Below are 72089 nucleotides of genomic sequence, written 5' to 3'. Positions count from 1 at the left end.
CTTTTAAGGAGGGGACGGATGGATTGAAGAAATTTAGGTAATGAAATCAAGGAATGCAGCCTATCATCTAAATCGTTGTGTTGGCAAATGACAAAAGAAAACTGTGCCTTTTTATATTCATTTACATGTGCACTGTACTTGTTCATGTTCCCATCTTTGATTATAAGCTACAAAAAGATGCAAAATGCAAAGATGCCCTGTGGTTTTTTTTTGCCTGTTGGTAAAGTGTTCTCTCTGTCCAGTTATGTTAAGTGGTGGGGGGAGTCACTAAACTGCAGCTATTCCAATCACTCAGATCCACCCGTCACTAATCAGCAGGACATAGTATTTAGGTTCTGCTCCAAACAAATGAAGGGAAGATGCTTGAGCATCCTTCTCCATGCTGGTTGGCTGCGTGCTGTTCTCGCATAGTTCGCGTTGCAACCGTCACAACCAGCGTTGTTGTTCCAGTACATAAGGTACAGTACCTGTACAAAAGTACAGGTTTGTGTAGTTAAGTCCTACTGTGATTCTTTTTTCTTCAGTTTCTGTTTTATCTCCATCGATTTACCAAAAAGTACTTGAGTTTTTTTTCTCTTGAGAACTTTGATTTTTCTGTTTTGTTTTTGAAAATGGCGTTTTACTTTCCTTTGCTCTTCGATTCCTCTGTGGCTCTGTCCACCAACTTATTGTTAGTGAGGAATTCCGCTTGTTCTGTTCTCGCGACTAAATTTTGTCAACGTTGTTTTGCATTACTGCTCTTTGTCTGCTCATATTGGTGGAATAAAGCCTGTGTCGTTGCTCTCAAGTGATTCGTGGCGGTCAATTCTCTGGCTGTAAACCATATCAAGAATTACAAATCCTAATCTAACAAATTTAAGTATTAATATGAGGCTCTATATTCTTGAATTGTGTACATCTGGGCAGATATGAGTTACCGTTTGAAGACGAGTGCAGGGCGGCAGATCTGCAAGGAGGCGGGCTGCTCCACTGTGGAGTGGTAACGAGCCAACTTCAATAATGACCACCAAACTTTTTTTTAACTGCATATTAGTTGTACATGGTCGAAATACATTTGCGCTGTGAGAATTTGGAGACCTCCCTCCATCCCTGCTCGTTCATGTGAACCCCGTCGCCAAAAGCTCCGCTGCCCAGTGGGGTGACTTAAAAAAAGTTATCTACAATGATGTCATCAATCATGAATGAAATGCAGTATATCCGCAGAGCTCAATCTGTCCATATGTGCCCATTTCAAATTCACTCGAATCACATTAGACCAGTGGTGCCAGTACTTATACACGCACTGAGCAGACATACCTGCAGCATCGCTTGCAGTGCCGAAACCCCCAGTTTAGCGTAAACTGGTCTGGCAAATTGGCAAACTTGTAAGAAGTCTTTCAAAAGATGGAAATCAGGATACGGAGGCAATTGCGCTCTGCTGCATATGTACCATCTATGAAAATAGATCCTTATTGCGTTCATTTGTTTTTTTCCAACAGTTTTTGATGATTGTAAATGGTGTGGAGGCGGATCAAGTCAGAAAATCATTTTTTCCCCCTCCTGTCACTGAATTAATGGGGAAAAAGGGATAAAGCGTCATAGACAGAAATTTGACGAAAAGTTTGACTACATTTGAGACACAACTTGAGTGAACAAAATGTGAGTTTGTAGTCAACACAAATACTGATCATACACCTTGGTAATGAAACTCCGTGAGGTGAATTTTCTTCATTTGTTTTCTTGTCGCCGGCATGTTGAAAAAGTGGTTAGCATGTCTGCCTCACAGTGCTGAAGTTAATCTTAATCTTGACTTTCTTGTATGAAATTTGCATGTTCCTCCTGTGTTTATTAGGCATCCCTCTGAGTATTGCTTCTTACTCCCACATTCCAAATCAGGCGTGTGATTCACTAAAGACTGGATGTGAATGTTTGTTTGTACATAGGTGTCCTATGACAAACTGGCGACCAGTCCAGGTAATAAACCGCCTCTTGCCCAACATCAGCTAGGACAGACTAACCTGTCTGTGACCCTAATGAGGTCCATAGAAAGTACACGGCTGGATGCCCTCTTGCTTGTGGGGACTGAGATAATGCTCATGACTGAGTCTTACAGGAGCTTCGAATAGATAACCAGATGGTGTGAAAATAGTGGCGGAAGGAAGTTGGTGCCATTCAAACAGGTGCCATTGACAGCATAGTTGAATGAGAGCAGTTGCTCATGACAGGAAGATTCAGCTAATGTTAGCCTCATCAGCATACCTGAGTAGTGTGCGAATACACACACGGGGTCACGTTTACTGGTACATGTTTGAAAAGGGGGTTGTTTTAATACACAACAACAACAAAAATGGCTGGTCCTTTGTGACTTAACATCACACACACACTGGGAGAATGCAGTCAAAATATGTCAAAAGTGGTCATGTTCAACGGGAAGTTCAGGGAGTCAAAGTTTTATGCCAATAACTATGAGAACAACAGTCAGCATATATATTCAGAGGGACAAAACAGAAATTTATACAAGATCAAAAATGAAATTGTCCTTGTTTTGACGAACAACAGGTTAATAAGTATGAGCAGTGTGCGTCTGTTGCTGAGAAAGTATGAGTTCAATTTTTTTACATTCATTTGTTAAACTGACGTTTTATAACCTTGCTTTGCCTCATGATAGACCCTATTCACCCCATAATTTAACCCTTCCATGCACCCTGTAACCCAATAATGTGGTAAGCTGGCCACTGTCGTAACCGCTGTCCCCGAAAGGGTTCATTAGTTTTGTTTAATAATTTTTCCCGGGTGTCCCACAAAGCCCGTCGTACTTGTGTCCTTGTAGTACACTGCTTAATATAAATGAATGAATGAATACTTTATTGTCATTGCACACTTGTTACAATGAGATTTTGCGGGAGCCTCCACCCCCCAAGTGTAGCGTGAAATATAAAAAAATATATATAAATACATTGCACTCCCCGAGACTTGCACACAATGACATACATACGTTTAAAAATTGAGATTCAACATTATGGAATGGATTTTTACAAAATTGTGACTATACACTGTTCAAGGAAGGGTTAAAGTAGATTGTTCTTGCAAAATATATGAGTTTGTATGAATCAGGCATTGACATGAGAATATGTAAAATATTCGGCACTAATTTAGAAGCTTGTCAATTTCATCGAGTAAATGTAAAAAAACAAACTTCCATCCATCCATCCATTTTTGCGGTACTTGTCCTTGTTTTGTTCATAGCCAGTGGTGTGCAAAGTGGGGGCGTGAGGGGGGATCAAGGGGGCATCCACTCCTCCCCATTGTTGAAAGATTATGAATGGGCTGCGAAATTACTCCAGTTGGTCAGTCCACCAGATGTGTATCACCCCCCCCCCCCCAAAAAAAATATTTCTGTTCCCACCCCACTGTGCCACCCGCCCGCCAAATCACTGATCGTGCCAAAACATTCGAAGGGGCATCCGTGTTGGCCAAATGGCCATGAAGCTCATCACAGGTTGGATGTACGTATGACATCCATCCATCTATTTTCCGAACCGCTTGATCCTCACTAGGGTCGCGGGGGGTGCTGGTGGAGGACACCCTGAATTAGTTGCCAGCCAATCGCAGGGCACACAGAGACGAACAACCATCCACGCTCACACTCACAACTAGGGACAATTTAGAGCGTCCAATCAGCCTGCCATGCATGTTTTTGGAATGTGGGAGGAAACCGGAGCACCCGGAGAAAACCCACGCAGGCCCGGGGAGAACATGCAAACTCCACACAGGGAGGCCGGAGCTGGAATCGAACCCGGTACCTCTGCACTTTGCAGCCGACGTGCCAACCACTGGACTACCGGGCCACCCTCATGTATGTATGACAGTGAATGAAAAAATCAACCATCCCCTGTTGTCGACATTTTGTTTCTCAGGTGGTCACCCAGGCATCCACTGTGATTTGCATGGCCCTGGTCACAGGTGGTCTGTCGTTTGTCATTGTTGATGAGAGGGAGGGGCGTAGCATGGATTGGTCACCAGCTAGCCACAGGTTGGTGCAATCATTTGGCAACACGAGTATTGTTCATGAATGTCTGGTTATTTAGCTTCATGGTCTTTGATAATGATAATACCAAGTCCCATTCAGCACAAAGATTTGTGATCTCACTTTTGCTGCCAGCGATTTCAACAAGGTTGCGTGTTGAGTATTTTTAATGGGGACGGTACAGCAACAGGGGTTCATTCATTCATTCATTCATCTTCCGTACCGCTTGATCCTCACTAGGGTCGCGGGGGGTGCTGGAGCCCATCCCAGCCGTCTCCGGGCAGTAGGCAGGGGACACCCTGAATCAGTTGCCAGCCAATCGCAGGGCACACAGAAACGAACAACCATCCGCGCTCACACTCACACCTAGGGACAATTTAGAGTGTTCAATCAGCCTGCCACACATATTTTTGGAATGTGGGAGGAAACCGGAGCACCCGGAGAAAACCCACGCAGGCCCGGGGAGAACATGCAAACTCCACACAGGGAGGCCGGAGCTGGAATCGAACCCGGTACCTCTGCACTGTGAAGCCGACGTGCTAACCACTGGACTACCGGGCCGCCGGGTAACAAAAATAAGACGTGTTTTTTGTGAGCCTCTGCAAAATGTGCTTCAGTCAGTTAAGCCGGAGGGCCAATGAAGATCCCCAGTGAGCTTCAATTTTGACAGTTTACTAACTAAAAAGCCAGCACAAAGCCAGCAGAGAAAAGATGTGCGTGTTTATTTTCTATCTTTCCTCTAACTCCAGGAATGAACGAACAAGAGAGGAAGACAGCGCTAAGGACCGACGTCGAGTCTACGATGACTTGTTTTTGGAGTGAGCAGTGAGCAATTATTGATCAGAGGTTGACTTTTGGTTTTGACGGAACTAAAACCAAACCCATCGGCATGAAAAATGCTCGATATGCATCGTGCCAGGTGACTTTGAATGCTGTGAATAAAGATGGCAAGCAACCGATTGATACTTCGGTCGGCAGAAAGCTTTTAAAAACCACTCGTCACATTATAACGAAGACAGTGTGTGGCTTTTACCATTAAAGTACGCAAAGGCATTTTTTCACGCCGCACACTCATTCTGCTGTTTGCTTTCTGCCACCGCATGGACAGCATCACTTGAGAATCAGCAATACTACAACAAACGTACATTTTTGACGGATTTCTTTTGTCTTATTTTGCCATCAAACAGTTCCACATGCACACACGCACTTCTGGGAAAATCGGACAAAAGAAAAAGTGACCAATAGCCTACGATTCTCTTTGGGAAAATTTCGTCTGAACTTGAATCACAGACGCAAGAGAATTCCCCAGAGAAATGCATAAATACGTTTGCTTGCTGACACAGAAGTGACCTGACATGTGTCACCAATCCCTGTAGGTTTCATTGTCCGTCACCTCTTTGGCCTCACTGAAATTGAAATGGCACCAAAGTGCGCTGCGTTGTCGTTACAAAGATTTGGAGGGAAACAGATTGAAGCTTCCGGCAAGCAGATGACTTTTGCGGTTTATGTTTATGTTGTCACGCTCATGTGCTCTGAGTACATCTGTATGTGCACGTCAAAGCCATTTTGCGTGTTCGCATGCGTCACTGGCTTCGGTTTCGGGGCCCGGAGAGGCCCCTCCTCCTTGGCTGGGCCCCACCCCTTCCTGTGTGTGTATAAAACATTGCATCGTCTCTCTCTTGCACTCACAACCTGACCACTGAAGCAAAAAGCTCTTTGCGACGTCCTCGTCAGTACACATGGCTGCCGGTAAGTATCAGAAAAAGGATTCTTTTGTGTTACTTTCAGGCTTTCTGTAAGGCTCCACAACATTATAGACTCAACTAATAGAAATATTAGCTCTTTCTGAATGAAATGGTATGCATTGGTGTTTTAATTGTATTTTATTTTCTCAAGTGGAACTCAATTTGACAATATACGGCATTTAAAATGAGGCATGCTGGAGCCTTGAATCCTCAAACTGGATTAAATTGAACCCTTTGAGGGACAACGTGTTATCTGGCGACAGGTTATCATGAATGGGGCATGAGAGGGTTCAATTCAGTTGAGTTAAAAAAAAAGATTCAATAAGTGTCACTGGATTATGTGTACAACTGAAACTGGACCCAATATTATCAATCAAAAAGAACCCATCAATGACTGATGGGGGCCATTAAAGCCATGTGATGAATCGATAATTAGTGGCCATTTCTGGACATCACGTCTTGATTTTCCCAGCGTTAATGTTTAAAAATGCAGAGTGGGGGTAAAGAGGATGAACAGGTGAGAAGGAGAGAAGACAAGTGGACGTCGGAGGACTTCGCACATAGCAGCCCAACCATTTGAAGAATAAATGTACGACAAAGATCGGCTGCAAACAGGATTCATATTAGCATTGAAAGAAGGACCATTGTGCGTAAAAAGAAACGAGACGGCTCAATGAGTGATTTCAAGGAAGCTTTCTGTTTCATTTGTGTACGGACAACGTTTTATGTAAACAATACGACACGCATAATCTGGTATCAAATCTTTTCCCATGGGTTGAAGTACTTTGCTCATTTCTCCCTGTCATAGGTAATACGATAAATATTGACAAACGCCAAACACGTGTCAACAATTTTCCGAAATTAAAGAGTATTGTTTGTGTTACTTTGGGATTGTGTTGACACTGCAGTTTACATTCCGTGTGTGTGTGTGCAATATCACGACTTCATTGTTTTTGCGCGGCATGAAGGGCTTTTTCCTTTCACACCACTCTTAATTGTGAATGTTTGTCTGATCCTCTCAGCTGGGGAGCATACGTTTGTTTGGAGAGGACTTGGAATGGTTTTGAAGTAATGTAGTCAAACTTTTCCTTTTATTTCCCACCTTCACCTCTTGCTGTGCAGGCATGAATGTACTTATCTACGTGGTCGTTTTCCTGGCTGCTGTCTCCAAGGTCTCCCTGAGTCTGCCATCGCAATCGCCTGTAAGCGAAACACACACGCATTAAGCAGCAGTTGTATTATGACTTGAGGTGTGTTGCTTTGCTTTGTGAGGCTGCCACATTTTGTCTACAAGGAAACATTTTCTCCACCACAAAGGTCATATGGCAAAAATTGGTCTATGTACATTTAAACACACATATGATAGGATGATTTCAGAGGTCTTAGTCTTCCTTTTGGACCATATCATTCAATTTAACTTATGCGGTCCTCACACAGACCAGCATGGGCCAAAGATTTGAACACACCTTTGAGAATAAGTTTAGAAAAAAGAAAGAAAAAGTTGCATTTGAATGGCAAGACACACACACACACACACACACACACACACACACACACACACATTATTATGAATAGTATTCTTCGTAATACTCGGGAGACGCGACTCTCTTATTATCTCCAGATGACAGAGAACAGATTTGATGGCGCGGCCCTTGTGTCGGGCGACCGGTCGTACAACCACACGCGCCAGGCCCGCTCTGCTGGAACGCTCCCCTCGGCGCAGCAGTCCAAATACAACCAATCGCCGGAAGACGCCGAGGCTTTGAACACCTTGAGTCAGCTCCTGGTCAGACTCATCTCCAGGAAAGGTGCGTGATGATGCGCTCGGCAAACGGCGAGGATATACCCGCTCCCACTGCATCCACTCATGCTGGGCTCCAGTCCTGCCATCTGTCATTTGCCGCTTCCCTCTTGCTTTCTCTCCCTTCGATCCATAATCCCGCTTTTTCTTTCCCTCTGTCAAGCTTTTCTTTTCATCCCTTCCTTATTTGCTTACGTTCATCGCCTGACATTTCTCCGCATTTTCAAGACGCCATGTTGCTCAGGTAAGTCACCGCTACGGTATAACGGCACATAAATTGCTCGACTGCCTTACAGACATGATTATGAACCATGACCCACTACAAAATTGTAGTACAGTCTTAGGTACATAGTCCAAATACAAAGTATTTGCGATGGCGCAAAGCACTACTTTCTCTTATTAGACAGGGCTTTGGCCTGACAAAATGATTTCAACATTGTTCCTGAGCAACAAGATGGCACAGGAAAGGGCCAAAGCACTACTTTTATATTGGATAGGACTTTAGCCTGCTTCAGCACAAAACAGCCATCAGGTCGAGTATTTCAGCAGGTACCATAGGATAGAGGTTGATATTTTTTTTTTCGGCAATCCGGCGGGATTCCCGTGGCATGAGAGTCAGCTTGAACTTTCATCACGGGATTTGGATGATACAGGATTAAAAAAGTACACAGGATCAGACAGGAGTGGGATCTCATTTTTTTCCAATGTGTTTTTTCTATTCCATGTTGCACGAAATCAGGAGAGTCCATGAGTACAAAGGGGGTGATAAACTATTCAATAAAATGAGTAGAATACAACTTTATTTCTTCTTCTTCTTATTCTTAATATAGCCGACCTCCAAAATGGGAACGGGATTGGACGAACGTTTTCACCGAGATGCGACAAGATTCATTTGACTTTATTTTTGTTTACTATGGTCTGGTAATGAGATGGGATTTTTTGTGTGGGAGTGGGATGGGACAGGAATGAAAATGTACTCTCGTGTCATCCTCTCTACTGTAGGATAAGTGAATTTGTGAGTAGCAAATTGCGATGATGAACTCTGTCTTTTCAGATTTCATTGGTGGGGCTGTGATCATCGACATTCACAGCTGTGGATACTTTAGAACAGTTATTCCCAAACACTCTACCATGACACATTAGGGTTACATGAGAAATTGTTGAGTGTGGTGCGGTAACATAATCAGGTTAACACTTAATTGGCTCCAAGATGAAACTGTTCAACGAATGTTTACACTTTTTTTTATTATAACAATGCAAGTAGACTTTTCTACATGAACTTTTTGCACGGATTACAAAACTGACTTCGTTTTTTTTTCCCTCTGGTACATTAGGTTTTCGTTTTCTTCTTCTTATTATTATTATTGTTATTATTATTATGAATTAAGGGTTAGGTTCGGCAATGAGTGGAATTTTTCTTTGGTAGAAAGCACAACACGTGGTCAAATGTAGACTGCGCAAGCTTTTATTAGTCAAACACATTTGGCGACACTTGAAGCCATCTCGGATTAAAATTTGCTGTAGACCAATGCTATGATTTATTCACTAGAGACGATGTTCACTTTCTATACGGGCAACATATCACAACAGGCATGGAAGTCATTAAATGCTCTCCCATAGGTGGCAGAAGGTACGATTAACTTGTCTATCCACTGCTTTCCAACAGACTAATAGTTCAACCAAACAAGCACACATTTACGACTCCACTTTTTTTACGTTTGATAGCGTGCCATGAGATTTTTCTGATGTCAAATATGCACCTTGGCTCCATCCAGGTTGGAATACACCATTGTAGAAGACCAGCAAAAGTATTTCAACCAGTCACTTTGTGAAAGGTCATGTGACGCTGACGCACGGTTGTCTTGGGTTCTTCTAGGCATGCTCTACCAAAGCAGATCCTCCATTGCCAGTCGAGCCAGCGGTCTCGCGGCTGAGCACAGGATAAAGGACCGAGATTATGAGGGCTGGATGGATTTTGGGAGGCGTAGCGCAGAGGCGATGGAAGTCTCCTAGAGGCGCGCCTTCAGTGCAGCGCTGCAGTCATCAACATTGCCAAAAAGCACCCCCTCGATATGTCCGACTCACAGTGCACAAACGGCCAAATGTGACACAAGCGTACAGTTGTTAAGACCAAAATGATTCACACTCTTGCATCATACGTAAACTTTTATTTGGTGCTTGGAAGTAAATGACACAAGATGGTGGCAAAAGAAAAAAAATCACTCAGGATTTGAGTTACAATCACTAAAGGACACTCTTTGCCATTTTCCGTCTTTCATTGCTATGCTTTACTTCCTGAAAATTATTCAGATCCCTGATTTTTAATATTCCTAATTTTGAGGGGAACATCATCTGCTTGTTGTGCTCTCGATCATTTTTGGCATCATCTTGTGCATTCAAATCATCCCAGTGAATTTCAAACAATGGATTTGTCTAACCTGAGAAAAAGTATTAATCATTTTGGAAAATGTAAATAAGAATAATAATAAGAGGTTTAAAGAAAACAACATATATATTCATGTATACATAACAGTCTTTTGACACTGCATGACTATAAACTCCATTTCCCAATTGAAAATTCATTACAAATGTTGCAGGGGTCGAAACAATTTTGGCCTAATTGTACACTGTACGTTTATCACTGGATAAGCCATTTAATGAATAAACACTGCTGCGAATCTTAAACCTGAGATTATAAACACTTTTCAAAGTACATAAGAAATGGAAACGACAGCGCTTATTTTTATTTCCTTTTTTTCTAGATGCAAATATGATGTACTATATTAATATGATAATCTCATTAAAACATTTTATGTCTTAGCGGTCATCATTGCATCTTGGTCCCACGTTGCTTCTGGCTGCTCTCAATGTCATGCGTGACTATTTCTAGCCAGAAAATTTTACAATTTGAGAGAGATGGGCATTCTCTGTCTCTGGGATGGAACAGACCCTCGTCCGTCCCGGGTGGACGCCCATTTTTTGGGGACGGTGGACAGAGGATGAGAAGTTTTTTTTAAGGGATAAGCGCCAGGGGTGCCCAAACTTTTTGGATCGAAGATCTACTTTTCGATCAACTAACCTCCCGGGAGGCGGCCCGGTAGTCCAGTGGTTAGCACGTGGGCTTCACAGTGCAGAGGTACCGGGTTCGATTCCAGCTCCGGCCTCCCTGTGTGGAGTTTGCATGTTCTCCCCGGGCCTACGTGGGTTTTCTCCGGGTGCTCCGGTTTCCTCCCACATTCCAAAAACATGCATGGAAGGCTGATTGGACGCTCTAAATTGTCCCGACGCGTGTGTGTGTGAGTGCGGATGGTTGTTCGTTTCTGTGTGCCCTGCGATTGGCTGGCAACCGATTCAGGGTGTCCCCCGCCTACTGCCCGAAGACAGCTGGGATAGGCTCCAGCACCCCCCGCGACCCTCGTGAGGATCAAGCGGCTCGGAAGATGACTGAATGAATGAATAACCTCCCGGGATCTACCCTTACCGCTGCGCGCATGCGCGCACGCACACACACACACACACACACGCGATGTGGGTCAGGCAAAATGTCAAGATAGACAGCACATAGCTGCCAACACAACCACCATCGGTCACCAGACTCACTGGTGATATGTAAACCTTTTAGCGGATTATACACGTAGAACAGGTGTGTTTCTTTCAGTCCTGAGTGAAACGCGAGTCCGTAGTTACATAACCCGGTTCGGGACGATGAGGAACTGACGAAAACCCACTTCCGTCCTTGCTTAGCCCAGGGGTGCCCATTAGGTAGATCCTGATCTACCGGTAGATCTAAGACAGGTCCCGAGTAGATCCGAGAAGTGTCGAGAAGAAAAAAAATAAACAAACATTTTTGCGTCTTTGTACATCTCAGTAATATATTTTTTGTGTTAATATACACTGCACACAAATAATCTTATCAGTCTAATTTTCACAAAAAAAATATTTTAAATTTTTAAATAAAGCAGGTAAACCTTAAATTTACAGTGGCGCATGATTACATCACCGGAAGTTGTTCGTGCTCAGCAGTTTGCAATTGCAGCTTGTGATCAGAGCTGTTGCGCTCTATCTTTTATCGTCATAATTCTCATTCAGAGTTTGCTTCGTGTTCAATTCACCGAGGGTACGAGCCAAGAATAGGAATCTAGGTGGGCCCAGGGAATCACTTTAAAACGGTACGTGTGAGCTACGATAGTTAACAGGCTGCAAAAGTATGTCGCATGCCTCCATTTCAGGTTGTTTCTCATCATGGCGTGCGTGTGTGTGTGTGTGTGTGTGCGTGTGCGTGTGCGTGTGCGTGTGCGTGTGCGTGTGCGCGTGCGCGTGCGCGTTTTACTGTGTTTAGACGCAGGTCCAGAGTGATAGCCAGATGAGGAGCCAGATGTTGAGGTTGGTGCTAGCGTAGTGATACCAAACCCAACCAGTTCACATGCACGTTCACCGAACCTTTCATTAATGAAACATAAAAATGGGATTTTTTTTTTACATTCAAGACAAAAAACATTTATTAAAAACGGAAAAAAGTGAATAAAAATGACATGGCATATGTATAGGTTTTTTAAATTGTAAGACGTACTATCACGACAGTCTCACGGTGACAATAAGCGAATTAAATTTCCCGCGGCACTGATTGCACAAGTAACGTGATCTAGTGATGGGAATTCCGGCTCCTTTTAGAGAGCCGGATCTTTTGGTTCGGCTCCCTAAAAAGAGCCGGCTCTTTCGGCTCCCAAATGGCTCCTCCGTTTTTTTGTTGCTTAAATTAATTTAATACCAAAAATAACGTAATATTATGTGTAAAATGAAATACTAATGCAAAAAAATAGACATTATATCAAATATTTATTATTTATATGGCTTTATTTATATTCTTCTGAACATACTCAACATGGAGTGCTACAAAAATAAAAACAAAGTACAAAGACCCATCTCAAAACAAGGTCGTCAAAAAGTTCAAATCTCTGAATGTGTATATTTATAAGCTTTTAACTATTTACAGTAAAACAACATAAGTAAGCCTTGAATACCACACAACAAATTATAAATTAAAATTTGTAAAACAAAAAGAAAAAAAGCAGCATTCAGGTAAAGGTTTTAGCTTGTCTTTAGCGAAGATTGGCATGAAGAAAAACCAAGTGCCTCAGCTTTGAGGGGTTGATCCTGTTTCTCCTCTCTGTTAATATTTTCCCTGTTTTGGAGAAGATTCTCTCTGAGGGGACAGATGTTGCGACAACACACAGCCAACACAAAATGGATGAAAATCCCTTGCAATCATTTTACCCAGTTCCTCGTCAATTGTGTTCTGTTTTGCTGGTTTTATAGCTTTTTGCATAAAGTGGCTCATAGAGCTCTGGGTTGTACATCTAGGCAGTTGTGACTTTGCAGCAGCAGCAACAGTTGCAGACACACTAGCACCTTCATTAATAGCTGATTCCCTTGCTTGTCTTTTCTCTTCAAATTGTACTGATGGGTGGACATTACTGATGTGCCTGTGCAGGTTATTTGTGGAGCCTGATCTATGGGATATTTTAACCTTGCACAGTCTACACGCTGCCTTTGAACTATCAATTAAATTGAAATTAGTCCATATTTCACTGCGTTTCCTATCCATTTTCTCACCTTTCCACTTTCCACCGTGTTGTTCTTTTTCACTAACGAGCTCTCTCGTCTCCTCGTCTGTCTTGTTCGCGTGCTGCTCAGGGTGCTGCTATGCGTCTCTTCTCTAACCCCTCCCCCTTCTCTAAACTGCAGCGCGCGCGTGTGTGTGTGTGTGTGTGTAACCCTCCCCTTCCGGCTCAATGAGGATCCGGCTCCCAATGAGGTGGGAGCCGACTCCCATCGTTCACTTCAAAGTGAACGTGTCGTTCGCGAACGACACATCACGTCGTGATCATCTGCAGACAGCGACGAACAAGCGGGCGTGTCATAACTAATTGACACGTTGAGTCGGGTATGTTTTAACCTCCATGGCAGAGGCTCCGTGGAACCCCTGAGACCGATTCAGCGATCCCCGGGGCCTAGGGTTCGATCGAAACCAGGTTAAGAACCTCGGTGCAAGAGTTTTAGGATGGTGAGACTTACACTTGCACATAGTACTGTATACAGCTTATATATAGAGCAGGTGTCACCAACATTTTTGAGGGTGAGAGCAACTTCATGTGTACCGATTGTGTGAAGGGCTACCAAATTGATACACGTCTGAAATAACATATTTGTCCAAAATACCTTCAATAATATGAGGATGTGTTATTTTTAATACTTGATGATTTAAATTGTCAGACTTTGATCGTGTTTCGAAATGTCTCACAGTACTGCCAATGTTTGCATTTTTAAATCATAATTTCTACTAGCAAATCACAATGTCCAGGCACTGGCGGGCTACTCAAGTGGTCTTCACGGGCTACCTGGTGCCCGCGGGCACCATGTTGGTGACCACTGATATAGAGTATAGCAATACTCTAGCTTTTTGGCACTCCCATATGGATCTCGATAAAATTGCACATAAATCGAAGATGCCGAGTGCCATTTGGAGGTGTTAATTTGCTTTAACAAGCGTCGAAAAGTAAATTAATTTCCTGCATATAAAATGTTTCTGAAAAAATTATAGTCAAACTTACTTTATGCATCTCTTTATTTGTCCATTTATACAACGTCTTCACACTTTTCGCTGTGGTACAGGACAAGTGACGACCCCCCCGCCCCCCCACCCCCGCGCGTAAACGAGCCATTCGCAACAAGACATGTGAGACACACACAGAATGGTTCCCGATACAATGCGGAATGTACTAAATGCACATTATATAGTAAACATAAAAAGCCGTATAAGTATAATTTATAAATTACAAAACAATAAAGACTCATTCTAATCACATTAACACAGAAAGTGCTTGAAGTTAATTATATCGTCACCGTACATCCCATGACAATAAATACAGATTAAGGAACAGCCGCTTGCATCAACTTATCTACAATTGTACTACTGCGAGTTATGCTTTAATGTGGAGGGCTAACCTCAGTTGACTAAGTAGCTGACCATAGGATAGGAATGTAAAAATGGAACTCATTTATTGTTGGCATATGTATTTTTTAAAGGTAAAACTGCAGATGTTCAAGTGCTACAGAAAAAAGAAAGAGGAGGAAATCACTCCTCTTCTAAAATTCTCTCCCGATCCCACCTGTTGATCGATCAAATATTCACAAGGCTGAGATAAAACGTGTGAGCGCAGTCGCATGGGAAAAAGAAAACGCACAATTTGTTGTGACGTTGATAACAGAAACGGTCTCAAAAAGGCATTTTTGCGCAAATGAATCTGGTTTGTTCTCAAATTAAAGGGTCAATAGTGCATCTACTTCCTCTATGACGTGTGACATTTTATTGCGCTGCAGGACCAATTCTCAAATGGCCCTTACGTTACAGTGGGTGATGGCATGCACTCGAGGAATAAAACGTGATGAGATCATTTAAAACCAACAAACGGCTCAGTGAGGTTCATTCAGAACATGATGGCTTAAGACTTTGATAGAGGAAATTGCTCGTTTCTTATAAGGGCAAAGACACAGCTGAAATATGTGATGGTCCCAATCGGCCAGGTTGACACATTCGCATGTAAAAAGTCCAGTAGCTGTAACCAGATGGCTACAGAAAAAAACAAGAAAACAAGAAATCACCAAACAACTAAATATAAAGGTGAATTGCAGACTTGTACTAGTGAAATATTTAAAATAAACACCCACACCAAGACACATGTAAAAGTCTACTTTTGTATTTAGAAATACGAGTCATCCAGATATTTAAAGAAACTATGTTTATTCTTATAAACATGATTCTCTCTATGTATAGTAAAAAAATGGCATGTGTGTGGCAGGTATACAATATGACACTGCCATACCTCTGATACAAACTACTGTCTTTGGTTGCTAAAATAGAAATGGACACTTTCTATGTACTATAAGTGAAGTGTGAAAACACGGTCAATAAAGCTACGTGTGCAGGAGGGTGTCAACATGAACGTGGTGTCGCCTGTATACGGTCATTAATGGCTTGCAGATTGCGGTTTTGCTCCATATATACACACACAGGAATACAGCCATGACCAATTCAAAAACATTGGACTCCATGTTGACGGCCACTTTCCAGCAACTTAATGACATGCGGATGTTTACGTCAGTGGAAATGTCCCATGGCCTCTGCAGCCTTCACTCTTACCACAGGGTCGGGATCTTGGAGCAGCATCACAAGGCCTGAGGATGAATATACACAAACACATTCACATTAAAGATAAATACTTAAGTACAGTGAAGCACCACTAGATCGCGTTTCATCTTTTGCGCCCTATATATATACACTGTATTGTGGATTTTTAAGGACCGGTAATCGTTTTTAATGGGCTCTTCCAGTGTACACAGGTGAATCAAAATTCAGTGTTGCGTCTCAACATGCCGGACAGCATGGAGCTCAACTGGATATACATTAGATGCAGCGTAATCAAGAGCAAGTAGGAGGCAGAGAAGTGCCCCTACTAAAGTTTTTGAATGCAATGTCTTCATAAACAACAGGCAGTCATTCATTGATGATCACACAGCCCTTTTTTTGCAAATCCTTTATCATAAGCAAAACGGTTATTACACGCACTTCAAAGACCTTGTTTTCCCAAAGAACGCTGGGCGACACTGGCATGAAATTCTTTCGCTGTGCGAGAACAAAACTGTATCATTCAACAAGCGCTTGCCTGAATGTGAACAGTACATCGCACCGAGGCATTTCGCCGAATAACTTCATAACAACGGCTAAGAGCAGTTAATGAGACAATCAACAATGCAGTACGTTGGCTGACTGGCAACTCGGCATTCTGTAAATGTCATCACTTGCCGGAGATTGCTTAACAAAAGCATTTTCATTGCCTGGCGCAGTGCCTATGGGTGAAACTATAAACCTGGGTGGTTTGCTTGAAATAGTTTCAACATTACAACAAGTATTACTCAAAAGATGGTTGGCCAAGTTTACTTCACACTTGACCTTTAAGTATAGATCTGGTTGAATATTTTTGAAACAATTTCTTATTTTCATTTTTCCGAGGAGTATTATGATACAATGGTCTGTCATTTCTTGATGGTGAGAGGGTGAGGAAAAGTGTTCAGGGATACTTTGTTTTGGGTCTAAATGTGTTTTAAGCTTCCCTCAAAACCCTCAAAAAATTACAGTCTCTCCCCTCTCTCTCCCCTCTCACTCCCCTCTCTCTCCCCTCTCTCTCCCCTCTCTCTCCCCTCTCTCCCCTCTCTTCCCCCCCCCCGGTAGGTCTGGACTGTATTCCCACATAATAACAAGTACTGTGTTCTATTGAAAATATGTGACAGCTGCTTCACCTTTTGTGATGGTGCCCATGTTGAGGTGGGCATAATGCTCCTCTGGAAGGTTCCCCAGCAAAAACCCTGAGAAACACACACAGACATATTAGCAGCTCGGAACAAATTAGCATAAAAACACAAGAGCTTGATTTAAAGAATGTTGATGAGCAATCGGCGACTGAACTACTGCATCCAGACCTATGAAGATTGCGGCTCCTGCTCGGACTTCGGACCAGTTGCTCTTGAAGAACTGGAGAACGGAAATGTGGTAGAAATTCAGCATGCCCGGGAAGTCTTGGATCTGCAAAAACACCAAACATATTCTCATGATAAGAGAGATTTCTACATTGATTGTGAGCAATACTCACAAACCAAATATGGACGACCATTCTGAAAACATCCATCATTTTATTTTGCGCCAACCACATTCAGGTCACAGGTGAGCTGGAGCCTAATCCTTGCTGACTTTGGGCGAAATGCGGGCTTCCCCCTACTGGGACTGGTCGCCAGTCGGTCCAAGGACACACACACAGCACAAGTTCACTGCTGCCCTATTCTGAAAAATCTGCCCATGTCCTTTGTATAGCCTGTATTCATGAGGACGTTAAGATTTTGTCTGTCAGTCTGTCTCACCAAATACTTGGTGAGATCGTTGATGAACTCCCCATAGTGCAAGCTCTTGTCCTCGTGGAGGTGGTTCTGAAACATGGCTGTGATCTGCTCCGAACCCACCATTGGAGCGCACACACGCATCGCATACTTACATGCCTGGAAACAAATGAAAGCACGTTCGTAGAACAAACAATTGTTCCGTGGGTACCGTGCCACAAGTTGATGCAAATGGGGCAGCGCGTTTTCTACCTTGACCACATGTGGGTTTGGATCAACCAGGTGTAAAAGCAGGCTGACCAATACGTTGTGTATCTGGTCCTTGAACACTGGCTCGCCAGAACCAAACTTGGACAGTTTCCCCATAAGGTGAATAGAAGCACAGCGAATCTCGTCATTCTCCTGGGAGCGCACAAACACAGTCTAGCATGTCTCTCATCTCAGACTATCGCTGATCTGCAAAAAAGATCAACTTTCAACTTACACTCTCTAAAAATGGTTTGATCTTCATGAAAATGTAAACCACCAGTAGGTGGACATTCTTCTTATCCAGGTAGAGAAGAACTTTTGATAGACCGGACATTGCCTCAAGAGTAATCAGTTTGCCTGCACAAAAGATCAGACACAAAACAAAAACAAAAATCAAACAGTGGCATCTAGTCCAGGTACAGTGGATGAATTGCTATTTTAATCAACCGAGAAATAAAATATGGCTCGGTTGCGGAGTAAAAGCGATCTGGGCGCCATCCGAACCGATTGGCAAATCAACAAATTACACTTGGTTGCAGTTCGGAGATTCACAATTGAACACGTTCCAAAAACATGACACAAAAACTCTTGCATCTCACACTCTATTTTGGCATTTACCGGTTTATGACCACATGCCATGTGTGGCACGCGTTTTGTGTTACGCTAGCTCAGGAAAGAGAAACTCGCAGATCGCAAACCGCGTGCACCCCGCCCCGACCACACTGAGTGACCCTTGATTCAGGAAAAAAAATAATAGTAGTAAATTATAAAGACACACACAGTATTCCCTCACCAATTTGTGTTTCCAGTTTTGCAGCTTCAGTGTTAAAAAAAAGTAGCCTTCTCGGCGGCCATATTGCGGTTATGCTAGTTATGTCCCGATTACGTTTTTTTTCATCACATAGCCAGAATCTGAGTCTTTGGTTATAAGTAGACCTGTCAAACGATTAAAATATTTAATTGATTAAAAAATTTAATTGATTAAAAATGCAACTGTCATAATTAACTCAATTGTGATTACTCACACTTTTTTTTTAATAGTTTCTGAATTTCCTTTTATATTTTGTTTGTCCGATTTTTTCCCGTTTTAATGCTCTCATCAACATGGAATCATGGATCAGTTTCCTATGTGCAAAATGCAAATATTTACTGAAACAATTTAGATTTTCAATTTTACATGAACATTTCTCACTTGGAGCAGTTATTCACACATAATCTCTCACACAATATTACTGCCCATCAACAAGAGTGAAAAAATATTTTGTCACACAACAACTCCTTTAACAGCTCTTTTTATGGAATCAAAAGCAATATAAAATTATAAAGTGCACATCAAAGGTAAACTAGTACTCAGCCTATAGTGGATTTAAACCATGGTTGCATACTTTGTTTTTCTCAAGTTTGCTTTGAACACAGCATTCAGGCTATGTTGATTCTCTTGGTCCTTCTTGCATGGAAGTGTATCTATGGTTATGTGTCGACATCATTTCGGATGACTACACTTGGTTCGAGGCACAACACTGGAGACTTTTTCTTATTTTCAGCCTGGTCAATGTTGAAGGGCTTGCATGCAGTAGCTATACATTTAGATATGGCTTCAGCAAATTTGTTCTTCATCGTGTTATCCATTTTCTTCGCTTTGAAATGATCCATAGCTGTCTGTCTTAGACGAGGGGGCGGAGTACTCACATCAGCTGTGTGCTTGGCCATTAAGTGGTATTTCAGAGTCGACGTGCTATGATGATAGCTCAGTTTACGACTGCAAAACATACAGGTGTCCTTGGTCTTGTCAGTGGAACTATCTGGCAACTTTTTAAAAGTAAACTGTCCATTAATACATTCTGTCAGTATCCGTTTTCGGTGTCTCGCGCTGCCGTGGCCGGCAAAACAGACATGGGTGTGGACCTGCGCAGCACGCTTGTTTTTTTCCCCGGTTTACTTCTAGAGCAACGTAACATCCGCTGTGACGCGTCGCTGCATTAATCTCGCGATAAAAATTTTAATCACGTTAAAATCGATTTAAATTAATGCCGATAATAACGCGCTAAACTGACAGCTCTCGTTATAAGTATCTGCCGACACCAAGTCCTGATCCGATAATTAGGCAATGCATTATGAAAAAAAAGTGTGCATCAGATTAAAAAAAAAACAGCAATGTGCAAACAGGAATGTATATACTGTACATCAATTTGTATTTCAATATCGTTAGACACAGTATTCATATTACATGGACCATTCCACCAAATCAATGCCAATTATTTATTGTAACACTCTCGAAATAAACCCAACCCAAAGTTCGATGTTTACCTTTCTTTTCTAAGCACTAAATTTGATGATACATATGTTGAGCAACTCAAAATATGCATTTGTCCATCTCAGGCTTGTCTTTTTTTTCATGTCATTGTTTTTCTACCAGAACGCTTTGTGGAATTTTAGCATTTAAATGATCAAATGCAGGAACTATCGCCATGGCATTTATGCAAATTGAATGTTCCCGTTAAAACTAAGACACATGAACGTGGAGGACGCTTTATAAAAATGACTGATGCGCACGTACACCACTTATGTGGCTACAAAGATGAATGCATGGATTTTTATTGCTTTATGAAAAGTAACCAAGACCGAGATGAGAGAGAGATTAACTGTCTCAGACCAGAGAACACGAAATACCCGTAACATACTGCAGTGCAGTTGTCCAATCTGACAATTACCTGGGTCATCTTTTTCCTCCATGCCTGAACTCATGGCTGCAAGAAGTTCTTTGGCATACTTGTTCACCTGCAGAGAAGAAGGCAATGAATCGTGAACTTGCTTCAGTTTTACCAGCGTTCACACTTGCGTTTACATGCACATGTACCTTTTCAGGCGATCCGACAGCGATGTTTCCGAGACCCCGCACGGCCAACATGCGGACCGTGCAGCATGGATCCGATATCCTTTCCATCATGTTATTCATTAACACGTCAATAAACATCAACTCCGTAGCCACGTGATGGTTCAGGAGCTACCAAGAAAGAGTCATTCGTTTCAGTATACTATAAAGAAAACCAAAAAAATAAAAAGATTTTGTGAATACGAAAAGATTTCACATGAAAAATGCATAGCATGTGGTTTTACTCGCTCGCTGTCACCTCAGAGAAGAAAGCTGTGACAGTGATACGCTGACACTCATAAATGTTGTTCAAGGTAGGGCATAAACACTCGACAATGGCAGGCAACCTGGGACCGGCATGTTTCGCCATTGCTCTGTTGATGAGAGAAATTGATCTGAATTGAGACCTTCATGGGCAGAGGGAGGTATCGGGGAATGGAAAACGGTGAAGAGAACCTAATTCTTGAGACAACAAGCGGTACCAATTGTCATTTGTTCGGATTGATAACCGGAGGCTTCTACATTTCCTATCCCATTGTTCTGTTCAGAACTCATATTCTTGCAATTACTGGCAGCAATCGTACGAATAAATGTGGTCCAAGTAGCAGTAGTACAAACCCAAATTCAAATTAAGAACTTGTGGAAGGAAGTTGAATACAAAGATGGGCGTCTGTTTTCAATGGAATGAACTCCAAAGACAATACATTTCCTATTGAAACTGATAAAAACTTTTTTTGGGGTGCAAATATAATCATTTGAGATACCTGCAATATGTTCCAAAAAAGACGGGACAGGGGTATGTTTAACAGTGCAATTTCACCTCTTTTAACAACACCCAATAAGCATTAGAGAAGTGAGGACACCAATTGTTGAAACTTAGCTCATGCTCTTTCTGATTCTTGAATAACATACAACTTCATTTGATCAACAATCTGGGGCGTGGGTCGGCAATACGCGGCTCCAGAGCCGCATGCAGCTCTTTAGCGACATCTAGAGGCTCCTTGGAGCTTTATAAAAAATGTTTGAAAATGGACAAGTATTTTGATAGCAGGCTAATATAGCTCAAATAGATATAGAGCTATATATCCTTTTCAAGGATTGCTCATGTGGGATTCTAATGGGTGGTTCTCAACCTGCTTACGATAAATCCCAATTCGCTCTGAATCAATTGTCAATATTGACCTGTAAGAAAAAAGATAATATAAAGTGTAGTGCGTTTACCTTGCCAGTAGCGTTACTCCAGTGATGTGCGTCTTCTCTTCCCTCATTGCGTCCCAAGCTTTATTCTCTTCGAGTCTTTTTAACACCTCATCTAACTGAGCTCTCGCTACCAAGATTCTCAGCGCATCAGCCGCAACTCTGTACAAACAGACAAGACAAAATTATGCGTCACGATAATCTGCTTCACATAGGTGGCGCAAACACACACACACACACACACACACACACAAATGTAATGCTAATAACCCTGCAACGTGGACGGAGGCCGTGCGTTTGGTGGCGTTATCCTTTGGTGCAGACACACCAACACTAGCTGCCAGTCTGACAATGAGACAGGAGAAGAGCTGAGAAAACTTGCTTAGCGCTGGCTCCTGGCTCTGGCCATTTAATAACAATTCCTTGAGGCCACATGTCATCTGGGGAAAAGAAAAAAAAAATCAAATCCCACATTTGTGACAATCATGCACTGCAATACCGTGATGGCAGCATGAAATGTGTTTGTCACTTACAGCAAGTGGCTTATTTGTAGCCACCTTAGTTGTTCCTCCTCTGATCAGTGACTCTTTCTTGTCCACGTAGGGCGCCAAGACAGAAAGTTTCTCCATCACTATCTCTATGATTTGACTGGCCACCATGGGGTCTGCTCCCAAAGCCATCCACATCTCACTGGTCCAGCTGAAAAGATAAGAACTAGAACTATAAAAAAAACCTAATTGATATAGACAGTCTGCGGGGCAAAGGGCTGCCAAGTATTTGCATGAATTCTTTCATGGCACTCAAGTGTGTAGTGAACATATATTTTTAAAAAAAAGTATAATTTGTTGTATAACTACCTGTCATACGGTAGAGGTTGGTTAACTAGCGTATTGACAACAGTCTGGAGATGTTGAGAGGCCATGATTAGCACCGTCTGCCCAACTGCCACTCTCACCTAAATGCATATACAAGTTATTTGAATGCATAAGACAATTGTGCATTGTTTTTGGTTACCATTTGAAATGTGAATACCAAATATTGCCCAATAAATGCTTAAAATGGCATGGTATTGCCAGAGCAAACCTGCTCCTCAGTGATGCTCTGCAGTCGTACATGAAGCACCTCCAGCATCTCTGGTACCTGGCGCAAATAAATTAAGACTGTATGAGACCACAACAATTTCAAACAAAAAGTACAGTGTGCAGCAATCAAAGGAAGGCTGGCTTTAAGCAGTTGCACGACCATCTCTTGCAGTGCCCCTCCTCTATTCTTCAGCAACGTGTTCAGGATGACAGAAGAAGCTCTGCAACAGTTTGTCTGACTGTCAACCAGACCCTCAAACAACATGAACACCAATGTGGTCATCTGCGGCTGAGGTAGACGCTTGCTCATCACCTGAAGTGCATTAGAAAATGGACAGTGATATCACATTGGTTACATTGACATGCAGTTTAATTAAATTGCGGACTCGGTGTAAAGCAACAGAGTACGAGAGCATTGCTGCTGAATGATAGATTAAAGCTCCATTCAATAGTTATTGACTGGATATGTTCTGAAACGTACCTTGGTGAGCTCAGAGCAAGACTTGTAGAGGATTGAATGGTCTGGGATTTCCAGTTGTGTTTTAAGGTGCAATAGACCTTCCACAGCGTCATCTTTATAGTCAAGAGCGAAACCTGAATTTGATATTCAGAAGGATAAATTAAATTAGATTAAAATGCCTTATATGTCATTATCTAGCAGATGGACACAAGCACACGAAAAAAGGGATGCAAGCACATGCATTTGAAGAAATCTTAAGACTGTACACCAGGGGTGCCCATTACATTGATCGCGATCGACCAGTAGATCAAGGACTGGTCCCAAGTCCATCCGAGGTGGAAAAAAAAATAAAAAAATTGTCTCTGTGCATGTTGGTAATACTGTATATTTTTTGTGTTAATGCACACTGCACCCTAATTATTCTATCAGGCTCACTTTCACAAAAAGTATTTTAAAAAGAAAGCAGGTCATCTTTAACCTACGGTGACATGTGACTGCATCAACGGAAGTTGTTAGCGCTCAGCAGTCTGCAGTTGCAGCTTGTGATCCGAGTTGTTGCGCTCTCTGTTATCGTTATCATTATTCTCATTCAGAGTTTGTTTTGTCGGGCAAAGAATGGGAATCCGGAGGGCTGAGAGAAGCATTTTAAAATGGTACGCGTGAGCTACGATCGTCAGCATTCTGCAAAAGTGCGTCGTGTGCCTCGGTGTCAGGCTATTGCTCATCATGGCATGCGCGTATACGTGCGTGCGTATGCGCGGTAATGGGTCGATTGCTGGAGGTTGGTTGATCGAAAAGTAGATCTTTGGTCAAAAACGTTTGGGCACCCTGCTGTACACTATAAATCATGTATGCTTTAGTCAGAACAGTTGGAAAAAGGCATGTTTTCAGTTCGAACATGCCTTTGCCTCAGTGCACAAAGCATTGTAAATCAGTAAAATCCATAGTTGGGTTAGTTACACAGGTTGTCATTTGTCAGTGCCTTAGTCCATCAGTGAGCTTTCATTGATATTTCAGGCTTGCCCAGTTGGTCCAAGTCAGCCAAATGGCGTCGAAAACGGACTTGCCGGTAACACATCACAAGCGGGTGCCGCATACCTGACACTCAGCCAAATTATAAATCAAGAAAACAGTGTTGTCTACCTTTCAGTCCCACAGAATACAATGTACCACATTGTTATCATTTCACAGATCACCAAGGTGTGTGTGTGAGTGCGTTTAATTTTTTCTTTATTTGCCTGCATGTCTGTGCTGCGCCTGCATAACGGACTGGGCCCATGTGGGTCGGCCTGAAATACTGATGGAAACTTAGACGATGGGTAAAAAAGAACCCTTTTTATCTGCGTTTTTCGCGAGCATTTTGTCAATGTATGTCAACCTGAAACTAATGAAAGGGGGCAGGGCGGATAATAAATAAATAAACCAGACAGCCAACACACTATACAAACCCAATTCCAACAAAGTTGGGATGTTGTGTTAAACAAATAAAAACTGAATACAATGATTATCACATGCTCAACCTATATTTAATTGAATACACTACTAAGACAAGATATGTCATGCTAAAATGGATAAACTGTTATTTTTAGCAAGCAATCATTAACTTTGAATTTTATGGGTGCAACACATGCTAAAAAAGCGAGGACCGGTGGCAAAAAAAGATAACACCTGTTTGGAACATCCCACAGGTAAAACAGGCTAATTGGGAACAGGTGGGTACCATGATTGGGTAAAAAAGGAGCTTGGTCATGCACAAGCAAAGATGGGGCAAGGTTCCCCTCTTAGTGAACAACTGTATGAGAAAATAGTTGAACAGTTTTAAGGACAATGTTCCTCAATGCACAATTGCGAGGAAATTTCATCAAAAGTTTCAGAGAAAACAATCGTGCGGCAAGGTGTAAAACCAACTTTGAATGTCCATTACTTCTGATCCTTCATCAAAACCCAACATCAATGTGTAAACCAATGTCAGTCAATACATTTTGACGCTACATCCCTAAGTGCAACTTAAATCTCTACTATGAAAAGCAAAAGCCACTTATCACCCAAAAATGCCGCTGGCTTCTCTGGGCCTGAGCCCATCCAAGATGGACTGATGCAAAGTGTTCTGTGGTCTCGAATATTATAGGGAAATTGGGGTGGTTGTGTCCTCCAGGCCAAAGAGGAAGAGAACATGTGGGCAGTTATGGACGCAAAGTTCAAAAGCCAGCATATATGATGGTATGGGACTGTGTTCATGACAATGCTAGGTACTTAACACAGCTGTGACAGTGACTAATGCTGAAAGGTACATAAAGGTTTGGAGAAACATGTTGCCATCCAAGCAACGATTTTTCATGGATGCCCCTGCTTATTTCAGCAAGACAGTCAAACTATATTCTGCACATGATACAACACCGTGGCTAAATAGTAAAAGAGTACATTGAGAATTAATACGGATACTAGCCTGACCTGCATGCTGTCCAGACCTGTCTCCCATGAAAACTATGTGGCTCATTATGAGGCATAAAATCAAATAGTTGAACAGCTGAACCTGTACATCAAGCAAGAATGGGAAAGAATTCCACCTCCAAAAGCTTCAACAATTTGTTTAATTAGTTCTCAAACATTTATTGAATGCTGTTAAAAGGTGATGGAACACATTAGTAAACAGGACTCTATCCCAGCTTTTTTTAACATGTTGCAGCCATAAAATTCTAAGTTCATGATTATTTGCTAAAAACAACAAAGCTCATCAGTTTGAACTTTAAGTATGATTTGCAAATAATTGTATCTTCTTTTTATCACAACATCCCAACTCCATTGGAATTGGGTTTCTATTACATAAATGAAAAGTTGAACAATGTTAATAAATGAAAAAATAATAATAAAAAATATCTCCTCACCTTCATAGCGTAGTTGGATGGTGAGCAGTATGTATACACAGTCAATGGCGGTGGTGCGGACAGCGAGGTGAGGGTCGGAGCAGCGTGGAGACAGACGTCCCAGGAGAGCTCCAAGGTTGTGGAAGGACATCATGTTCTAGACAAGGCAGCACATGAGAAAAGTCTCAAATAAATGTCTTGCAAAAGCAGTTGGGTCATGCAGTTAAGCGGCACCCGAGTCTGTGTTCACCTTTACTGTCATATTGTCCAAGTAGTGAGTCAGCATGTGAGCAGTGGCCAAGATAGCTCTCTCTCTCTCGTGGTCTAGTGTTGATGTCAGCCAGCATTCTATGTGCTGTGTAGGACGTGATAATGAGAGACAATAAAGCGCAATGGACGGAAACATGAAGGTTACCTATTCATTTTTAGGTTACAACAAGACAGAATACAAGTTAGGCTTTCAATTAAATGAACTTGAAACTTGCAAAAATGTGACAAAATCTTCCCGCCACACACAACTGTTACAAAACTCACCTTTGGTTGTGTATTAAACTTGTACACATGTATTCATTAATTAATACATGTAATAATAATAATAATAAATGTGATATATTTTATCCACCTCAGGAGTATTTTGGTAAACATCCCATTAAAGGATGCATTACAAACATGACAAATTTGGGAATTAATCAAATTTGAAGCATTTATGAGCTTAACTTGTCTCAAACCTCACATTTAGAAACAGTAAAAATCTTGTGGAACTTATACCCAGAGAAAAGCGGTGACAATATATAATGCAATGTTTAGTTGAGTACCCCGAGTGATTTGTCATAGACTGTATTTCCATTTACAAGAAAGAAACAAATACAATAACCAATGCCAGTCAGGTGTATTGCTTTTAAATGAGTGACAGTCAGCTTTTCAGCTCACAGTAAGTTCACCCCCCACCCCATGCCAAATAAGGCACTGTAGTTTATACTACGGTAACTGATATTTCATTCTACAATTTCCTTTTTTTATTCTGTGTCAATTTCCTCTGGCTTTTGCTCAAGGAAATGTTTAATTCAAGAGAATTGATGCAGTGTAATTTTAGCAGTTCAGAGTTGTTGTGTATTATTTTACCATCAGGCTTTTGTATTGTATTTAGTCACAATGTACCTCAAGAAACTACAGTGTATGTGGAGACCATGATTTCTATCCGGTCGGTTTGTTTTGTGTTCAGTGGCTTTATTACAAATGAATGTTTTATAGAATAAAACCTAGGGTGGTTTTTCCACATAGCTTGCGCATGAAAGTGAAGACTAGTATCGCGATTGGCTCACAAGGATTTTTTTTTTAAGACAAAATCATTGGAAATGATGGTGCACAAATGAGGACAGCCCTAATGAATGTCAGTGGACTACATATGTCTAACGATGTGAAGTGACATTTCGGAACATATATAGAGCACTGAATATACAACGTTTATTATGAGCACAGTAAGTCAGTAATTCACGATCATGACTATTGCTATTGCTACAAAGTAACAAAATACAAGAAAATCTACATGGGGTAGAAAAATAAGAGGCCTACCTTGAATACACTCTGTAAACTATCAGGCGCGGGATCCTTACCAAGCACACTGCTCAGTAACTCATGAAGTGAAGACAACGTGTCTTTGTACAAGGCCTGCACACAAGATGTGTTGGTTTGGCTAACAATATAGCGTGATAAAAATGTAGTACATGTGCAAGGTTGTATCTTAAGCCTCCATCCCACTGAGCGGCGAACAAATGTGAGTGTTCCGAAGGCAGCAAAAGTTCCGTTCCCGTCAAGGTGTGTTCAAAGTCACAAATGTTCACCTGTACTTTTCTTATCACAAGAGACAACATCAAAACTGTTGGCGACCATCTGGTGAGTGTTTTGCGAACATTTGCGACCTTGAACGAACCTTGATGGACTCTTGACATATACCCACATTTTTTAACTACCTATGCCAAGTGGGATACAAGCTTTAATGAGAAATTGTGCTGAGTTCACCTTTCTTTGTTTGGGGTCTAGTATTTCTTCTTCTTTTGTTATTTTCTCTGGAGTGTGCGGCTCAGGTGGAAGAGAAAACACACTGTTCACACACACCTTCAGCAAATCAAAGGTCTCATTCTCACTCAGTGCAGGGTCGAGAGGCCTGAAGCACTAAAAGGTCAAAGGATAAAACACTGGGGAAATGAAATGAGTGTCACATCAGAAAGTAATAACATCAATTTCACAGGTTTGTTTTCTTCAGTTTGCCAAGATCCGCTGTCAATAGACCTTTGTTGGAGAAAAATGTTTGTTTGTTTGTTTGTTTGTTTCAGAGACTAAACATCAATAGCTAGTCTACTTCAACTGTGAGAATCCTGAGGAACATAGCAGGATACATCAGGTTGGCACAAGTGCTCATGACCAGGTGGCGCACTGGAGTCCGAAGCGCATCAGCAGGTTCTGCCTTAATAAAATCCTGTCCAAGAAAACAAATCAGAGAAGAATTAGTCAACCAATAAAAGTGACAATGTATTGTTGTACTTGTTGTTTGTTGATTAGCAGCATCACCCCAAAGTTATACTAGCAAACATTTGGGGCAGGGTCAATGTGCATAGTAAAAACCACTAAAGGTGACATTAGTGAAAATGTACTTCCACTGCTTTTATAAATTGACCGTATCAAGTATGAAATTAAACAACCAATTTTATGTGAGCTCCTCGTTTGTTATCAAGCAATTCTTTCTGATTTTGTCCCCATTGTTACTTCACACCCAGCTAAATAATTCCCACTCAATTAAATCTTGAATTTAAACTAACACGCATGTATTTGGAATACAGTACGGTGTCAAGAGTACCTGTCGGACAACCACGCAAACTAGGAGAGAGCATGCAACATCCAGGAGGTAGGACTAAGCAGAGTAGACGATCAGGCACACGGCGCGCAAATCATACAAAGACAAAGGACTTTGTGGACTGGTGCCAGCAGAATCTCCTCCAGATCAACCCTAGGAAAACTAAGGAGTTGGTTGTGGATTTCTGCAGGAAAAAGTCCTCACCAGCACGATGAACATCCAGGGTATGGACATAGAGAGGGTGACCTCCTACAAGTACCTTGGTGTTCTTCTGAATGACAAACTGGACTGGTCTACAAACACGGAAACCCTGATTAGGACAGAGCCGACTCTTCCTACTCAGGAAACTGAGGTCTTTTGGGGTTCAGGGGTCACTCCTTAAGACATTCTATAACTCGGTGGTGGCCTCGGCCATCCATTATGGTCAGGCCTGCTGCTGCTCAGGCAGCATCTCAGCCCGGGACAGAAAGAGACTGGAGCGACTGGTCAGGAAGGCCAGTTCTGTCCTGGGTTGCTCCCTTGACACTCTGGAGGAGGTGGGCAACAGAAGGATGCTAACTAAGCTAAAAGCTATGATGGCCAGTCCCTCCCACACCCTCCAGCCCGCCCTGACAGCACTTGGTAGCTCCTTCAGCCAGAGACTGTTACACCCGCGCTGCAAGAAGGAGAGATACCGACGCTCGTTCCTACCGACTGCTGTCAGGCTGATGAATAAAAAATAACAATCATAATAATAATAATAATAATTAAATGATGTGAAGGAAAATTGTAAATAGTACTGCGATTTATCCATTTGTGTTCATATTGTATTTAATTGAAAGATGTTTGTTGTTTTTTTTTTCTCTTTCTCCTTTCTTCTTTCTACATACATTCTTGCTGCTGGAGGCTGTAAATTTCCCCAGTGTGGGACGAATAAAGGATATCTTATCTTATATGCTTCATTATTTGCTTTATGAAGCAAATTAAAGTGCTGTTCACTCACCTGGATAAGAGCAATGAGTTCTTGTTTGCGGGAGAAGACATAGCCTTGTTTCTTTACACACTCACTGATGGCTTTGGCAACAAGGCCAACACTCTGGATCAAACTTAGTTTCATTGTCAAATCCTACGATTTGGCCACACACACAAACACACAATTACGGGCACAGAAAACGTAGGACACAAAAGAGAGTAAGGTGAAAGGACAGAAACATCACAAGATTTTATTTACAGGCTCAAAAGCCACAGTTCTGAAGAATGTTCACCGCCGCCAGTAGCATATTTTAGAAACAAAGTAAAAGTAAATGCCAGAATCAGGAGCAACATAAACAATCTAGCATTAAGATTGAGCCACCGTTATTGTAGATGAAAAGCTTGAATCAGCGTTGAGAGGAGGTTAGTTAAACAGCCACGAACATTCTATGGTCTAGAACAGGGGTCCCCAACCGCCGGGCCGCTGACCGGTACCGGTCCGCAGGTCATTTGGTACCGGGCCGCACAGAAAGAACTTGCCTTAATTTCGTTTTATTTATTTCGGAATATGAAAGATGTTTTATTTTGAAAAATGACCGGATTCTCCGTTACATCAGTCTCTGTCACGCTTGACACGCGTCAAACCACGGTTCAGCGTCACGTGCCCGATTACACTAAAAAAAGACTAAAAAATGAGTTAAAAAAAACGGCTGGAGATCGCAAATGACGGTGGCCTTAAAAGGACGTTCGAGACAACTGGATTAAAGTTATGGCTTAATATTCTGAGATCGCCACAATAGCACTGTTGCCATTTCCGACATGCTACCTATGTGAGGCAGGGGTTTTCTGCAGCAACAGCGACTAAAACAAAATTACGAAGTAGACTGGACATAAAACACACTTGAAGTGTCATTGTCTCCTATTACCACGAGATGGGACCGTCGGGTTGCAGAAAATCAAGCTTGAGGCTGTGGCGAGTCATCATTTTCATGCACTTTGAATTTGCATTGTATTGTATTTTGAAGGCATTGCCCATTACAATCGTGATCAGAGTGTTACGGCCAGATTGCTGCTCCTTGTGTTTATTGTTATTATATTTCGAAAACGCCACAGTTTTCATGCAGCTCATACCATATTATTTTGTTGTATTATTTCCGCCACAACTTAATGCCGGTCACTGAAAATATTGTCTGACATAAACCGGTCCGTGGAGCAAAAAAGGTTGGGGACCCCTGGTCTAGAAAGTGACAGACCTGATTGAAGCTGAGAACAAGCGGTTAGGAGTAAAAAACAAAATGAAACGTAGCGTGCTCAGCATTCATGGAGCAGTCCCCAAAATCTAATCAGAACTTTAGATATTGAAATGAATTTTAATTTGAAAACAAACATTGTTGAAAACAAAGCAATTACAAGCAATAATGTTCTTGTTCATTAATCGTGATCCATGAATGATGCAAGAAGTTCGTCCAAAATGTTTTGTACATGATTGTTCTGTTCACTTTTATGAGCAACAGAGAAAGACTTTAAAAGCAAACCATAAAGCATTTTATGCATAAAAAAATACTCCATCATAGTGGCAATACCACTGACAAAATGATACCCTTAGAGTGGAGAAGTTGAAAATGTAAGGTTGTTAAAAAAAGTTGGCTTCAAACGAAAATGCTTTATGCAACAAACTTATTTATGACTTTTAAGCTTTAGGCAAAATTTCAAAGACAGCACCACTGCAAATGTATCCACCAGAAAAAGGGAAAAGACCAGGAAAGTAAGAAAGTTAACTTTGAAGTAATGACATCAATTTAGCCCCTCTATCCCTGTGACAATACCTTTGTCTCTACTTTAATCCCAAGAACCTGTATGAAATAGAGGTATTATAGTTACAAGGCCAAATATAAATATTAAGGTTGAAACCCAAGATTAGAAACAAAAACGGCTGCAACATACAAACTAAATTTGTAAGATTTTGCTACTGTTGAAAAAAATAATGGTAAGATATTGATTATGGAGGAAAAAAAATAAAACTTTCACTGAGATATGTTGATTTAAACCTATGCCTTTTTAATTAATCTATGTTGAATGCTCTGCATTATAAATGATTCAACATACTTCAAAAAAAATCTGAGAATACAGACTAAATTTAAAAAAAATGTTTCTTCCATTGTGTATCACCACAGTGTTTGTATTACCTTTGTGTTGAAGTTTTTACTGATGCAGCGAAGAATGTCTTGATCAATGCGATTGAGGATCTTTTCTGGAGGAGCGTTCATGGCTACTTGACCGTAACACAAGATCAAAGTACTTTTTACCTTCTCTGTCTCAACCTCATTTCGATCCTAAGGAGACAGAGAAATTGAGGATCAACTGATTACGTCAAATGATGAGAAATGGATGGAAGGATGGAATATCTTTTACTTTGAGCAGGTTGAAGATACTTGGGGATTTCTTGAATGCATCAGACTTTCCAAACTCGTCAAGCTTGGCCAGAGTTCCTTCTAAATGACTTTTGGCACACAAGCCAATGCCCAGAGCCACACCCTGCCAAATGAGGAAACCAAATTACTTATGTTCAATTTATTCAAATCCAGTACTATTTTGTCAAACTTATGGGAAAGATTCAAATTAAAATCTTCTACTTTCCTGCTCGTAAACTACTAAATATATCTATCCACCCGCATTTATTGAGAAGGAACAGTTAATTTCTCAGTTGTAGTCATTTTCAAAATGTGATTGTTTTTTGTGCCAGTTTTTTAATGTGCTACTTACTCAAATATTACAATGTTTACTGAAGATGAACTTTCACATTATAAAATAGATAACCATTAAATACAGTGTTTATTAATATTCAATATTGGCAAGCACCCATCGAGCTGTCATTTCACTTCAGTGCTTCAACCCCACAAACGTTGGAATTATTTGAGATATGAACTCAAAGTTTAAGTCAAGTCAGTTGCTCTCGGCAAATCCAGCTCATGAGAATGTAATAACATAAAATTTACAGTACCTCTCTTTCAACAGCATCATTGTGTCGTGCTATGAGGAGGATATCCTGCAATTGTTTTTTAACAAAGTCCTTGTTAAAAGAATGCTGAAGGGTCACTCCAATACACTGATACAGGAAGCTCTGTCAAGGAAAGAACATTTAAAAATATTACTTCATGTTGCAATGGGTTCAGCCTTTAAGGAAGTAGACGTGTACCTTCTCGTCCAAAGCATTGTTATAGGTGGAAAGAAAACTTGTTGCTTCTGCTGCAAACTGGCAGACCCACTTGTCATCTTCAACAGCCACCAATGTTTTAGCCAGGAGCTGGAGACATACCCATTATGGTGAAATTGCATTTCCTTCAAACGTAAAACTTTGATAAAAGATATAAACGAACAATCATCATGAATCTGAGTGCAAAACCATATCACTGGCATCAGGTGGAATCCTTACATCACCAAAAATATCATTTTTCACACCGTTTCGTCAAAGCGTGTAAGCCATTTTTGAGACTTCAGATTGAAGTCCATCCATCCATTCATTCTCTACCGCTTATCTGGGATGGGGTCACGGGAGCAGCAGCTTCAGCAGGGATGTCCAGAATTCTCTCCCCACAGGCACTTCTTCCAGCTCTTCCCCGGGGATCACACAGCCGGCCAGGAAACATCATCTCTTCAGTGTTCTGGGTCATCCCCGTGGACATGCGCGGAACATATGCTTGAACCACCTCATCTGGCTCCTCTCAATGTGGAAGAGCAACGGCGCGTCTCTGAGCCCCTCCCGGATGACCGAGCTTCTCATCTTATTCAAAGGGAGAGCCCGGACACTCTGCAGAAGAAAATCCTTTTGGCCGCTCGCATTTCGTTCTTTTGGTCACAACCCACAGCTCGTGACTATAGGTGAGGGGAGGAACGTAGATCGACTGATAAATCAAGAGCTTCGTCATGACCGACCGAGACAGAGTACACTGCACTTATCTGCCTGTCAAAGTCCCGCTCCATCCTGCAATTACTCAAACAAGTGAACAAGACCACAAGATACTTAAAACTCCTGCACTTGAGGCAAGGCGTCATCCGCGATCCGGAGAGGGCAGGCACTCCACCCTTTTGCTACTCTGACAATGGTCTCAGATTTGGGGGTGCCGACTTTCATCTCAAACACTCTGCACTTGGCTGCAAACCGATTCAGTGAGAGTTGGAGATCGTAGCTTGAAGAAGCCAACAGCACCACATCATCAGCAAAAAGCAGAGATGCAATACTGAGGCCACCAAACCGGACCAACTCAATGCCTCTGCTTGCACCTCGAAATTCTGTCCATAAAAGGATATGAACAAAATTGATGACAAAGGGCAGCCTTTGTGGAGTACAACTCTCACTAGAAATTAATCCGGCATACTGCCGCCAATGCAAACCAAACTCTGACATCGGGGGTATTGGGACCAAAAGGCCTGATCAGGGGTTTGGTTCCTCATACTCCCAAAGCACCCACCACAGAACTCAGAGATAAATAGTCTATTCAAGGCCACAAATCACATGTAGACTGGTTGGACTGAATCCTATGCATCCTCAAGGACCCTGTAGACTGTGTAGAGCTGGTCAGCTGCTCTGCGGCTGGGAAGAAAACCCTGTTCCGCCTGAATCTTCAGAGATTCGACTTTCCAATTGACTTTCCCCTCCACCTCCCCTAAATAGATCGGTAGGCTGAGGAGTGTGATCCCTCTGTAGTCGAAAACACACCCTCTCTTAAAAAAAAATTTTAATAAGCGACCACCGCCTTGATCTGCAAATCCAGAGGCACTGTCCCTGGTGTCCATGTGATGTTGCACAGATGTGTTGAGCAGGACCGTCCCACAACATCCAGAGCCTTCAGGAACTCCAGACAGATCTCATCCATCCACGGGGTTTCACTACCAAGGAGCTTTTTAACCACATCTATGACTTGATTCACAGTGATAGAAGAAGAATTTCCCCCACACTCGAGTTTTTGCCTCGGTAAGCACCGAAGCAGTGTTCTGCCACCCGGTACCAGTCAACTACCTCAGGAGTCCCCAAGGCTTGATAAGCATCACTGACTGCCTGTGCCCACCAGTGGGTTGGGGGATTCACGCCACAACAGGCACCGACCACTTTTGGCCCACAACTCCAATCGTCTGTCTCAACAATAGTCACAGAGCAGGATGCATTTGGACTCAATGTTCCCGGTCTCCTTAGGGGGTGGGAGTTAAAACACTTTCTGACGGGATTCTGACAGAAGGCAAACCCTCACAATAGGTTTGTTCTGCCAGGTGGGGCGGCATAGTCCTCCACCATCAGAGCAAACTCAGCACCAGGTGGTGACCAGTTAACAGCGTCGGCACTCTCTTAAACCGATTGTCCAAAACATGGCCACAAATCCGGTGGCACGACCACAAAGTCAATCATCAAACTGCGGCCAAGGGATTTCTGTCATCGAGTGCACATGGTGTTCTGTTTGTTATGGACAATCTGACGACCACAGAAGTCCAATAACAAAACACCATTCGGGTTCTGACTGGGTGAAGCCATTCATTCCTCCCAGTCACGCCCATCCAGGTCTCACTGTCATTGCCCATGTTGAGCATTAAAGTCGCCCAGTAGAATGAGGGAGTCCCCAGAGGATGTGCTCTCCAGCACACCCTGCAAGGACTCCTCAAATGGTGGGTACTCTGAGCTGCTGCTTGGTGTATTGGCACAAACAACAGTCAGGACCTGGCCACTCACCCCAAAGGTGTAGGAAAGCTACCCTCTCATCCACCGGGTCGAAAGCCCATGCACAGGCACTGAGCCGGGGGGCAATGAGTATGTTCAAATTTTGACAGAGGATTCCGCCTCACAGTGACGATATTCTAAATTACACGTTAATTAAATCATTCACTCCCAAAGACGTTTTTTAAACGTCTTTTCAGACTTGGTCCAGAATTGGCTGGTACTGAATGAGTTATGGTTATCCAGTTCAAAAGGAAACAATGGTTATACCTCAGACTGTAGGATATTAGTAAAGTCATACCTCGGTTTTTGACCATAATCCATTCCAGAAGGCTGTTCGAAAACCGATTTGCTCGAAAACCGAAACCACACTCTTAAAAAAAAAAAATAATAATAATAATAATAATCTTTCTTGAACACGTCTGCTTACAGTGGAACGCTACACGAGGAAGTGTCACGTTCTCGTCTACCCGAGGAAGCGTCACTTCGTTGTGTAAGGAAGGTGAGAGGAATCAAGTGGTGCATTCAAGTGCGCTCAGTTTGGTCGAGAACAGATTTTCGGTCGTAATTCAAGGCATAAAAAACTCAATTTTTGGTCGAAAACCGATTTGGTCGACAACAGAGTCGTTCGAAAACCGAGGTTTGACTGTAATTAATTTACTGAAGTGTACATAATCTTACTTCAAAAACCCACCTGCAAAAGATTTTCATTCCAGCTTTTCTTATCAAGGTCCTCTGCAGTTGTCTCTGAAAAAGGACAAGAAACACAAACATTTGAGTTTGACAGATAATGCCATAAAAAAATACTACTAATAATGTTTTTTTAAAACAAACAGTCTTCTTTAAGCTTGCTTTATTTAACGATTACTTTCATGCAGTAGTAGATCTTTTTTTTTTTTTAAATCAGGAAACATCTTACCTTCCAGTACTGTCAAAAGAGGAGGGATCTCTTGGTCCCAAACAGCCTCTGTGTTGCGGTGAATGTTAACAGAGAGGATTTGTAGGAGGGAGAGTGATGGAGCTCCATGACCTCTGCTATTGTATGGAAATGCTGCATTGACCTGGAATGAGGCAACATCAAACATAGATAGGTATGTTGAATAGAAGCTACATACACATTTATTTTCAGAATCAGGACTAAATGTTACTCCGTTAAAACCCTATTAAGTCCGAGTGGATATTAAGGGATTTGATATCAACTAACTAAAAGCACTTTGTACTTTAGATTTCCCATTTGTGTGATCATACGGAGCGTGTACTTACTAGCAGTTTGATCATCAGTGTTTGAGGCGAAGGAAGATTGACTACAAGAGGAAAAAAAACATTTAACTTGCTATTATGTACAAAAAAATGACCAAATCCAGATATGTAATAGAGAGTGTTAAGTTAGTAAGATTAATCACTCATGAAGACATTTTTAAATATGCCTAAGAGTGTGGTGAATTGCTCACTGTATTCTTCTATATTAGGGTTTAGATTACACATCCCATACTGTACATATTAACAAAGATAGTTCATGTTGCACCTACCTTCCTGTGAAAAGTCTATCTTGAAGGTGGGTTCCTTGTTGTCTTTCTTTTTATTGCCAAGTACAATCAGACTCTTACACAGTGGAGTGGTGGCATTGCTGTACTGTTGTGGGGTAAGGTAGTAGAGCAGCTTTGGCCAAAGCACCTAAAACAACATTGTCAAGAAAATGAATATATGAGTTACCTGGTCAAAAAATCAGTACTTATAATAGACACGTACAAGTACAATTGAGTGATTGGTACTTAACATACATCAGCCAAACGTCCAACAGTTGTTGTCAGTAGATGAAGAGTGTTGTCACACATTGTCCTCAGTGACTCGTTTGTTACCTCTTCTGGATCTGCAGGTTTCTGTCCATGCTGTAGGAAGACAAGCACAAACAGAATTACAGTCAGAAAAGACAAATACTTGTTTAGTTAATCTTCATTGAATCATGAATTTGTGTCCCCCGATCAGAACCCAAGCAGTGTTCTGGTACTGGACTTCTGTGCTCGTCACAGACTGTCCAAAATGGACACCCTGTTCAAATATAAGGGTGTCCATATGTGCACATGGCTCGACCACACCATTAGCCGCAGATCGCTGATCGCCTTTGTGGTTGTGGGGCAAGATGCCAGTCCAAACTGGCAGACCCAAACGTATTGTGAGGGTTTACTAGGAAGGTCTGACAGAATCCGCCGACAAAAAGAGTTTCAACTCCCACCTCCGTCAAAACTTCATCCACATCCCGGGGAGGTGGCGGACATTGAGTCCAAAGGGGTGTACACACGGCAAGATTTGCTCCGGTGCGACGCCCGTGCTGCGCCAGTAGAGCACCTTTTCTCTATATAAACAGCGTGTCGGCCATCAGTCAGGTTTTGGAACTCAGCACATACACAAGACGTTCCGCATCAAAAGGCGTCCTGTCCATTTTGGAGAAAATTTAAGACTTTTAATGCCGCCTTATAGTCGTGAAAATACGGTACATCTAGATGTAAATACTGTACCATGAAATAAAAGTTGGACTTTTGAACATGCGTCTCATATTTATCTTTTGATGTGAAACCGAAATGTCTTAACTATACAGCAAAAACAAAGGAATTGACCTTGTTGTATAAAAAATAACAATCATAATAATAATAATAATTAAATGATGTGAAGGAAAATTGTAAATAGTACTGCGATTTATCCATTTGTATTCATATTGTATTTAATTGAAAGATGTTTGTTGTTTTTTTTTCTCTTTCTCCTTTCTTCTTTCTACATACATTCTTGCTGCTGGAGGCTGTAAATTTCCCCAGTGTGGGACGAATAAAGGATATCTTATCTTATCTTATCTTATCTTATCTTATCTTATCCAGATGTAAATACCATGAAATAAAGGCTAGAAGTCTGAACTTTCATCTGACATTCATCATTTCATCTGAAACCCAAGTAACGAACAAAAGCCAAATTAACTGACCAGGCCAGGCCAATGCTTGTGGAGGGGACTGTGCATATATAGGAAATATTTAAATGTGTCTCAGATTCATTAAAAAAATAATAATTAATACCTGATATGTGTCCGATAATGCACAGTGTTGCACTATGAATCGCACCAGTAACTCGCCTCCATCCAACTCCAAGTAACCATGGTGGGCCATTGCACTGATAACCTGGACCACACGCTTCTTAACCTAAATCCAGAGACAGAGTTCATGGTTGTCTAGATGACAATCAGTATTCTGAATCTAAACATGTGTTACCTTGTTACTGTGGTCAGCCATTGGTTGCCTAATGCTGGCTAGAATCAGAAGCTTCTTACTCTCCATCATGGATGCTGCAACACATTTACACTAGTATCAGATTATCACATAAACAAACAGTGAAGTTGTACAAGAAGTGTAGTACACTTCCATCCATTCATCCATCTAGTTTATACACAGTCTTTATCTCATTACGGTCACATTTGAGATGGAGCCGATCTCAGCTGACTTTGAGCAGGCACACCAGAGACCTGTTGCCAAAAGATCAGAGTGCAACAACCTCTCACACCAACATCCACACCTATGCACAATTTAGAGTCTTCACTTAACTCAACATGCAGGTTTTTATAATGTGAGCAGAAGCAGAGAATATGCAAAACTCCACACAAGAGAGACTGACTTGTGATTTGAACTCAGAACCTTTTGACGGTGAGGCGGACATACACCCATGAGAACCACACCACTGAGTTGTCACAGGAAACTGTTAAACACATACTCCATCCATCCATCCATTTTCCGAACCGCTTGATCCTCACTAGGGTCGCGGGGGGTGCTGGAGCCTATCCCAGCCGTCTTCGGGCAATAGGCTGGGGACACCCTGAATCAGTTGCCAGCCAATCGCAGGGCACACAGAGACGAACAACCAACCACGCTCACACTTACACCTAGGGACAATTTAGAGTGTTCAATCAGCCTGCCACGCATGTTTTTGGAATGTGGGAGGAAACCGGAGTACCCGGAGAAAACCCACACAGGCCCAGGGAGAACATGCAAACTCCACACAGGGAGGCCGGAGCTGGAATCGAACCCGGAACCTCTGTACTGTGAAGCCGACGTGCTAACCACTGGACTACCGGGTCACCCTTAAACGCATACTAAACTTTAAAAATGCTCCTCCCAAATAAGAAATATGAACGGGATCAGTGAGGGATAAAAAATGGTGGATTTGCTCACTGCTCGAGTTGATGAGGTGACGCAGGACAGCCAGGGAGCCAAACCTACTCCGTTCATTGCTGTTCTCAAGCCTCTGAAGAACAAACATGACCACTCGGTCAGGGAAGGCGTTTGCTAGAATAGAAGATGTAGGTCAAAAGATATTCAAGCATCAAAATCCACAAACTGTGACCAAAATATTATAAAGATAAGATTTTAAAAGAGTGGACAAATTTACCAAGAGTGAAAATCGTCAAGAGTGAAAATTGGTTATACAAAGGCTCAATTCATATGATTATACTCAAAATGACATGTCTGACGCCAATCACAGGTGGATCTCATTATTGTTCTTGTGTAAAAATAAAGGAAAACGTTTTGCTACCTAGCAGACTGAAGCAACGAAGAACCTCATTGTGGTTCTTGACTGTAGGAGGGTTATTGTAATCGGCGGAGGTGGACACCTGCGGGGAGAAAAACACTTTCACACAAACTGTAAAACTGTAAAAGTTAAAAAGGCACTACCAATCACAAAACAGGGGATAAAGGATAAAGACCTAGGATTGTTAATTGTCAACATCAACGCTCAAAATAAGTGGATTTGCATCGCAGTTTGCGAGTCAAAATATTTTGCACCTCAATCACTAACACTCAAAACTATAAATGGCCGTTTATAGTACAATCGCATGAATGACAATTTTTTTGCAAATAAATAAATCTCAAATTGACGGGAGGACGGTATTATAAAGGGGACTTAATAAGAAACAAGTGTGTTTCACATTGTTAGATGTTCACCAGTACCAAGACCAAGGGTGTCCAACCAGTCCATCGCGTTTGACTAGTCGAGGGGTGTAGAGCTGGGATCTGAAACTCGCGGCCCGGAGGGCGCTAGTTTGAGGCCCCCACCTTGATACGAAAGTTTAATGTTTATGTGGCCGGCGCGAGTTAGATAAGGATGCTATATGTGTTAGCACTACCTCAGTGCTAAATAGTTACCGGTAGATCTGTCTGATTCGAAGGCAGACAGCTTAGGAGCACCCGGATAATAGCAGCAACCTGACTGTGCCCACGCTGCCTCGCACCAGCTTGAATTCACATGTAAACCACAGATTTGAACAACCCGCTGCTGCTGAATACACATTTCAACAGATAAACAAGACGCCAGTGTGGCTATCACCGGAGCCAGGTGCTCCGAGGCACCAGACCTCATGTTACACACGCACAAGAACGGGGAAAATGAGTGCTAAAACGCTAACACTGAGCTAGCACTATTCCATACACCTAAGCGAAGTTTTATGTCTATGTGTACGTGTTAGCGTTAGCTCCATGCAAGCCACGAGCAGAACCTTTCAAACTTTAAATTAATATTAAATCGCCAACCACAAATACTTTGTGTTTACATGGTTTCTGACCTTCAACCAATCAGTAATTGTGCCATGCTTCACGTCATATGCAGGCGCATGATCTGAATTACCAGAAGTTGTCAGCGGTCAGAAGTCTGCAATTGCAGCGAGCGATCAGAGGTGTTGCGATACAGTAATCCCTCGCTAAATCGCGCTTCATTTATCGCGGCTTATGTATGTCACGTTTTTTTCCCAAAGAACTGTATTCAGAAAAAAAACAGCAAATAAATCAGGGGTTTTGTACATGTGTGTACTGTATATACATGTCATTCACATTTTACGGTACGGATTTTATGGTATATGGCAAAAATGTGGGACTGTATATGGCAAAATGCAGAGCTGCCAAACGCCACGGAAATCATTGATCACTAATTTGTGCACCTGTAATGCGCCGTGATTGTTCCGAATATTGAATAAATAAATAAATCTGCATGGCCAGTGTGTTAGACTGTCTTTGCACCAAAATTGACGCATTTTATTGGGATATGCGTATTGTGTGTCGATGGTCAAGTCAAGTCAAGTCAACAGTATTTATAGAGCACTTTCAAACAGCCATCATGATGTTGCAGATGGTCGTGCAGTTCATATTAGTTCTCCTTACTACTAACTATACCTTCTGAATCAATGCATGGGTCACAGTTCGCGTATGACAGTCTGTTTGTGATGTCACCGGGGAGTCATTTGGGGCCCAACATATACACAAGTAATGGCCCACGATGACCACCACCTTACTCTAAGGCCACTTTGTTCTGCTTTTGACATCAGTTGCTATTACCTGACAGCACAAGTTAACCTAATTATATTACCATCGAATACTTAATTTTATTACTTATCTTATTATATTCCTGTAATTCATTAATATTTCGCATCAAACAAAACAGAAAATTATCTGACTGACCGAGTTTAATCGTCCTTCAAATCCTTCTTGAAGATTATTATCGAACAAATGAACCATCTAAACAGTTTTACTGTAGTTGATGAGAACATTACCGGTAATCAACATTTACTGTAGTTTACCATTTCTACTGTTTGCTCTCGAGTTTTCTTCTTTTTTAACCATGAAAACTTTCAAAACTTCTACTAGTGCAAAGAATAAAACTCAAACTCACAGCCATGAACCTACGATATGATTGTGTTGCATTCTAAAACGCTAGTTCCTCAAGTTGAGTTTAACAACAGAATATTCTGTAGGATATTTGAATACTAAAATATTCTATAGCTGCAGCTCTGCATTCAACCTCCTCGTTATAATTTCGTAGTTGTATTGGTCAATAAAACCCTACGGTTAACAAACGGAAAATTGCTCCTCAATATTAGTAAGTTGCTCCTCAATTGAAGTCGTTGATTAGCAAAATTGCACGTCATTATTTAGAGCCCTGAACAGCTGAGCGACAATACGGTGCAATGAAATTGCACCAAACAGGGAAGAACTTTATTCTCGCATCTGCCCATTTATCAGTCAAATATTTCACATATCTCAAAGAACTAAAGACTCTTATGAACCATGTTACCTGCTGATGCAGTGCAGAGAGCAGATTGTCCAGTTGAGTCTCCAGCACCCTGCTTCCCATGTTCACAGAAGCATCAAGAACATGGCAAAGACTCTATACATAAAAGGGGGATGAAAGACGACAACAAAAAATGTACTTCTTTGAAATAGGTCAATTATCAACATCATTATAGTTCTACAATTGTTATGTTACAATTGTTATCAAAGATTTAACCAAATATAATTATAATTGGGGATGGGATCCCAAGTGCACTCCTGCACCGGTGCGCCAGCTCATCAGCGAGACCGTGACGCTCCACCACTGCGCTGCCACGAATAACACCACCTACCACACAGCAGACCAACAAGAAGGCAACAGGCCTTCTGGCGAATGCGGTATTTCTAATGCTACCTGAGCGAGGACGTGGCAAGGTCGGTCTCCCCTAGCCTCCGCCTGCGCACCCACTTTCAGCAGCAGCCACAACAAGCAAGCAAGGATGCGCTGCGGTGCTCTGGGCCGAAAAACCAAAAAGCAAACGGAAAAGCAAACAGTACACGTGTTACATGGGTGCCTTTCCAATGTTTTTAAAGGGACAGTGTGTAAAAATTGGTTGATTTTTTTTTTCAATGTTAATTATTTCAAAAAGCCACGATTAATTTCAATAACTTATGAAAGAATTATGTTCTATCACCTTGTCTTATTTTTTTTTACTGTAATGCAGGTGAAGTAATTACTAATTATATTACATTGGATGCACATCGCCAACAGGAGGCCGCCATATTTCGCCACCATCTTTCTGCTAAGGATACCTGAAGAAAACCAATTTAGCAAACGTAGTTTCTCAACATTATGACTTGAGCATCTGCAGCAAATGCCACGCATGCACTTGAGAGAATACAGTGCTTGAAGTCATTTGGGATGACGCTTTACTGGCACCTCTGCTGAAGAAAGTGGTGGCAGGCTTGCGAAGCGTGGTCTCTCTGAGGAATCGTAGGATGCGTACTTCAAAATGCACGCTAAGAGTTTAGGTAGTTACGTTCTATTAGTCCGCCGCTAGATGGCACTAAATCCAACAATTAATCGGTCTGTTGATGATTAAGTCTATGAATTACATTAAAGTTCCTTTTGACACTTTTTTGTGGAAAAAAAAAAAATTAAAAGCGCCAAATCTTCGACTCCTGCACAGTCACAAGATAGAAAGACGCGCTTTGGAATCGAAACACGATCCTGTTTGATTTCACGTGAATAGGTGCTCGGTAATATCAACCCAAATGGATCCGTACCAAATAAAGGTATCCATCCGTACCCATCCCTTATTACAATTTAAAGAAAGATGTTGATTCTTAGCATTCATGAGCCTTGCTTTGAAATCTTTAGAGCCCAAATTACTGGTGTTGCAACTCAGGGGCACCTTGCTAATGATGTAGTGCTCGTTGTTTTTCTTATACAAGGACAGAATGGCAGGGATGAGTTTGGGGATGTGTTCCTCCAGTTTATCGCTAGCCATCAGATGGCACATTGAGCCCACTGCCTCAGCTACTGTCAGCCTCAACTGAAAGAAAGACAAAAGGGAGGACAGGACACACACACATATATACATACACACACACACACACACACACACACACACACACACACACACACACACAAATGTGTCTTCAAACAAAAGGTGATGACAGCAGTGACATTCTTAGATCAAATAAAACAACTTTCATAAGATGAACCTTTTATTTAATTAAATAAGGTACCGGTAATTGTCTATAAAACAGCCCTCTGTATCACAGAAAAGAACAAGCATACTAAGCATACTACTGGGAGTGGTAAATGGATACCTCCCAAATGTTGCTCATCACAACTGCGCAGAAATGCCAATATTTTCCTCCAGTTCTTCTTTAGTGTGTCGCTAATATTATAAGCTCCACCACACAAATAAGTGTTGAATATTGAAAAGGAATAATGGTTTGCTGCTGTTTGGTTGCCCCCACACATTTTATCTCAACAATCTGAACTTCAAACTCCCTCCCTACCTCAATCGAGCCATTTTTTTCTTTAGCCTTTTTCTTAATTAGGATCCACACAGTAAAGTGTTATACGTGATATAATGTACTATAATCTCCACGACAGTATCTTATGTGTACGGATGCGATGTTGTGCAAATTGGATTTTGGGATTGGATACAACTTTATTGTCAAATGGACCATACAACACAAGTGAAATTTCTTCCAATAGCAATAGATATTTTACTCGTACAACATTTAACGCTTTATCAAGTATTTTGGGAACCGATAAAATTTTAAATTTAATTTCACTTTGTGAAAACAAATGCCAAGCTGGAGCAGGCTTGTCGCAGCTTCTCACCTTAGAGTAAAGCCTGAGTGCACATAACTGTACAGGTGGACCAACCTCCAGTAGCAAAGTTGTGTGCTCTTACCTTCGATTCTCTGCTCTGTAACCAGTTATTGAAAAGGATGTCAAACGCAGCACAGATTTCACTTGAGAATGTGTCCTGCCTGACTGTGGGATCTGGTGCCTTGTCGAGATTGGCAAGGTACTCCAAGATACTGTCACTGAAATGGCGCAGAGCTGAAGAAAAGCCACAAACAGAGGAACAGAATCATATCATTCATTTTAAAGATTCAACTTTTGTTGTTGTCAAAAATAACACTGAAATTCTAGAACTCCTCCTGTGTTATTGATGGAGGTGAATATTTACAGCAGCAATCCACCTACAGAATGCAGTTAAATACTATCAAAAACTTGAAAATCAATGTCGGTTCCTACCGGAGGAGAGGACCCACTTCATGTTGTCCTGTTTGGTCAGGCTCAACATAGGCAACATGGTGCCAAGAATAGCGTTTAGGAAAGGCACCATGCCATAAACTAGAGAAAAGCGGAGAGTATGGTGTTAATAAAAACAGATTATATATACCCATTAGTGGGTATTGAATATTTGTTTTTTTTAGGGTGTGTATATATATATATATATATATATATATATATATATATATATATATATATACACACCCTAAAAAAAACAAATATTCAATACCCACTAATATACATTCAATGTCACTTTCCCATGAAAAAATGTGTATAAATAACTTAATACATAAATGAATGAATGAATAAATGTATTTAAATAATTGAACAAATTTAAGGGGAAAATTTGCAAACATGGTTTTGTTTCAACAAGCCAAAGTAAATGTGGTTTGGTTTGCTATCCATCTATCACCACTGTTACCCTGAACAAAAAACTAAGTTATGTTACTGATAACTTAATTTTAAAATTAAGTACCGGGAAGTGACTTTAATGAGTACCGGTATGTAGTTTTAAAATCAATTTACTTAACTTTAAAACCCACCCGTTTTAAAACGGTGGGCAACTCTGGTCTTCGAGATCCGCTGTCCTGCATGTTTTAGATGTTTCCCTCCTCCAACACACCTGATTCAAATCATCAGCTATTCAGCAAGCTGTACAGCAGCTGGATAGCAATTATAGATGATGTGATGACTGATTCCTTGATTTGAAAAGGAATGAAGTTAACTTGGTTTGAAAAGAAACTAGGTAGGTTACTATACTTGGTTACTTGCTTTTAAAATGCAAGTAGGTTATTTGATTTTAAAACTAAGGTAGTTTTCTGCTTACTTGATTTGAATAGTAACTCGGTTACTTTGCTTGAATTCATTCAATGCCAGCAGTTTTTCTCAAATTGGGAGAGCTGGTGCCAGACATTTTTGGCCATTGTGAAAAGATTTTTGAAGGCCCACAGATAATTGAGTTCTCAAGCTATAGAAGCATTGAACTTACCAAAATAAAGCTTTAAACCCCCTTATTTCATCAAGAAAAAAAAAGGCTCATGTTGGCTCACACATGTATAAAATGTGCATCCACTACTGCTAAGAAAAGTAATAACCGCAACTACTCCTGGAAAGCTCCTAGCGTGTAACAGCAAAACTAGACCATATGGGGCAAAATGAATGGTACTTTAGTGCCAAAAACTCCCTCCCACATTCCAAAAACATGCATGGCAAGTTGATTGTACACTCTAAATTGTTCCTAGGTGTGAGTGTGGGTGCAGATGGTTGTTCTTCTCTATGTGCCCCGCGATTGTCTGGCAACCGGCTCAGGGTGTACCCCCACCTACTGCCCGAAGACGGCTGGGATAGGCACCAGCACGCCCCCACGACCCGATTTAGGATAAAGTGGTTTGTAAAATGGATGGATGGATATATCAGCTTTTTTTTTTAATTGCCAAATGTGCAGTCTACTTCAGAATGAATGTGCAAGTTTTCCTACCATTGGAAACAGACAGGTTGGCCAACGTCTGGACCACAAAAAAGTGAGGCAAGACTCCAGGTTGAAACTTGCTCAGTATCTCCTCCATTATCTCATTGATATGTTTGTTGCCAACAGCTACAAGAATGTTACTGGCTGCCTGCTGCCAGTCAGGGACAACTTCCTTTGTGAAACAGAAACAAACTCAATAGATGATCGAGTTCCCCAAAAACAAAACAAACCTAATGTGACATTGGTCACCTTTGAACGTGTCATCTCATCTGAGGCCAAGGAAATGATGCTCTTGATCCTGGTGTAAGGTATTGCGTCTATCCTGCTGCCAACAATCAGCTCAATGGTTTGAAGAATCACAACTCTGTGACTCACCACCAACTGGAGTAAGAGGATAGGAGGCAGAAAACACAGCAAGACAAAGTTGATATTAAACACAGTTGTTTGTCAAAAATGTTATTAAAATTTCAACACAAACTAGGTTACGTATCCATGGTAGAAGATTTGCATTTCAATTGTAGCCATGTACTGAACAATGGTTACTCATTGAAATGAGTGTGTGTTGTTCAGGCTGTTTCACAACAAATTGTATGCTAGCCTGTTGTACACTTTTTTACTGCCGGTATTTCCAAATCATCGCATTCTGGTGACTCAAATAGGGATTCCAGTGGCTTTCAGCCTCTCTCCCACGGCATCATGCACAGACACTTTTTTTTCCCCCCTGGGGGGCACGGACTGGTGAAATTTAAGAACGGAAGCACTTGAAAAGGATGAGGAAGGACAGGGTCGAAGGGTGATTATTTTATGAATAAGAACGGGGGGACGATGACGGAAGGGCGCACAGATCACGGATGGAGGACGGACCGGCAAAGTAGGGTAAAGCGCCCATCGCTGCTATTTATACAAGAGAACTAACTTCCTTTGCATCACTTTTGTGGCGGCATCACCAGAGCGACCAGGAGGAGGAAGCCGTTGTGCAAGGTATGTTGTCAAAAACAAGGCAATACAGCAAACCTGTTGAATCATTTGGACAAGTAACACCCAAGTGATAAAGTGGAAAGCATGGAAATGAGATCAGTTTGCATAGTCTGCTCACGTAAACATTATCAGTTCAGCCGTTAATAATCAGCCGGCAGCCACTGGACAAAAAGCAGCAATCAAATGCGTCATCTTTTGATCATGCACATTTACAAGTAGCAATGGATGGAGGATCAGAACTTAAAAAGTATTGTTATCGTTTTGAGGCATGACCATTGTTATTCTTAAGGAGCCAATCTTTAGTAGTTCACCGAGTTATTTTACTGTTGTTGTTGTACTGTTGATTTAATTATTTTTATTTCTCTGTACCAATGCATTAAAACTGTTAATTTAACAGCAAAGAAAGAAATGATTTTTATGGCCTCTGCCCAAAATTAGGACGATATCAGTCATATGACCTTGCACGCAGGTGTTGCAGGAAACCCAGTCCAACCAACCAAATTCCTTTCCAATAAGTTTGGCATCGACAGCTACTGCCAACCAATGACAATCGTGCAAAGGGTGGGGATGGTGGGAGGGACAGAGACAGGCAGAGCAAGAGACAGCGTGATAGAGTGCGAGAGATAGAAAGAAGGCACACAAAGCTGCAGCAAGAGAGCAATGGAGGACATACTGTATGTGGCACCAGGACGACCGGAGTGGTGCTGTTTGGGGCTAATGGAAGTGTATGGACTTATTGACAGCTGTTGAACAAAGAAAGCAATTGTTTTAGCAAAAGCCCTGCCCACCTGAGTGACTGGCGATGTTTGAAAATTTTTTTAATGTATTTTTATTAAGGGTGTGGAAAATAATCCATATAAATCGATACATCGATGCGCATGTGCGCGATGCGAGTGCATCGGCTCATTCACTGGGTACGACGCGATTCACGGGTGAAATCGAGATTCATCACGATGCATTGGTGGGTATCAGTAAAATCCGATTCAGGCGCCGTTTTATTCATGTTAAACGTCACCTATCTGCCCTTTCCTAGGTGCAATGAATGCACCATCATTGTTTTGCGTTTTGTGTTGAATACGGACGGTAGCCGTGCGTCACATACAGTCCAGTACACAAGTAGCGAAACACTATGGAAGTTCGTGCAAGCAGCAGCGAGGAAACTACTGTATTTAATGCTTCCGCAACATTCAGAGCTTATTTTTGGAAATACTACGGCTTCGAAAAGAAACACGGAAAGATTGATAAAAGCTCCGTAATTTGCAAAGAATGTCGCACTACGAAGCCATACAACGGCAGCACCACAAATATACAGACCACTTAAAACGATGGCACCACATCACCGACAAGTTTCCCGCCCCCCTCCCCGTTCAGTTCCTCGTTGGACACCGGAGAAACTCTTGGCAAACCAGGTCAGGATCAGAAAAAAAATCGCCTCTTATTTTGGGGGTCCCCTTGCAGCTCACTGTGACCGCGCAAGGAAAAACTATATATGGATGACTCTTTTGGACATTTCATTTTGACACTCAATGAGAGTGGTCTGTGTACACTACATTACACACAGCAGCTTTGAGGCTGTGACTGCCACATTGTTTCAATTGTATTTTTTTCTGTCCTATGGAGATGGACATTTCATATAAGACACTCAGTGAGTAGTCTATTTGTGTTTACACTACAGCAACAGCTGTGAGTCTCAGGTACCAAATTGTTTACATTTTCTTTGCACAAAACCCAATTGTGAAAGGGCTTAAATAAGTTGTTTTACACGTTCTACTGTTTATAAGGAATAAAGTGGTCTACTTTTTGCAATACCATACTGAATTCCATCTTTTTTTAAACTTTTTTTCTTTGCGTATTTGCATCATGTTTAATTGCACAATATCACAACAAATTGCACTGTATCGTGTCGGATCGCATTGATTTGAACTAAATGTGTATCGCGTCGTATCACATTGTGAAGACGGTGAAACGTATCGCATCGTGTCGCCAGAAAATTCCATGTATCGTTTAAGTATCGCATCGCTGGTAGTGCATCGAGATGTGTATCGAATCGTCCTCAGTGCTGAGATTCACATCCCTAATTTTTATACAATTGTTTTCATGTCGGCGGAATAGAATTTAAAAGATGTAAACAGGGGTGTCCCAACTCCGGTCTTAAAGGGCTCCCATCCTGCATCCGAATCATTATCAGGCTCCTCCGTGTTTGCGAATGAGCTGATCATTTGAAAAAGGTGTGGTCGGAGGAGGAAGCCATCGAAAGTATGTTGGATAGGGACCCACATGGACCGGAGTTGGACATCGCTAATGTAAACATTAACTGTTATACGTAATGTTTATCAGCATTTTTTTGGAAGAACTTTTTGAGTTTCAATTTGAAGTTTTTCAATACGTTCTCGCAACCGTAATAGATATAACGGTCCATGTTGATTGAACGGTGATCGAGTATTGTTTTTTTTCCCAAACTCAGCTGATCGACAATAAAACCACTGATCACATAAAGCATAAAACGTATAATTTGCTTCTCAAATGTATCTTTCCAATAAAATGCTAATTTAATAGACATTGTGATGTATTTTAAATTAAAACAATTGGATTTGTTTTTGTTTTTACGCACACGCATCTTCTAAATCAAAAGCGATTTTACAATTCAAATGATTTTCCGTTATGTCAATATGAGACAGTGGCCAGGTTTACATGTAACCCTGTATTCCGAGAAGAATCCAAAAGAACAAACGGAATGAAAAGGCTCCAGACAAACACCTCATTCGGAAAAGGCTGAATCCATTTTGAATTTCATTACGCCAATCTGAACAAGCCACATGTAAATAGTTCAATTGGAATAGCTGTGTCCGGTCTATGCATGCTCTGTTGATGTAACTGAGTTTTGATGTCGTAGAATATTCAATTTAAAAAGGAGTAACATGCCAGAGCTCTTCTGTGATGTGTAAACTTGATTTAAGGTACTTGTAAATTGTTTTTAATTAAAATATTTCATTAATAAAAATGCTAAAATAAAATACTCATCACTACTGTGATAAACTGACAAGTTTACTCCATCTTGACAAATTGTGATGTTCACATCTACCTCCGTATGTCAAACAGCTGTAACACGAGTGATCTGATTAACATAGTGGAGCATGTAACGTAACAGATTATTTCACACGTATACAGGTTTCCTTTGGAATTAATTCAATGGGAATGGGACAAGATAAGATAAGATAAGATAAGATAAGATAAGATAAGATAAGATAAGATAAGATAAGATAAGATAAGATAAGATAACATTTATTAGTCTCGCAATGGAGAAATTCTCAATTCACAGCAGCAAAGTTATGAAAGGGAAAGAAGTAGATAAGTCTCCATGTGAACCCAGCTTGTGTTTTTTAAATAATTTCCTAATGCCGGAAATTACAGTGCAGTGAGGTATTACCTTTGGGTGTTTTAGCAGGTAATCCTGACACATAGCAAGCACTCGGTCAGGCTGCTCATTTGCTAAAGTCAGCATCGACTTCCTGACCTGAGTCTGGACTTCAAAGTCTTTATCATTGGCAGCATCGAGCAGAGCCAGGGTCACCTCTGGAGTAAAACGCAACACGACAGTCACAAATCACAAGGTTATCAGAATATTTGTTGTAGATTAAAACATGCAACATAAATGGTGAGATGTGCAAAACACAGAACTGCAGCTGCTGACTGTAGTCTGAAAAAAATAACTAGTCTCTACATAACCATGTTGCGAGTATGTTATGAGAAAAACTAATGAATCAGCTTTAGATACACTATAAGAAAGAACTCACGTTCCACATCTGTCTCGGCCATGGTGGACAGAGGGCTTGTTTCCTGGGCTCAATGACCCTGAAACGTGCAAGCATTGCAACATACATTACGACTTTTGCATAATCATCATTACTTGACACCCGCCACCACGCCCCAACATTATGTACGACGAATAAAGACGTTTGTTATTGCATTTATTGAATTCTCTTGGGCCACATTGCAGTGGGTGGAGTATCTTAAGTAGAAGAACTGGACATTAAAACATACTTTAAAATAATAGCACCATATGAAGCGACTTCGCACCAACATATCAAAACCAGACAGAACCTACAAAATCCCAAAGCGTTCCTTTCCACAAGTCATGTCAAAACCTTCCACTACTACGTCGTCTCCTAATTTACTATTAGCTTTAGCTGCTGCTACGGAAGAGTCACAAACGTCCTCAACACAACAGACTAGCGAAAGGCGGGGTCTCGTTAATAGCCTTACTTACCACGGTTTCTGAAGTTGACCGCTGAACAAATAACTAGGCTTTGCCACGGTTCGCTCTTCTCAAAGTGTGACAGCGAGCATTTTACCTGTGCGCTGACTGCAAGCGTAAACACGCCTGATCATGTGGTCATGTGCTTCTGGTCAGCAGGAACCAATTTGTTGTGTCACGTCATACCCACCATCCCAGTGCTACTTCTTCTATAATGTTATGGCTTCAAACACCCAAGGGCCGCATACTGCCATCTACCGTTGGAGAGGAGTACTGTACTTCGGTTGCCAATCTGGTACAGTACATTCATTCATTCATTCATCTTCCGAGCCGCTTGATCCTCACTAGGGTCGCGGGGGGTGCTGGAGCCTATCCCAGCTGTCTTCGGGCAGTAGGCGGGGGACACCCTGAATCGGTTGCCGGCCAATCGCAGGGCACACAGAAACGAACAACCATTCGCACTCACACTCACACTTAGGGACAATTTAGAGTGTTCAATCAGCCTGCCACGCATGTTTTTGGAATGTGGGAGGAAACCGGAGCACCCGGAGAAAACCCACGCAGGCCCGGGGAGAACATGCAAACTCCACACAGGGAGACCGGAGCTGGAATCGAACCCGGTACCTCTGCACTGTGAAGCCGACGTGCTAACCACTGGGCTACCGGGCCGCCTTGGTACAGTACAGTATTTCAAATTTTATTTTGCCTGTCGTTTCTTCCCAAGGGTATTTTCCGATTGACTACTTAATTGGATGAGTATGTATGGAACGTATGTAAATATATAACAGAAGCGATCAATATTTTTTTCAGTGGTCTCAATATCATTATTATTATCATTATTAGTAGTAGTGGTAGTGGTAGTACAGTAGAACAGTAGTAATAATTACAGTTGTTGTAGTAGTAGTAATAGTAGTAGTAGTAGAAGTAGTCTTCGTCGTCATAGCAGTAGTATCATTGTCCATCATTCATCAATATTCAGTGGCGAGTCATCGTTTTGTACCTAGGCCTTAGTTGGTTGACCCTGCCTCTTAGTATGACAATTCAGCAAACCATAAGTACTTTAACAATACTCAGCAGCACTCATCAATACTATGTAAACTATAACTATCTTACAACACTGAATTAAATCTTTACATGTGGCAACACTGACGACGCAGCTTGTATAACAGGGTGTACAATGACCTTCCTTTTTAACTCAACACTTACCCATGAATGTCTAAACCGCTGGCAACAAAAGTGAATACACCCATAAGTGAAAATGTCCAAACTGGTCACAGCTATGTATTTTCCCTCCCCAGTGGCATCTACCTAATTAGTCTTAAAAGTCTCAGGTGTGAATGGGGATGAGTTGTGTTGAAGTGTTTTTGCCCAAAGTTATAGAAGAAGATTGCACAACAATAAAAACCCCTTCAAAACATACTGTTAATATTTTTACTGGATATAGCTCAGACAGTGGTTAACAAAACATATCGGTACATATTTACAACCAGACACAGCTTATATGACTTGTGAGCATGATCAACTTTTTGTCAAAGTAAAAATGCTGCATCAGAGTTTATTCAATAAGCAGACTCAAACGGGAGTATAAACTATGAGCTTCTTTAAAATATATTAGTTCATGTTTTTTGCCTTAGGTCCTGTATATACATTACGGTATTTTCATAGCAGTGGTAAACGTTGAATGGCCTGTGCTAGTTGGTTATAGCTCAAAATGAAAATCAGGATAGCAGCCTCAGCAAAGTATTTCTAAAAAGTTAATATCCATCCATCCATTCTTTGAAATGCCAATCCATCCATTTTCAACAGTGCTTGTCCGATCCATCCATCCATTCTTAGAAATGCCGATCCATCCATTTTCAACAGTGCTTGTCCGATTAGCAAGCTCCTATCCGGGCGAATGTTGAGTGAGCCTACTCTGTACTGGTCTACCCACGACTCATTGCCGGCGAATCGCAGAGCGCATTCATAATACACAAGCAACCATTCACACCAATGGGTCATTTAGAAACTGCAACGAAGGTAACGTTTTTTATGGACTATAGGAAGCAATGGAAGTACATGGAGACATTCACGCAATATTAGGGAGACCATACATACTCAACAAAGGTTAGCCTGAGCTAAGATTCTAACCAGGAACCTGTTGATCGTGACGCAGCCGGCGAATAACTACCGGTACTCCGCCAAGCTGCACAGACAAGTATTTTTGATGTTAAACAGCTGCACTTGACCCTGTTCGGAATTAACAAACCTTTGTTTGTTTTTAACATTCAAAATATATGCATGCCAATTTGAGAACATTGTCATTTCAAGAATAAATTACAAACACCTTTACCCTGTAAAAGACCGATCTCAAGATTACCCGAGCATGAATGCATGACAGTTTAGGTTAAACTCAACTGAGCCAACAAACTAACAACAACATGACATAAAATCTCACTTGTCACTTTATCCTGTCTTCTTGAAGTTCCTACCAACTGGGAGGTTTTCATAATGAGAAGATGTGATGTCAGGAGATGCTCAACTTGCTTCTTGTCCTCTTAATGTTCATACACCAGCAGCACAGAGGAATCAGACAAATAATCACTTATTTGTTTATACTGTACTGTTGACAATTCAAATTTCCGCTTCGAATTATCTTCTCTTCAAAAAGATTAGATTTGAGGTTGTCTCTTTGGTTCTCTTTTTTTAGATGTTGGCCTCATGCATCTGCCGCAGGCACATTTCTGTCTGGCTGAGTTTTCCTGTGGGGGGGTAGGGGGGTTGGGAAAAAATGGATCACAGATTATTCTTAAATTAATTATTCTTCACAACGACAAAAAAGGTCACTCCAAAAGAACACCTGAAAGTTTGGGGAGGTTGTCACAGATTAAATGTGAAATAAAATAATTGAGAACATCAAAGTAACAGACAAATTGAGAGCTACAAGCAAAACCAATACATTGTGTTTATTTATTTAGTTTTTTCAATTTCTTATTTTCCTCATAGAATATACCCCGGTAGAGTTACTGTGACTGAGTGTGACTGCACATACTCATGTTTAGTCAGAGAGGCTTTGTCACAGGTGACCTCTGTGAGTGCACCGCCTTCCTTTGAGGGAAGTGTCTGAACTTCCATTTGTCGTCTGTCGCCTCTTGGAGTGGACATGCCGTTCATCTTGACTTCCCTAGAGCAGCATGCATAAAATAAATGGGATTAGCATCATGCTAACCTCCTTGTAAATCCAATTCACACGGAGCCCCTAAACTGGGGACTCAGAATTTTTTTTTGTAAATGGACATTTTTTTTTTCAAGTGTGCGTTTTTGTACTTCCAAGTCAGCTTGGCTAATGTAGGCTCTCATGCGCAGCTGATTGAGAGACGACACTACTTCGGGGAAGGACAGATTTATGGAGCAGGACTTGAAAACTATATTTAAGATCAAGATCAACAGATTTAATATATTTGGGAAAAAAAAGTTTAACGTTTGCGTTATCTCACAGTATTTGTGAGGAAATGCAAAAGTCTATGAGGGAATGCAAAGTTCTTTTCCATAACCCTTTAGGGGCTCCTTAAATTCAAGGTTACCCCCCCCCCCGAACCCCTCCAAAAAATATGAATACAAACATACACACCTACTGTACTCAGTACTGTACTATACTGAGAAGAAAGGAGCGTTAGCGTGGAGCGCCGATGCGGATTTGGAACTGGGAGTCGCGGCTTGGAGTTTGAAGCGGATTACGTGGGACAGGAGAAGTGAATTAATCTCTTTTCGTCAATGGACGCTACAGCTTCGTGTTTGCTTTCAAAACTTAGCTTGTAGCAGACGTGTGCACATTTTCAGCATGACGTCCCTGACCCACTGGTGAAAGGACACTTTGATCCTCTCTCCTCTTTCATCTATAACTGCTTCAGACAACAAAGTGTATGCAGAAAAGTGGTGAAGATTGCTCAACTGTCTGTGTCCTATGTGTTGTGTTGTGTTGTGTTATTTTTGTTATTTTGACTTCAAAATGGCGCCGCGAGAGTGGCTGCATTTCCAGCAGCTCCTGTATTTGTTGTTCTACTTCTTCCTTTCATTACTTTACTGCTGTGAATTGGGAATTTCTCCATTGCGAGACTAATAAAGGTTTTCTTATCTTATCTTACTTACCCATTAGGACCCCCCTCTCCTTCTTCAAACCCTTTGAGGCCTGGAACTTTCTGTCCAAAAAGTTTCACAGCGATGGACATAAGCAGGCCACAGCGGTTTCTGTAGCAGCAAGTGGCATCCACCAGCAAGAAAATCACCAAGAAGATCACCATGACGATGCCCGCCACGCTGCCTTTGGTCATGCCGTTTCGCACTGTGAGAACAAGGAGAATGAAGAAGAGAGTGAAGTAGAAAGAGGACGCTCATTAAGAATGGAGATGTGAAGATTGTCATTGATGTTTGAGGTGATGAGAGGATTACCAGGTTTCTCTGCAATGGTGAAGTTGAATTTTACAGGGAGCGAGGAACCATTAGCATTGATTGCTGCGACTTCCAGTTGATAGTCAGCGCCAAAGTTCAGGTCGATGAGGGTAATGGAGTCAGTGTTGGACGACAGCTGCTTCTTTTTCCATTCAGCCCGATCTTTATCCTGGACAAAATACAGACAGATAGTGTTGAGGCACCAAGTATGGGGCATAAAATGAGTAAAGATAATTTGCATTTATAAATATTTCAATGACGAAGAGTGTTTTGACGTCCACTTATTGTGTAACAGTCCTTTGCCAACTACCTCACATGAACATGGATGCTATCACACGGCAAAGGCGTGCAGGTGGATGTTGAGCCTGACCTCACGATATCGGAGATTGTAGTGCAGGAGAGGAGTGCCGCCATGATCGGTTTGCTTGAGGGGGATGAAGAAGGAGTTGCCCACTACTTTCATCTCATCACATGACAAAACTGGGCTGTCTGGTTCACCTGGGTAGCAATAGAGAAAGAAAATGCTGAACTTAACACCTCCTTGTAATTGTGTAGACTCAGATACATAGAACCACCAGTGTGTGTGTCTTACCTCCTGTCGATGGAGGATAGGAGATTGGATGGTGTCATTATGATGACGACGATGGAAACATTATACAAGAAAGAAAAACAGATGAATCACAAAGTGTGTATCAACAGATTGCGATAAATAATTTTTTTATGATCGCACACATGCTTTAATGCACATGAATAGGAATATTTTGACCATAACATTGACATATGTATTTACAAATACATTATGAGATGACGCTGGAATTGCAAAGACCAAAAACACAGGCATAGGTCCGTGATCATACCATTGCAGGTTCAAGAGCCGCAAACCAAAATACAAACATTACTGTGATGTTCTTGGACGTCGGTCTCAGTGTCCTCAGTGGCACATCACTGTTGTGCTGCGCCTTCGTCCTTATCTTTCCCTTGCATGCATGCTGTACAGTGTTTGTAATCTTATTCCTGAATACAAATTACTATGTGAATTCACGTGCATGGATTTTGCCCTGTGGTCCAAGGTTAGCGCGTCAACCTCACAGTGCAGAGATACCAGGTTCAATTCAAGCTCCGGCCTCCCTGTGTGGAGTTTGCATGTTCTCCCCGGGCCTGCGTGGGTTTTCTCCGGGCACTCCAGTTTCCTCCCACGTTCCAAAAATATGCATGGCAGGCTGGTTGAACACTCTAATTTGTCCCTAGGTGTGAGTGTGTGAGTGTGAGTGTGACTCTGAGTGTAAGCGTGAGAGTGGATGATTGTTCGTCTCTGTGTGCCCTGCGATTGGCTGGCAACCAGTTCAGGTGTCCCTCACCTACTGCCGGAAGATAGCTGGGATCGGCTCCAGCAACCCCCGAGGATAAATGGATTGGAAAATGGACGGATGTTGATGACTACTGTACAATGTATTTCACAGCACAGGTGAAAACTGTAATTGCTTAAAATCTTAGATATTTACCTTAAAAATATGTAACAAAACAACACCCCCCAATTCTAAAAATGTTTATCAACACACTATTTTGTTCATTACAGGCATTGCGTAGTAAGTGGTATGGAATTTGGATTTATTGTGCCGCTGCCTTCATATGGTGTTAATGTGTGATACTCACGTATTCCTAGGGTTCGGACAGAGTTTGCATTTGAGAATTGGCCGCGTCCCGCTGCATTCAAGGCAGCCAAACGCACAGTGTATAATGTGTAGGGCATGAGGGAGGTCACTGCCAGGGTATCTACGAGCACAAACGTAAAAGTGCACGTCGAGGATTACAGCTGATTTTAACCTTGTAAACGGACAAATTACCTGAGGCTGGGACGGTGACTTCTTGCCATTTCTCGGCTGCATTTTGTCTCCATTGCAGGATGAAGTTTGTAATTGGTGTTCCCCCACTGATGGGTGGTGTTTTGAGGGAGAAAAAGACTGAGGCAGGTCCAGGTGAGACTGACAGGTAGGGAGGTGGACCAGGCTGGGCTGTGGGTCAAGAGAACACCGTGGTCAAATGAGGTACTTACACTGATAGTTGTAACTGATGTGTTCAAAATTAGGGCCTGATCGAGGACACTATATAGATATTCATGACCAGTTTTAATGTCATGGGTATACTGTATTTATATAAATTGATGTATGTTTCTTCTTTTGGATGACATGAGACCACTGCTCTGGGACTGTGTATAGTGAGATCTGCTTTTAATGTTTTTTTTTCTTTTCTCTTATTTTTTGGGTATATGTAGCTGTTTAATGTATTACAGGTATTTACCACTGCAAAATGAAAGCAGAATGATGCGATTGTTGAAATAATGCAAAATTTAGCTTTTTTTTTTTTTTAAACAAATGTATGGCTTAATTTGTCGTTTAGGTCACTCAGTGAGGTGTCCGGTGAGTGCAGAATTACACCGCAGAGTCATTAGACTTACTGTGAATTGCAACGTCTCTTGATGCATTGCCGATGCTTCCAACAGCCATGCAGGAATAGAGGCCACCATCAGATGGCACAACTGAATCAATCATCAAAATGCCGCCCTCAACACGGATACGACCAGAAGGTGAGTCCTAGCCAGGCCAAACACAAAAGATGTACAGTACTGTGAAACACATGCTGGGCTAAACATAGATTGATGAAACCAACTGTAATGGTGGTCTTTAGTTTTGTTTTTTTATATCGATTTATGTCCCAGAAATGTCTCAGTGGGGAGCTAAGGGTGACACAACACATTAGTAAAGGATAGCCTGGCATGCGTCAATCATTCTTTTACATTCCATCCACATTGAGGGTTACGTGAACTAAAATTCACACTCAATGTTTCTATTCATTCAAATCATTTCTAAAAAGCACAACAACACAAAACTCTCTTAATTCTTCACAATTCTAAATGTTTTGTTTGTTTTTTTTTAGCTTGTATTATGTCTGTGTGGTACAGTATACAGTATGTGTGCATTTTTATTTCATGAAACCATGACTGTGGATTGGTAAAATAAACAATTACTTCTCTGCCATGTCGGTTTACTTGCTGTGATGTGAAAGCATGGTTTTAATGCTACAGTAACTGTAAGAATTGAATGCTCTTTACTTGACACAGATCATTTACAGAATTACTTTCTAAATATGTATTTAATATAAAAAAAATGACGTAACAAACGGGTCGAGGAACACTGCATCTGTGTAAAATTGGCAGATATTAAAATTCGGTATGGGGGTGGCCACAGACTGACAAGGGGTGTCTTTTGCCACCCCTAGCCACCCTGTAGCTCTGCCTCTGCGTACCACTCTTACCAGGGTTTGTCCATTGCGCTTATTGATCCAGTGCAGGTCTGGCTGAGGAAGTCCGGAGACATTACAGGCCACTGCCACGCTCTCGCCCACACTGACATTCTGCTGCTCTACAGACAAAGACACCTCCGGGGTCTCTGAAATGAAACAACTCCATTATCACCGCAACAGCCACGTTTGAATGCAAATGTTATTTTGATACTGTACTTTGCATTCCATAGGTAGTCAGAAAAGAAGAAAACCAACCAAAGACGTGAAGCATCACGGTAGCACTGCTTTCGGCAATCTTGTTGGTTGCGGTGCAGATGTACTCCCCGTAGTCGTCCCTGACAACGGACCTAATGGTCAACTGGCTGCGGTCAGAGTTGAACTTGTGATGCCTGGGGTCGTATAATGCTGGCCTGTGAGACAGAAGTTTAAAGTGATTGAAGTAAGTCGCCATTATAATGCAATGCACCTATCGTAGTCCCACTATCTCGTGAATTTTCATGGGTCCATGGGTCGATCGTCAGGATAATATTAGTATCATATACACGAAAAACAATGATTATACACTGCTACAGATCCAAACATCAGAAACACACCAAGAGCGCACTCGACATATTCACTAACCAAAAACATGCAGTATTTCGGTACAGATGCCTTTACTAATAAAATAATTCAACGTTCACATTCCACAAGCTATCAAGTTGACATTATTAGTAATTGTGGTTTGCTGCAATGTTGACCTGCACTAAAACCTTTGGTTACTTTATGAAGGTGAAATAAACGTATTGTGGAGAGTAGTTTGACGTAACCGTAACCCATCACCACAATGCAAATAATATTGATGATATTAAAACTAAACACATTCTACATCACTGTTGAAAGATGAGAATGAATTTTAAGGCAAAGGTGAGCAAATTTTGTTTGATTTAATTACTTCCCCCCGCCCCCCGCCTTCCCTAAATTGCTGTTTGTGTCTCGGAATAGAATGGATGCATCTTAATTGGTTAACTCAAGTCTTACATGCTCCAGGTGATATTTGGTTTCGGCTGGCCGTCGACCAAACACAGCAAGGAAACGTTGGTATCTGGTCCAGCGATGACTTTCTTCACCTCTTCTTTCAGATGGACAGTGGGAGGAGCTATATTCAGAACACTCTTGTTATTGTCAATGTTTCAGAACACAGACTGGACTTGATTTTGTCAATTCAACCATCCCAATGATTGTCTGCTTTCCGGAAATTTGTACATTCAGCACATCATGCTTGATTTCATACTGTAAATGATGATGCAAAGAAGACACACCATTGACCACAACAGATATGGGAAGCTTATTAAAGACGGGCCTCCCTCTGATTTGGGCCTGGCACACGTACATCCCAGCATCCTGTCGCTTCACTTTCTCAATGAGGAGCGTGTTATCAGGCAGCTGCTGCACATTTTTTCCTAATAAAGACAAAGACAAAAAGATCAGAAAATCACATCCCAAAATCCATTTCAAATCCAAAATCACATTTGCCAAATGATTATATGGCGATGAACTCCCTGAGCATACACTGACCACGAGACGGCATCTCCTTGCTGTACGTCCAGCGGACTTCCACCGCCGGCTGGCCAGACACCCGACAAGGCACCACTCCATCTGTACCCTCCAAAAACTCATGGTAGGTGGGGGTGTTTTCAAATGATGGACCCTCTGACAACAAATCCAAGATGCTTGTTTTGTGTGTGGTAAATTCTTAGACCAGACAACTATGATCTTAGCAGCACTACAAAAGATCCACTGGCCACAGCAGCATCTGCACAACCCAATGACTTGACCAATTTTTAATAGTCATTTTGATTGACGCCGTCAGAGAGGTATTTGTTAACTCTGCCATGGATGTTATGTGAACTACTAAACCACAACGGCATTGTAATTTTGTTTTTAAAAAATTGGGCAGTTAATGGAATTATGAGGGGCAGTATGACACACTGCTCTCAGTAAGATTCAATCTCAAATTAAAATACATTCTAATAAAGGTATTGTGCATATAAATACTTCTCTGACTTGATCATTTAAAACTGACAGAATCACTGATAGGCCTACCAGCTGATTCAGTTTTGCAGGTGTTGTGGCCAGTTAGTCTGCCAAAGGTGTATGATGCTCTTACATACCATAAACATAAATCTGTGTCTGAACATCATCCCTGTGGCCGTTGTCAAAATCACACAGGCAGGTGTACCTTCCTGCATCCTCCATAGAGGCACTCTTGATGACCAGTTTCGAAGAGGACTCATCCACTGTTGATATCAACTCTTCATCGATGTCCTCGCTATTCCTTTGCCATGTTATATGTCCTTCTCCTCCAGCTAAGACAGGATAGCTTATGCATCAAATGGAATTTAAAACCGATATGTGCCACAGGCGCGATGTATCCAAACACAACAGAGCATACATAAAGACATAAGCGAATTTGCAACCGACAGTACCAGAATTTAGGTTGGGGGGGTGTGTGTGGGGGGGGGGGGGGGTAGAAAAGAAAAACTAAGTATTGGATGCACAAAATAAATGTTTCAGAAAAAAATGTACACAGTACAGAATGCAATATAAAATATAAGTCAGCCATATTGAAATTACAGATGGAAAACTGACCTTTACAGAAAAGTAAAAGCTCCTCTCCAACTTGAATATCTTGCTTGCTGGTGATGATGTCCATTTTGGCATCTGACAAAGAGAGGAAAGAAACATGTGCCATCAAACACTTGTCACTATTTAGTGCACATTACACAACCTCTACATGTTTATCACCTAAAATTACTGTTCTGGTAGTATCCCGAAACTTTAGATAAAAGATAAAAACAACACACCAATGAATCTCTCAGAGAATCTAACACACTTGAGGTGACGTTTTGTGTTTGCAGTTAATTACTCCACACAATATCAAAGAGAAGACCTTACCCGTGCTATGCACAACCAGAAGCAACAAAAACAAGGCGATTTTCATGTTGAAAATTGTCACTTTGGCCACGGTCACACTGAAAAATCTGTCAGGTTAGCTGGTGAAGGTGGATTTTCGAGCCTCAAATATGATACCTACTTTCAGGGTTCTTGCTATGGGGAGGGTCTGTATCTTGGGTTATATAGGGGCGCAGGAGGGGAAAGGAAGCAAAAAGTGGGCGGAGAGGAAGCACATGTCTCTCATCTCTTCTTGTCATTCATGAGCGCAAATGGCTGTGAAACAAATGCTTCGTCCATTTCACCACAGTCTTGTTATTATTCATATGTCAAAGTAATAAATACACGCAAATCTCTGCTCTGAAATTACAAAAACATGCAACACTCTAAATTGTCCCTAGACGGATGGTTGTTTGTCTCTGTGTGCCCTGTGATTGGCTGGCAACCGGTTCAAGGTGTCCCCTGCCTACTGCCTGAGGACAGGTGGGATAGGCTCCAGTACGCCCGCGACCCTTGTGAGGATAAACAGATTATAAAATGGATAGATGGATTACATCTCTACAAATCTGCCTAGCCGTTACCACCTCATCAGGGCTCTTGCTGTTTAGCCTTGGACAAATGTTACGTTTCACATTCTGTCTCTCTGTCCATGATGTGCTTTGTCATGAAATATTTCATCCTCGTTTGGACTGTGTGTATGAGGAGTGCCATTCCTTATGTGGTTAAATGATGCTTGTTGGGCACTGGATTTTAAAAAAAAGGGCTTGGTAAAAAAAAAAAGTATTTCTGTAACACCCAAATATTACACTATGAACTAGGCCAGTGGTCCTCAACTAGAAATGCTGGAGGTCCACTTTTTTTTTTTTTTTTTTTTTATTAAGACCAAGGTCTGGTCCCATGCATGGCGGTCATAAGGAGCAGGGCTATATGCCCATTTAGTATGGGCATATATAAAATAACAATTATTCACTCTGCCAGTACACAGCAAATAATGAGAGGTATTTTGTTGAGGCACAGGAACTCTTTTATTTTGTTAAGTTGTGCCTGCTAAGAAGATACATCAAAATATCAATTTCCTTTAACAAAAGAAATCAACCCCAATTTGCATTTTGTATTGCATCACAAAGCTGGCCAGACAAATCAGCAGCAAGGACTTCAGTTCGTCTGGTCGATGTGGAATCCGACAGTGGAATTTGCTTTATTTTGGCTCTCATTTGGTCCTTTTCTTTGCCTTCAAAGATTGTGCCCATAACTTCAGTCATGCATTCTTTTATAATTTCTGCATCAAAGAATGGTTTCTTGTGCTTACCCAAAACCCAGGCCACTTTCAGTGAGCACTCTGTTGCTTTTTGTTGGTGTGTCATACATGTCACAATCTTCCTGCTTGAGTCTTGATATGACCTTTTCAGTTTCTTTATTTCGTTTGTTCTTAGCTCTGAATTAGGCTCAGGTTCAAAAGAGCTTTGCTCTGTCACATAGTGGCGTTTAATATTTTGACTCTTGACCAGAGCTACCGTCTTTAGGCATATTAGACACCGTGGCTTGGTGCTCGACAGAGGTAGAATGAAAGCATAGTTGTCAGTCCATTCTTCATTGAAACGCCGATTTTCACTGTCCACCTTTCTCTTTGAAGCAATTTTAGAGGACGCCATTGTGACGTTTATTTGCGTGTTCTGCTGTTAAACAGCTCTCAAAGAACGCTCTCAAAAACTGCACACAATCGAAACCTTCGTCTTAGTTGTGTGTGCGGCTCTCCTGGACTGAAGCTGTGAGCACACGGTGGCGTTGCGCATGCGTCTGTTTCCGGCCACAATGAACTATTTTGAATGCGTGTTTATTGGGATAGACGCGTGCTGACGCTTATGTATGGGCACACCTTAAATTCAGAGGAGTCAATCAGCGCCTCGTATATGCTGACGCTTATGTATGGACACACCTTCAGTTCAGAGGAGCCAATCAGCGCATCGTTATCGCCGACATGCCCTGCTCAACCAGGGTCTCCAGTCAGTCAAACATACACACAAAGTCGCGCTGCCGCGGTCCTTTGCCTTACATCTGTTAGTGCACGCAAACAATAAAACGGATAATTTTAACAAGCGATTGCGGTAATGCGCAGATTATAGTCCACAAATATAAAATGTATAACTTAAAAATCACTTTATAAATTATTATTTTATACAATTTGCCGAGGGTCCGGATAGAGGAGGCCCGGACAGAGGAGGTCGGCGGTCCGGACTGAGGAGGTCGGCGGTCCGGTCGTGGATCGCGGTCCGCCAGTTGAGGAAGAGGGAACTAGGCTTTCGTCACTGCTCTTTCATCTCACTAAGTACCTGTTCCTGTGGGTCCTATCGCTTTCATTTGCTGCACGCCAGGCTGCCCCACCCGCCTCACATTGAATTCCTGTCCGTAATCTCCACATTCGAGACCAAGCAGCTAATCAAAACATAAATAGTCCAGTGGGGGTACCTATCACGTTGACTATCAGGAGGTGCTATTATGGCTCATTAAATTGGAGTGTGCTCAAAATGAGGGCCATTAACATGGGTGGGCATTCACGAACCACCTCTCTTTAGTTGCGACATTCATACTGTAACTTCCACTGTAAATTTTTGGGCAACAAGTGGGGCACAGGTAAAGAACTAATCATCATTGGACAGCTGAAATACCAAAGAGCAAATTAAACTGAAGCACTTCTCAGATATCCTGCAAATCTCCCCCCCTTGAGGGCTGTGAACAGTAAAAAGTTTGACTTTTGACCAATCTGACTCAACACTTAGCAAGTGATTTGAGAGAAAGATGCTTTTGGCAACATTTCTACCAAGCATGCAGTATTCCATTTGTGTTATGCTTCCTGTAGGCAGTGACTAGGAGGATTATACCGGAATAAAGGCAGTTGGTAAAACAGTGTGCCCTCAGACTTGAGGAAAAATGAAGAAAGACATTTTTTTTTACTTGGGCCTTTTAAAGGGGAACATGGTTCATGAACTCCTTCAGAGAGCAGTTTAGGGCCAGTTTAAAACTCGTTCAGGGCTTTAACAGGAGTTAGAGTGAATGCAAATTTTAGACAACAAAACTGGTGTAAATATAACAAAGTAGTTCAGAAAAAGTCAAATATGATTGTACTAGTGCAGTGGTTCTTAACCTGGGTTCGATCGAACCCCAGGGGTTCGGTGAATCGGTCTCAGGGGTTCGACGGAGCCTCTGCCATGGAGGGTAAGAAACACCCAACTCAACACACCCACTTGGCCATCACTGGCTGCAGATGATCACATGACTTGTCCAATCAGTGCTGTGGGAAATGTTGTTCTTATTTTATTATTTTATTTATTGATTTTTTTCTGTTATTAATAAATGTGTTTTTAATGTGTTGAATTTGTGAATAAATAAATGTATATGTACAGTATATACAGTACATATTTGGTACCTCTAAGAAGGTTAAGAACCACTGTACTAGTGTGATGATCTGAGTTTTGAGGACTTGAATGTTCCAAACAGGCGAGATTCAACCAAAATTAAGTTGTGCCCGTTTTCATGATGAGCGACTGTCTTCCAAAATAGGGACCACGTTATTATTCTGTTGCATGCTAATATGCTAGTCGTTCAAGTGAAGTTGCACAAAGGCTGCTAAAAAAAATAACAATGATTAGATGCCTTATGTTTGTGAGACAAGAAATGCTAAGTTCAAGTTAAAATTCCAATTTTCTTTTTTTTTTTGTATTAAATTGCCCCACAGAAAATGTTTAGACACAATAAAATACAGTTTACAACGATGAACAAAGTGAATTTAAGGAATACAAACAGTTGATTATATAAAAAGGAAACTCATAGGTTTTTCGTTATTTAGTGAAATGCATGAAGAAGTAAATGTTGTTTATCCAAATACGTAGTTATTCTACACAATTTCCAGTTGGACACTCAAATGCTGAAATTCGACACCTGCAGCCCTACATTCAACCTTCCTGTTAGATTGTCACAGATTAACCTGCAAAAAATTAATTGCTCATTGCTCAAAATGTTTCACTTGCTCCTCAAATTAAGTTATCGAGATGCTAAATTGCTCATCAAAGAAAAAAAAGTGATCTCAAGCCTTACTTGGTGATTGATGGAACCATGAGTTATGCTCTTGAGTCCAAAAACTCCTGAGGCAGACTCTTCAGCCATCATTTTGTGAATTCAAGTATATTTGCATTCAACAATCCAAACCACACCAGCGAATAAATTTGTGAATGTCTTTCAAAAAGCCAAAATGAAGATTTTGAAGTGGCCTAGTCAAAGTTCATGCTTGAATATTCTACAGTGTTGCTGAATAACAGAGATTCTGCAAGGGTGGGCCAAAATATCTCCAAAGATGTGACAGCCTGCTGCTGAGGGTGCACACTCAGTTTTTCTATGTGGTTTCAAGCATACATTGATACAAATACACTTATCACTGATGAAATGCTGTGGGCATTCAAGAAGTCCAAATATGGGCGTAGTTTACGAGACGCTTAAATGAAGCTGTTCCGCATGTGTTTCAGGGGTCAGGTGGTTTTATTAAATTACACGTTTTTCGATTATTTATGAGCGGACAATGTGGGACTATATTTGTACAGATTTTACTTTGTATTGAGACTTGATTAGTTATGCTTAAAATGACCAGTCGGCTAAAATAAAAGTCCCGGTAACAAACTAGGGTTGATTTTATTTGTGTCAAAAATTTCTATTCGATGCTACGTTCTATTTTGATACTAAGGTGGTTTGAATTTTTTGGGTAACATATCAAGTATCTTTTTATGAACTCTATAGATATAAATATCCCAATGAAGTCTCCTGTTTCTAGCAAATAATCATTAACTTCTTATGGCTGCAACAGGGCTAGGACAGGTGGCAATAAAGACTGAGAGAGTTGAGAAATGCTCACCAAACATCTTTTTGGAACATCCCACAGGTGAGCAGAATAACTGGGAGCAGGTGGGTGCCATGATTGAATATAATAGGAGCTTCCCTGAGTTGCTCAGTCATTCACGAGCAAAGATGGGGTGAGGTTTCCTATCATTGTGAACAACTGCATGACAAAAAAAAAGGCTCACAGTTTCAGGGCAATGTTCTTTGATGTACAATTGTAAGGAATTTACATATTTCAAGTTCAAGTTCAAGTTCAAGTCAACTTTATTGTCATATGTATGTATGAATACTTTCCTCTCAACCACAGGAGAGAGAGGAGCCGCTGCGGGTGCCCGCACAGGGCGGTGCGGCACCGCCATCAAAAGAACAATATCTATGTTCCACAATATCATCAGAAAGTTCAGAGAATCCGTAGAAATACGAATAATAAGAATAAGAACAAGACAACCTTTATTCGTCTCACAATGGAGAAATTCCCAATTTACAGCAGCAAAAATATGAAACAAAGAAAGTAGAAGAACAAAAAGTATAATAGCTGCTGTAAAGGCAGCAACTCTCGCAGCACCTCTTGAAGTCATAATAACAAGGCCACAAACCAACATTGAATGGTCGTGATTTTTTATTCTTCAGGTGGCACTGCATCAAAAACCAACATCAATGTGTTCAGGATTAACAACACGGGCTCTGGAACAATCAGTACTTTAATAAGAACTCTTTCAGTACGGTGACGAGGTCAGACTCCTGATTGTAATTTTCTCAAAAAGTCCATTTCAGCTTAAGAATTTCCTGAATTGATGGGGAAAAAATAAATAAATAAACACTGTCCGTCATGTTAATTGAATTATTCCTGAGTAATTTTAAGTGCTGCCACATTTTGTATTTTGGATAGTTTGTGATGATGCTTGACCCAATGAATTACTTTGTGTATGTAAGTAGTTTACGGCGGTCTTCCAGTTATGACGGACAATACAGTACGTGAAATCTACTGTGTATCCACTGTAGTAAATACATTTATGCAGTATAATGTATCTACACATTTTCAGCTCTTTGTTTATCGCTGCACCGGAAAATAATATATACAAACAGTGCCACGTTATGCAGCAACACAGAAAAACAATGAGAGCACAGTGAAGGAAGACATGATGGCGAGACAGTAGGAAGTGAAAGGAGAGGCACACACGGACGCTTGGGACTGCACAAGACACACCTCTCATGCTCCTCTCACTAAAATTTGTGCGTGTGTGTGTGTGTGTGCATTTAATAAGAATTGATGTTGAAGGTTTTAGGCCTAAAATATACGATTTATCTTGATTAGCACTTATCGGGGTTTTCTTTCCATAGAGACGGTCACATGTGCTCAGCATGAAAACTGGCCCGTCTTCATTTCCATGTCGGTGCAAGTCTAGTTTAACGCGTGTGGGGAATTTTGTAGAACATGGTATGCTTCTCTGGGCATTCCGGCAGGCCATTATATGCTCCTGAAAATTAGGCAACAGAGAGTAGACGAGACTTTATACCAGCTAAAAGCAGGTCTAAGTTGTGGTGCAGATTGTCATGAAAATTGTATATTTAACAGTGTTAATTTGTATTTTCGGCGGCCCGGTAGTCCAGTGGTTAACACGTCGGCTTCACAGTGCAGAGGTACCGGGTTCGATTCCAGCACCGGCCTCCCTGTGTGGAGTTTGCATGTTCTCCCCGGGCCTGCGTGGGCTCTCTCCGGGTGCTCCGGTTTCCTCCCACATTCCAAAAACATGCGTCGCAGGCTGATTGGACACTCCAAATTGTCCCTAGGTGTGAGTGTGAGTGCGAATGGTTGTTCGTTTCTGTGTGCCCTGCGATTGGCTGGCAACCGATTCAGGGTGTCCCCTGCCTACTGCCCGAAGACAGCTGGGATAGGCTCCAGCACCCCCCGCGACCCTAGTGAGGAACAAGCGGCTCGGAAGATGAATGAATGAATGAATGAATGAATGAATTTGTATTTTATCATTAACTGTGTTGACTGGAATCACACATCCTGCGATCTGTAACAGTCACTATGCAAGTTTGTTGCTGTGCAAAGTTGTGATTTTTCTGTGCTTCAGATATGGGAATAGATGAAGGGTTTTGATTGGCCGGGAATCGCATTGGCTGTGTTCACTTCCACAACAGCAGGAACCCCCATTTCTAACTGTGCTACGAAAATACCCAAAGTAAAAAAAATCCAATCCGTTCACACATGAGACTGCACTTTGTGCTAGACTTGCACTGGCCACCAAAACAGAGCTCGCAAAGTATAAAGCTAACTTAGTAAAATTGGCCCGAATGCAGAATAAGGCATGTCCTCACACTTTCTTTCTATCACATCAAAAAGCAGAAAGTACATACAGATGTGTGTGAGGGTGTGTGTGTGTGTGTGATTGATCTGGTATGGTGTGCAAAATGCCCATCCATTTTGGTTGACATAATATACGAGCCAATGTATGTAAATACAATGCAATACAATACAATACATCCAGATTTATGTAGCGCTTTCACAACAGCTGCAGCTGTAACAAAGCGCTTAACAAAAAAGTGAACATAAAGTAAAATATTAAACACAACACATAAAATAGAAACACGGACAGTCGTGCAATCTTAATCACTTTTCCCTCATACGCTTTAAATAAATGCATAAAAATTGTCTTTATTCTTTGAATGAAACAGTTCCCCACTCAACGGTAATCGTCATTGAAATGTTGGTGGATGGGGCACATACTGTATAATTGAGGCCCATGAAGACTACCTGGCAACAAATGCAAATGATATGTGACTTGAAGAAAGTTTGGCCCCAACACAGCACATACAAAAGACAATTATGCCTCTATGTTTAAAAAAAAAAAGAAAAGAGTAAATACAATGCATTATTTACTCTTTTTTTTTGTTCTCCTACACATGAAGCCATGAGAAAGGTACTGGTTGAAAATCTGTCTTGCTGTTCCAGTAAGACAGATTTTTACAGTCGTCTAAAACTGTAAGCAAAAGGGATGTACTCTTTTACGTAATTTTTTCAGTTATTATCACTGTGAAAGTGAAGGCAAGACAGTTCGCTATATTTAACAACATCATGTTTATACACAGTGAAGACACTGGGAAGGTTAATTAAACCTTTGTTTACAGCAACCATTGTGTGACTAATAAACAGGAGCTGTCGTCTGCTGTACTTTCTCCTTGAACCGCGGGTGCACATACAGTTGGTATGTTTCCAACGTCAACCCAGGAGCTGTCCAAGGTTTCAATATAGATCGTCAGTCGATACACCAAAAAAATAAGAATAATAAATGGGATTAATCAGGATTCTTCCTGTTCTGTGGTTCTGACTTGATAACATGAACGGTACAAATTTAGGAATGACATCAGCGTAGTATGACACAAAGAAAGGATTTTCCAGCAAAAGACGCATCACTCATCATCCAACTCGGCAGTTAAAACACTCCAGATTACTGCCTTTAATTCTCTCATCAGAGTCTTAATGTGAACAGCCACAACATGGAAACCCCACGCTGCAAGAGCCAGCTCCAGATGTGCCATGCTGTGATATCCGTCCTTTGTCGACATACGGCTTGCATAATTGCTCGGCACTGTAATTTTCCTATACTAGTGTGTTCAAATGTTTTTGTTCTATTCCGTTCTATTCCAAGTGGAGTTTTGAATAGTGAATGGAAGGTTATCAACGAAATTGCTGCAAAACAGGAACTTACACGCATACAAATAACATCACACTCACACAGGGAACTGTTTGTTTGCCGCGACGTTTATTTTTGCATGTCTTCATATGTGAACGAATCCATATCCAAACATTGCAGTGAAGGATGTGATCCTCCAAACAAAAAAAGAAAACATAAAACAAAATAAAGAAATGGACAAAGCAGTTTAACGGCTTTCATATGTTAAGATCCTGTTTGTTTTTTTAGTCATTAATGTAATATGTTTGCATTCTTTATGAGCAGTTGTTGACTTGCATCATTTGGAAATCTATGCATGGATGAACTCTTACCCATTTCAGGGAGTTTGGTCATTTCAGTCCACAGCAGCTACTTTTGGACCATATTTACTCTATCTTTGGTGACACATGACTCGCTGTATCAACAACCTTGCCAGATGTTGATACGAATAAAGCATAAATACAATCACAGCAGATGCAAAGAGTGGAGTGCAGCATCCTCCACGCGCCCGCCTGTCTGACTGCTGAGTGAATGCTAC

The 72089-nt window shown here is 41.4% G+C and overlaps 3 protein-coding genes across 7 annotated transcripts; 1 reads left to right on the top strand and 2 right to left on the bottom strand.

The window, feature by feature from the left end:
- Window positions 1-5662: 5662 nt before the first annotated feature.
- LOC127600364 (cholecystokinin-like) lies at window positions 5663-10379 on the top strand. The gene is made up of 4 exons (XM_052064882.1): window positions 5663-5755; window positions 6874-6953; window positions 7373-7559; window positions 9429-10379. The coding sequence occupies exons 1-4, from the start codon at window positions 5746-5748 to the stop codon at window positions 9563-9565; spliced, it is 414 nt and encodes a 137-aa protein (XP_051920842.1). The 5' UTR covers window positions 5663-5745; the 3' UTR covers window positions 9566-10379.
- Window positions 10380-14163: 3784 nt separating this feature from the next.
- On the bottom strand, window positions 14164-52527 carry mroh1 (maestro heat-like repeat family member 1). 4 transcript variants are annotated; one of them, XM_052064587.1, is made up of 45 exons: window positions 52341-52525; window positions 51868-51932; window positions 51501-51646; window positions 47345-47476; window positions 47105-47267; window positions 45589-45687; window positions 45239-45390; window positions 44219-44359; window positions 42829-42921; window positions 40300-40378; window positions 39939-40052; window positions 38985-39058; window positions 38793-38915; window positions 37512-37619; window positions 37260-37404; window positions 36994-37034; window positions 36650-36791; window positions 36425-36477; window positions 33223-33330; window positions 33028-33147; window positions 32439-32561; window positions 32213-32359; window positions 31853-31879; window positions 30058-30180; window positions 28621-28700; window positions 28244-28388; window positions 27797-27892; window positions 26475-26579; window positions 26246-26381; window positions 23382-23494; window positions 23061-23213; window positions 22902-22958; window positions 22676-22773; window positions 22352-22517; window positions 22089-22258; window positions 21843-21980; window positions 20881-20995; window positions 20607-20753; window positions 20461-20527; window positions 17985-18106; window positions 17753-17902; window positions 17525-17659; window positions 17090-17192; window positions 16910-16975; window positions 14164-15787 (listed from the first exon to the last, which is right to left on the bottom strand). In XM_052064587.1, exons 2-45 carry the CDS (start codon window positions 51887-51889, stop codon window positions 15711-15713), a joined length of 4914 nt encoding a protein of 1637 aa, XP_051920547.1. In that variant the 5' UTR covers window positions 51890-51932; window positions 52341-52525; the 3' UTR covers window positions 14164-15710. The 4 variants fall into 4 exon arrangements, 3 of the variants coding, with proteins under 3 accessions (XP_051920547.1, XP_051920548.1, XP_051920549.1); XM_052064588.1 differs by having other exon boundaries at window positions 51868-51925; XM_052064589.1 differs by lacking the exon at window positions 31853-31879.
- A 1218-nt stretch (window positions 52528-53745) lies between these two features.
- On the bottom strand, window positions 53746-63161 carry ncam3 (neural cell adhesion molecule 3). 2 transcript variants are annotated; one of them, XM_052064702.1, is made up of 16 exons: window positions 62991-63161; window positions 62685-62756; window positions 62207-62401; window positions 61611-61745; window positions 61355-61495; window positions 61074-61191; window positions 60312-60466; window positions 60069-60202; window positions 59212-59347; window positions 58601-58768; window positions 58409-58529; window positions 57127-57256; window positions 56757-56925; window positions 56457-56649; window positions 55360-55491; window positions 53746-55069 (listed from the first exon to the last, which is right to left on the bottom strand). In XM_052064702.1, the coding sequence occupies exons 1-16, from the start codon at window positions 63034-63036 to the stop codon at window positions 55027-55029; spliced, it is 2088 nt and encodes a 695-aa protein (XP_051920662.1). In that variant the 5' UTR covers window positions 63037-63161; the 3' UTR covers window positions 53746-55026. The 2 variants fall into 2 exon arrangements, with proteins under 2 accessions (XP_051920662.1, XP_051920663.1); XM_052064703.1 differs by lacking the exons at window positions 62685-62756; window positions 62991-63161 and having other exon boundaries at window positions 62275-62398.
- Between the last annotated feature and the right edge of the window lie 8928 nt (window positions 63162-72089).

The sequence above is a fragment of the Hippocampus zosterae genome, chromosome 5 (genome assembly GCF_025434085.1).
Source record: "Hippocampus zosterae strain Florida chromosome 5, ASM2543408v3, whole genome shotgun sequence".
NCBI classification, from domain to species: Eukaryota; Metazoa; Chordata; class Actinopteri; order Syngnathiformes; family Syngnathidae; genus Hippocampus; species Hippocampus zosterae.
Note: the sequence above shows the minus strand (reverse complement) of the source record. Positions and strands in the feature narration are given on the sequence as shown.

Excerpts from the sequence above, each read along its gene's own strand:
- LOC127600364 (XM_052064882.1), top strand. Across the intron at positions 6,954-7,372 it reads GTCTGCCATCGCAATCGCCT|ATGACAGAGAACAGATTTGA; the intron begins GTAAGCGAAACA and ends TATTATCTCCAG. Across the intron at positions 7,560-9,428 it reads CAGACTCATCTCCAGGAAAG|GCATGCTCTACCAAAGCAGA; the intron begins GTGCGTGATGAT and ends GGGTTCTTCTAG.
- mroh1 (XM_052064587.1), bottom strand. The coding sequence starts at position 51,889 with ATGGCCGAGACAGATGTGGAAC. Across the intron at positions 42,922-44,218 it reads AGCACTACATCATTAGCAAG|AGTCTTTGCCATGTTCTTGA; the intron begins GTGCCCCTGAGT and ends TTTTATGTATAG. Across the intron at positions 17,903-17,984 it reads TCAAACCATTTTTAGAGAGT|GAGAATGACGAGATTCGCTG; the intron begins GTAAGTTGAAAG and ends GTGCGCTCCCAG.
- ncam3 (XM_052064702.1), bottom strand. The coding sequence starts at position 63,036 with ATGAAAATCGCCTTGTTTTTGTTGCTTCTGGTTGTGCATAGCACGG. Across the intron at positions 59,348-60,068 it reads AGCGCAATGGACAAACCCTG|GACTCACCTTCTGGTCGTAT; the intron begins GTAAGAGTGGTA and ends TGGCCTGGCTAG. Across the intron at positions 56,650-56,756 it reads CACCATTGCAGAGAAACCTG|TGCGAAACGGCATGACCAAA; the intron begins GTAATCCTCTCA and ends TTGTTCTCACAG.